Genomic DNA, 72,089 nt, shown 5'->3' on the forward strand with positions numbered 1-72,089 from the left:
ATTGTGGCTTTTACATCTCAAGTATGCCTGGTTTAGAGTTTGATTTACTGTTCATTCTTTGGCAAGTGTGCACATGACCTTGTCAGCTGACAGACCACAGTACACACAGCAACACTTGGGTCAAATACAATATATAGTAGTAGCAATTTTTGGAGGGTGTGGAAGGGAAGACATTACTTTATGTAGCACTTGTTTCCATTTACAGAAATAGAAACAGACCTACAGCAGAAACATGGGTTTCTAATTATAGATGTGGAAACAGACCCACAGCAGAAATGTGGCCAAGCTTTGGAAGGTCCACACACTGATCTTGACCATATGAGCAGCAAATGTAGGTTTGATGTGTTTTCTGCCTATAGATCTGATAATGTTACCATTGCTGCTGTTATGGAAGAATTGACTGAGTTTTTATTGCCCACAGCAGCCACTCATGAGATTGTGAGCAACAGTGGTGGAAGGAATGAATCAGCAGGTCATATGTAGTGTCAGAATGCAAATGTTACATATTTGGTTGGCATTCAAAATCAGAGCAACCTGGGGTCAGTGACTTGTCATCATGTACTGTAGGTCTGTTTTCTGCAGAGGTACAATCACATACGGGGAAGGTTTGGGAGCAGTACTCACAAGATGACTCAGCAGAAAATAATTCAGACTCAATAGAAGGATGCTGGTGTGTGTGTGTGTGTGTGTGTGTGTGTGTGTGTGTGTGTGTGTGTGTGTGTGTGTGTGTGTGTGTGTGTGTGTGCGACCAGGCATGTTCAAGTTACTCAACTTACGTTACTGCAGGGCAAACTGAAGCATCACCCCAATATGGTCAGTGAGGTAGGGTTGCAAGTGCTGCCATTATGAGCTTTGCCACTGGTTATCTATCACAGCAACAAACTGTAATGGCTCATTTTCCTTGTCTGGATTTAACTAATCTCTCCACACATCACTTGTATTATGATTTATAATTAATTTTAAGAGCAGTCTCTGGAGCTGTTATCTTCTCAACTAAACACTGATTTTAATGTAACATTCAGAAAGAACTATTAGTTTTATGACAAGTAAAAACCTGTTTTTTCTAAAGTTTATGGCTCACATACACACAGTGTCTGTCTTTGAAGTGTAGCTCCTATACTAAGCATCTGAGCTGCACACTGTTTCCACACTGGCATTTTTCAAGTGTCTCTTTTCACCAATAAGAAAGAAATTATATACTTCCCTTTGTTTCTAGGCAAAAATGTCTATTTAAGTACTGTATCTTACATCAGTAACTTAATAGGCTGCGGTGGTGCAGCAGTTAGTGTTGTCACCTCACAGCAAGAGGTTCTCTGGTTCGATTCTCAACTGGAGTGCCTTCTGTGTAGAGTCTGCATGTCCTCCCTGTGGTCAAGTGACATTTAAAGACATGCAGGTAGGGGTATGGGTGTGCCTTCTTTGAAGGTTGGGAGTCAGGCTGGCACCGCAGCACTGTAAAAATCCACTGCCAATCATTAGTGGACCGGAGTTCGGCTTGGCGACCCCTAACTGGGAAAAGCCAAAAGACATTATCTTACATCAGTAACTTAACTCTTGCTAGCACAAAAGCCAAGAAATTGCAAAACCTATGTTAGTCCAATAAAAGATATTACATGATGGTATTCCATTGTCTTGGTATTTTTTGTTAGTGGACCAACGCAGCATTTTTTTAATTTCTGACATCTATTGCTTGATCACTGGTAATGGTCATTGATATGATGTAATATAGCCCCCGCCCCATTCTAGTTAGCCCCATCCATTCATTTGCTTCCTTCAGACCCGCTTAGGGTTGCCATATTTTCAAATGCCCATAATGGGGCATTTTCTATGGAAATGCAGGATTTGGCTGGACAAACTATACTTGTGTGAAAGACAACACTCCACTTTTTTGCTAAAATAAAAGTTCACTCTTGCTGAATTTGAGTTGTTTATATTATTTCATATAATATTAAGATGTCCCAAATACAAATGAAGTACTTTATGCAACTATTAGTGGAAACTTAGAAAATATTGTTTGTCCTGAAGTCTCAGGATAGTTAACATTTTTCATATTTTTTGTAGGACACAACTGCAAAAAATAGAGACTGTCCTGTGTAAAGAGGGACAGGTGGTAACTCTACACACCTCCTTGCTTTGAAGTCACCAGCCACCACCATACAGAGGGTTTTTTTGTTATGTTCTATCCACTGCCACACTCAATGTCCAGCATGCAATGATGAAAATGTGGAACTAGTCCACCAATGCAATGTTGGTGCATTTACAGTTTGGGTTACAGAACAGAGCTCCTGTTTCCTACTGAAAACTGTTGCCTTGAACAGAAAATAAAAACACCCCCAAACCCCTGGAAAAAGCAAACCAACAAAAGTGTCATTCAGTGCCTTTTCCCCATTTGACTACTTAGGGTTTGTGTCCACTGATTCAATCTAGGTTGCCTGGATCACAAACAATACTCTTTTCCTCTGCACTATGAAGCCAGCTGTTTCATACAGTGGTTGTGATGCCACAACAGAAGTGTTTTATGATTCTGCTGTGAGGTCAGAAGGCTTAAAAATACTGTTATTCAACTTGTGTCATTACAGGCACCATAGCTACAGCAATAGATACTGCTCTACACCCTACAGTTGGCTGTTTGATTCTCACATGAGGTAATTAGATAGGCTTAAAATGGCCCCTGGGGCAATTAGCCTAGTACTAATCTATGAAACTATGAACCAAACATTGCATTACTCCTATGATCCTATATCATGCTGACCTTCTTCAAGCGTAACCTTGATGAGTGGATGGGAAACACAAATTTGTCCAAGGAGTTGCACCTGTGTCCCTCATTAACATGGGTGACAAGTGCTAGCTAAGGTTTCTTTTTTGGGGATAAACTCTTGGCTAAGCTTGTAAGTACTCCAGGGCCATTAGCCTAGTAACCTCCTATGATCCTATGACAGCATCACACGTAGGCAGGCATAGTGGCAGCATCACCAGCCAGCAGGGCGAGCACAGCTCCATAATGATCACAAAGAGCAGCAGCTTCTGTGTTGTTCTTGTCATTATTTATGGTGAATGTTCTTGCAAAATGGACCTCAATGTGTGCCATCTACACCAACATGGATTCCTGCTTGGCAGAAAATCATGTAATATTCATGCACCACTGGTGATTTTTCAGTCTGTGCCTGCAGCATCTTAATATGTGTCCCAGCATGTAGCATCAGGCACTGGAGAAACAGTGTAAGTATTTAACTGGATGATACCTGTGAAACTGCATCTATACCTTTAGCTGGCCTCTGGAAACGTCCAGTGGCCAAGATCATAATAGACATGATGATACAGGTCTACATGTTTATGGTCTGCCACTTGTCACCATGTATTTTCATTCTTCAGTGTGGTTGCACTGTACATCCAGGGTGAGAACCTTCATAAAAACAGTATAACTGCTCCTGTAAGGTGAAATTATGTTACAATAATCAATCATGGAAATTCCTTTGTGTGTAACAATGGTACATAACATGCCATGGTCACTGGGTCAGCTCTTGTAGCTATCATGTTGATGGATGTAAAAGAATTAGAATTTATTATTAAAGTGTGTAAAAGGATGCAGTCATTTTCAGACCTAGGTTTGGGTCTCAATCTTATACATCTTTGTCCATAGCAATGGTCATTTATAAATAATGCAGTATTTGTATACAGCATATATGTCATGTGACACGTTGTATGCAGCAGACAGTGCAAGTGTGTGTATATGCATTGAGTGCAACTGTAGTGTTGCAAACTATGTACGATAAACAACTGTGATGTTGTTAAGAATGGTATTAATATTTAGCATGTGACTTATATAAATACTAGGCCTACACAGTTGTGGATGGTGTTGATGAATCTTGTCAAATATCAGCATTAAAGACAATGGGTGAGAGTCATGTACATTGTCCACAAATGTGAAGAGTTGGTGTATGGAAAATGTACCCCAGAGCCCTATGTATTTCACAAAAATTAGTAAGCTACAGGCCATGTCTGAAAATGTCATGGTGCACCTGGAAGAAGCATGTACAGTCTAGCTATGCAAATTAAGCCACAAAACTCTGACTGCTATGCAATGAAACACACATGGCCCCCAAAGCTATCAGCCAGAGACATTAGACTATGTTGCTCACCTATGGACCGACACATTTAAAAGTGCACCAAAATGCCAATATAGACCAAAGCTGTTGGATCGTTTAGCTTTAAAATTGTTAATCAATATCAGCAATACAGAAATGCAGAAATCTTTCATGGACACCAGCCACTAACAGCAATTTATACCAGTCATCAACCTGCAATTGTACAATGGCCATAATCACTGTGTTACAAACATACATCTCCCTTTCCACACACTGATACAGGACAAACATTGTCAAGTGCTGATCATACATCAGCAGACCCTTTATGCATAACAACATCTGTATGCATGGGTAACAAACCTCTGATTTCTGTGAACTTCTCCTGCCTGTGCATGGTACATAGTGGCACTACTGCCTATTTTTACAGAATCCTGGCAAATAGGCATGGATGTGTACCTACTCAATCCCGTCTATACAGAGCCTATTTAGTAAGCCCTGCTGGCTGTATGAAGTGATTCTGGTAAAGACAGCATGAGGTTTAAAGGCTCAAATATAAACTGTGCTTCTACGACATCTATGATCAGGCAGAAAGTTTACATTTTAAAGGCAGAGACTTCATTTTTCTATTGTAGAGAGTACTTATGCTTCTCCATCACATACTGTGCATGTAGGAATGGACTGCAGGTACTGTAGGCCATACTACGTGTAATTAAACATATAGATATGCATATGGCCCATCTGATTGATATATACACATGCGCGCACACACACACACACACACACACACACACACACACACACACACACACACACACACACATATACTCTCACTCTCACTCACTCACATTTGTACATTGAAGTCAGCTCCACAACGGTCTCCTTGATGTCCATTGCACAGTTCAGCACTGAGCATGAATCACTGATTGTAGATTATGCTTGTGCAGAGCATACCATAGGCATACTGTTTTTTTGTGTGTCACATTCCTGTACACAGCACATAATGCATCCAGTGTGCAGAGTACAGGTAAGGTGGTCTGCATGTTTATGCATTCCTTGCTACATTTTCAAGAAAACTGCTTGCCTGAGAAAATAGCTATAATTATTTACAATTCAGATTAGAAGATTTTTAAATATTTAGTAGAAAAAACTGTCAATAATTTTACATTTGCAGTTTATCAAAGAATCTAGCTGAAAGGTCTGCACAATTGTTTAAGGAAACTTAAAGCGATGAGCCTGGGGTGGGGGGGTCATACAATACAAAGTCTATAATTGTTCTCTATGTTCTGTAATGCCCTTGTATAAATCAGTCTTTGCCAGCAATATTGTTCTTAAACAGAATTGTGCTTTCTGGGCCAGACTTAATAAAACCAGGTGAGTAAAGTTGAGTGTAGAGCATATAATTTCAATATGTGAATGAAAGACTATTGTAAAGTTTGTTCACAGGACAACAAATGTTGATGGAGATCAGACATGGAAAATTGAAACTGAGCTGAGTCAAACTGGTTCCAGGATTGAGCCTGTAAGATACATTAATTATGTGAGTGACGAGGCATGGATAAACTATCTAAACCAGTTAAGTGTTCAAATAACTGATAGTTTAGCACCAGTTGCTGAGAAGCTGGTCTTTGAAGAAGTTTGATGGACCCCTCATTGTGAAAGACAAGCAGGAAATCACCGCACCAAAGTCACTGGTGGGAAAAAAGGCAAAACTGAAGCTTTAACCCAGTGCAGATGCATTACTAGACCATTCACCATGAGGATTATGGATGATCATGAACATTTCCAGAAGAAAATTGATCAATCAGTATTTCTCCCCAAGAAGGTTGATGGACCAGAACTTCAATTACAGATAAATGGATTTTTGAATTTGCCATGGTTTTGAGCTCATTGGGGTCACAAAGATGTCTTCCAAGTACATGAGACCCCTTACAGAGATTAAATGTATGGGTGTTTTGTAATGTTCCAAATAACACAAAGCCAAATTTAATTCCAAGTTTAACAGGTGTATTTACAGGAACAGGTTTGGGGAATATGCATAAAACAGGGATTCCATCAACTCAGTGACTTTCAAGTGCAAGCAATCTTCAGCAAAGCACTGTACTATAACAATGCATTCAGTAAGACCAAGTTGACCAACAGTCCCACTTTTTCCAGAACAGTCCCGGTTTGGAAGTCTCTGTCCTTGAATCCCGAACATTGTCTTTGGAACACAGAAATGTCCCAATTTAGACCGCTCAGTCTGAATGGTGACCTGGCTTTCCGGGGCAGCCAGTACCACTGTTTTCCCATCGTGAGCAGCTCTAGGGACTTTGTGATTTTCTTTTTGGGATGTCATTGGGTATGGGGTAAGGTCGTATGCCTTCACCCTGGTAGGAGCCTTCCATACTCTGCCACCACCCATCAGTCACTCCCTCCAGAACTTCTGTCGTGGAGTGCTCTGCCTGACCCCACTCAGGCAGGGGCTCTCCGGGCCCCACACCCATTTGTCAGGTGCACCCTTACTGACTTCTGTCAGGGCCAACCTCTACAGGCCTCCCCTTCGACCTGGACAAGAGACCTTCCCCAGCCACAGCTCCCCCATGTCAGGGGACTCCGCAACCTTCACGTCTCCTGCAGGCTGCCAAATCATGCCAGATTGCTCATGCCCTTGGACCTTCTTGGGGGAGCTTCCATCTGATCCCATCTGCCCCTCCAGAACTCTCCTTGGCTGCTAAGGGGCAGATCCACTCTCATGAAGGCTTCAGAGTCCCCCTGCTTTCCCATCCAGAGCAGCTCTGGGTACTTTGAGATCTTTCAAGGATGCCATCAGTTATGGGGTGAAGTTGGATGCCTTAGCCCTGGCATAAGCTCTCCAGGCCCCATTCGCCACCTACCCTGGTGCTTCTTCAAGGACTTTCATCATGGGGAGCTCTGCCTGATCCCTTTGACCCAGGCAGGAGCTCTGCAGGCCCTGCTGCTGTCCACCAATCACTCCCTTAAGGAATTCTGCTGTGGGGATCTCTGCCTGACCCCCCCCCTCACCCAGCCCTGCCACTATCTGTCTCTCTACCCTTTCCAGACTTCCTTCCCAGAGGGGGCATGGTCCACACCCCCTCACCCAGGTGGGAGCCATCCTGTCCCAGTCACTTTCCACCTCTCTCTCTCCCTTCCAGACGTCCATCGAGAAGGACCCCCCTCCAGGCTTAAACTTCTACCCAGGAGAGAGAGCTTTATTCCAGGGTTACATATCTCTTGACTGCTGCCAAATCATGCAGTGTTGCATGTGCTCTTGGAGTCTCTCAGGGGATCTTCCCAGTCTCATGGAACTCTGCTGGGCTGCAAAGCCTCAGACAGTCCCTCATCCAGATTTCTGTGACACTGGTTCTCCCCTTTGCCTTGCATCTAGGGCTTTCAAACTAACTGGGGTGATAGTCCTGGGTCCCCCCATCTCTGCGCATTTTGCAGCACACCTCAGTCTCTCTCCCCTATGGTGCCAGGTGCCGACAAATGTGCATCACTTTGAGCCTCCTGTCATATGGCCTCTTGCCTCCTGGGTGGTGCCGTTCACAGAGTGGCATCCAAACAGTGCTGGGTGAAGGACTGGAGGCCAACCTGCTGGTCCCGGTGCAAGATGAAATGGAGGCCCTATCTCCACTCCCATGGGGGCTGGGAGAATGGGACTGCAGACCTGGCTTCTCAGGGCAGCCCTCAAGTATTCCAGTGTAGGTGCTGTAACAAAATGGTCACCTTGAGTAAGACATTTAATAAGAGGAGTACCTCTCAACTTCTTAGAGCAAAACATCTGGACAAAACCTAAAATGATGGGGGGGGGACAAATTGGGACAGATTTTAAATACTGCTCTTACAAACTTAGAAGGTTGATAGAATAATAGGTTTTGCATTAGCATAAATTTTCTGAAGGCTGAGAAGTCTTAAATTCAAATGTCTGTCATTATTTAATGACTTCAGTCCTCAACTATTTGCCAGAAAGGAACAGATTTTAGAAGGAACACACCAGAAATATGAGGCAGAAATCTGGGCATTCTGCGAAAACCTGTACAGTTGAGAGGTATAAGAGGAGTTCATGAGCTCACTACAGGTGAATCTTTAGCAAAGCATTTCAGCATAATAGGCCATTCAGCAAGGTATTTGAAGACAGTAGTTCATACAATCTTTGGCATCTTCTTATGAAAACACAATAGTCTTTAGACTTACCCTTTGAAGAGAACATTCAGGTCTCCCTCTTTGGTGTGACCTTTCTCCAAGGCTCTGCAACTATGCCCTCTCTCTCTTGCTGGAGAAACCTCACTCCCATGGTATGCTTCTATGCACTCTGCTCCTCTCTCCTTTTTTCTCTGTCTCCACCCCCCCTTCCCCTTTTCTCTCTCTCTCACATAGCTGGCCTTAGGCATAGGCCAACTAGGCAGCTGCCTAGGGCGCTGCTTTATTAGAGGCACTTTTCCAGTATTTATTTGGTGTAGGTAGACCAGGATGGGGGCACTGGGTTGTGTGGTGGGGGGTGCCATGGTGTCCTTTTGACTAGGGCACCAGTTGACCTAAGGCCATTCCTGCTCTCTCTCTCTCTCACTTGAGCTTTTTCAGGCCTCTTACTCCTCCTTATCTTCAAACTCCAATCTCATTTACAGGAAGAAGGGTGTAGTTTCCTCCAGTCAGGGCAGGTGTGAAGAAGCCCCCACCTGGAAGTGATAACATAACAGCTTCACAAGTCCAACATTTGCCACTACGAGTCAGGCTATCACAATATATATTTATAAAAAAAGGTTGCAAATGTTACTGAAATGAGAATCAAACATTTTTAAAGACGGTGATATGAAACAGTAGTAAGCAATATAAGCATGCTTTCCTTTGCTATTAAATAATTTTAATGCTGTGAAATCACCTTACCTGGGGTTCAAGAATGCTGGTTCAGAGGAAATAATGTCAGCCGCATCTATTTAGCTATTTAGCATGAGTTATGTTAGAAACATGCAATACCAAGCAATGGCACTACAGCAGATGTCAATGGCTGCTTTACTCTACTAGATAAAAATAAAATGAAGGCGATGTTGCATCTATCTGCATGCTACAAGCTACACTTTTTACACAGTTGGCACACAAGTTAAGGTTGTGAGCCATAGTTCCTGTGGTACAAGGTTTGATTCCCTCAGCCCTCATTTGCCTACTGTATGATCTTCAGCCATTCAGATAACCAGGCATTGCTCACAGGTCACCCCTGAAAAAAAACTGCTTGGTTAACAGACGGGATTATTGTTATTGTTATTATGCTGTAGTGTATGCACATCTGTGCACACACACTGGCTAGGGGTAGCATTGCAACTACTGAAGTAGTAAGTCAAAGACTCATGTACAACAGTTCTGATTCGACATAGCGTAACTATTCAGTGTAAGATGTGCAATGTTATGTTGTGCAAATATCTAACAAGCAAAAGAGAACTTTACATTTTTTGCCTACATTGAATTCCTGGAATTCCAGCATTACTGCACCTTGAAGTTGGTGAAATATTTTTGAAATGGTGAATGCTAGTTTTCTCTTTATAAATACTAATTTTCACATCACCATCATAAAACAACATTTGTCAAAAAGCATGAAACATTAATTGTTACATTTTTCTACATGTATTACTGCTTATTTCCTGATTTATTTCAGTTGATTAACTTCCCTGGAATAAGTGCTGCTTCTGTTACTCACTACATCTCCTTACTGACTTTAACATCATTAGCACATGTTGGTGGCAGGAACTACCACCATTGTCTGTCACAGTACTACCTCCTACCTTGTCTGTTTATGTTTCTAATTTGTGACCCTCTACAAGCTACCTCTACAATGCAGACAGAAATAATCAATTCTCTTTTAAGTACTGATGTTTTCCTAAGTTCTTTTTATCAGTAGTGATGACACTTCCTAGAGCTGTTATCTAGAAATATTATTTCTTTGAAACTCACCTTTTTCATTTCCTTTTGTCTTGTTTACTTCTTGTCTCTTAATGAGCAATGCCATACTGTTTTGTTATATCTAGTATATATATATATATATTTTTGCCATGCTAGGTCCATGCTACTTCTCAGACCTTGGTATAGCATTTCCTCCTAGGGCAAGTTTTAAACATAGCTTCATTATATTACAGTCAGCCCTTTTGAAATCCAATATTAGCTATTAGCAATGATCGGTAGTAGTGTTACCTGACTTGCACAGAATGCACACTGTAAGTAGAATTAGCAGCAACTTTCAGACTTTGGATTCATAGCTGTTCACACAACATTATGGTAAACTGACCCTTAAGTAATCATTGCTTTAGAATAGCCTTGTTATACTTTCTTAGGAAACTAATGTGTGTAATTATGCAGAGACAAATTATAGGGTAACAGCCAGATTGTATGTTTGGCTGTCTGGTGCACAGAGTATTACACAATTATTTACAGGAAATGTGCCTCCAGCACAGTTTATTGTAGTTTTCATCACATCACAATGCTCAAATGTAACTGAAATATGAAATGCTTAAAAGTAACATATATACTGCCAAATCTAAGTAGAGTATTGTTCTTTGAGTCCAGTGTGTTTTCCCCAACTTACATACTCACACTGGCCTTACACTATTTTTTGGAATATATCCTATTAATACAATAATGGCTCATTGCCGTTCCAAAATGAGCATGCTGATTGGACATCCAAACCAGTGTGCCCATTGTAAATCAAGCATATACCAACAGAAAAAAGTCCAACCACTTAAGTGCCAGTGAGCTGCTGGACTTTTCTCTTAGTGCATGCCACAACACACTAAAATGAGAAAAATAAGGTAAGTTCTACAAAATTAAAACAGAAACATACCTGAGTTTCCTTATATTTTTGTGCTGTCCCTGTGTCTATTTTTTAACACTTTAAAAACTAAATAAATAAGCAAACAGCAATGAAGATTCTGTTTTCTCCTGCATTAATGTACTGTGCAAGGATGGGAACGTAAGTCCCATATGCATGCTCTGTACATCAGTATAGTGAAGATAATACAGAAGAAGACAGACGTGCCCTTACATGATCATATTTTTTAAGAAACCTAAGTAATGTCTTTCTTTCTTAAATAATGTCAATGTATAAAAATAATAATCCACTCTTGTTTGTGGATATCACAGGATTTACCCATGGCTGGCTTTGTTTAATCACTTGGGTTTTGCCTTTGTGATAAAACCACACCAGACATGGGTAAATCCTTATATACCCACGCACAGCTGTGGATTATTGCTTAATTAGTCCATTACTACCTACTTTTTCAGATCTTACATTTGTGACCAGTTTGGGGATTTTTCCTTTCTGACTGAGAGCAGTGGTAAAAGGTATTACTATCCAGCACTTGAAATGTAGGTTACACTAAAGTTGCTTTTCTGGCCATACAAATGTTTCATATAGTCTCAGATGTTCTTATTGTAGACAGCAGTTAGTTACTTTGGCCTTGGATTGCATGGTGTGTTTGTCCTAGACCTACAACTTACTATGAATTTGTCAGCTGGTAAATATTTCCTAGTGGTTACCATAATGGACATCTTTAATAGGATACAACTTTTCCTGTATTTTTTTTTATTTACTTTTTTATTTTCATAGAATGGGTATGTTTTGTTTAAAACACTGATAGATTATACATGCCGCTGCTAAAATAATTGTACAAAGGAGTACTTTATTCCTTGGCACATAATATGTGTTTTTGTTATACAATACATTTTGAGCTGTTTGGAATTCTGAATTACTTGCAGTGAGCACCATACTAAGATTTGACAGGAACATTTACATATGTCATGTGATTTCATTTTTGATAGAAAATGTTGCCAGCTCGGACTCCTGATCTCAGCACTTCTGAATTATAAAATAGTGGATTCAGGCAACATACGTAAAGGAAATCAACAAACACAACTAGAATAGCTAATACCTTGACCTGAATGGCAAAGAGTGAAAACATCCAGAAAGTGAAAATAGTCTTAGACCTTTGAAATGACAGTAGTCCTTGGTTAATCTGATGGATACCACATCTATTTCATATGAACTTTGTAATGACAAGCCAGAGATCTGCAGTGAATCAGAATTAAATCCAAGGCATCCATTTAAATCTGCTGAAAAATATGTATTTTTAAAGCCTACATTGCACTTTGAGAACAGTATTCTACTGAAATGCTGCTTTATTTAAACTATTTTTTACTGTTGTGACTGTGATTTTCTGCACTTTGAATTTCTAGTACTTCTGCATTTTATAGCATAGGCTAGATTCAGACTCACTGAATCTAGACTGTTTCGTATCACCTGAGCACTAAAACCAGACGTCTTATATTAAGAAGGCCCCCAGCACCCTTGTGGCAGAAGTGTGCAGCCTAGCACCCATCTGAGTTGGGTATTGCTGGAACAAGGCTCAGTTTTGGGCTTTCCCATTGGTTACATTGTTTTAAAATTGTTTAACTTCACTTGTATTTAAGCCTTGTGTTTGGATATAGCTGTGCATCATGCAATGGGGTTTAGCACAGCTGTGTATAGCCATATATAGAAGCATCCGCTTGGAAAGAATTTTCCCCTAGATATCTTCTAGGGAACCCAACACAGCTGCGCACTGCTGCTCTGCAATCAACTCAGTTATGCATTGTGAAGCACCGATGCAGTTTTCTATGCCTAGCCATCTGCAGAATAGCTGATTTTTATTAGTGCTAAAGCAAAACCTGGTCCATCTAACCCACACCCCACTAGTTACTACAGTATATACCTGCCATAACGGACAGACAGCTTCCCACCATTTCTCCAGCCAGTCTGATTGACATGGGCATTCTGACACAATGTAGCAACTGCCTCATGTATACTGACAACCAATTACTCCTAAAGCAAACAAATGCAACATGTGAGAGCTGTAGCTATACTATGTATTTGCAATCCATTTTCTCACATAACAACAAACCAGACATCAAAACAGGTTGTCAGAACACACACTTCACCTCTTGCACATAAGCTCACAACACATAAACCCACATACATGGAGGTACTCGCTGGAAGCCTACCTAAAGATCAGAGACCTCCCAAGTTCAAACCTACTACACACACTGCAGACCCAACAGAATCTACTACCCATAATAATACAAACAACAGTGTCTCAGCCAATGGACCCCTAAGGCAGAACACCTCAAAACCAAAAGAAACAGAAAAAAACACTGAAAACTGAATAAAATAAAAACGGCAGTTCACGGACTCTACTGGCAGCAAAATAAGATGAAAGAGAAGCCCACGATGAAAATCACACAAATCCTTTATTCTTTAAAATGAGATATCCTGTTAGCGCTTTCGTTTAAACAAAGTGTTAAAGTTAATCAGACAACTGTTAGTTTCACATTCACTTCCTTTATAAACTTCCTTTAGTGTTGATTGGTTAAACAACTCATTAATATTAATAGAACTTAAAACTCCATCACATATACATAAAAACACAAGCACCTATTCATTTCTAACTGCATCTGCCTAGTACTACTTGTAATTATTGAATTTATAAATAAACTATGAGTAACTATAAAGTAAATGCACAAATCCAAAACTCAGAGCTGCTGTTAGTTGAGGTAGGATACTCACGCTAAAACACTAGTAAAACTCAGTCCAAAAAGATGCGTGACTTTCCAATGAGCAATAAAATGAAAGTAAAAATTCAAACAAATAAATCCATGTAAGTTAGCAAATTGTTTATTCCAAACGAGTAAGCGCTTTCGCCAAAGGCTTCTTCAGACTCTTTACACAAACTAAAACTTTGAACATCACTTTTAAAACCAACAAAAGCTTGTGATAGGATCTCTATAATCACATGTTTCCTTCATTTAAAAATACAGTAACCAATTAAACTCAGTTCCATGAATGTTACCTTGTTCAGCTAAGAAAAATACTGGTATATTAAAAGTAAGAACTGAATAGTTCAAAATAAACATACATAAAAAACATACATAAAAAAACATACATAAAAATGCATCGGTGCCCAAACATACATTATATTATATTAAACAATTAAGTATATCTCAGAGCCTTGTCATATTTACTTATCATCTCATGGTGCTTTAGGAAAATCTCGTACTGAACTTTCAGGCAGTATATATCAAAAAGCCATTTCAGACTTGGTTAGTATAACCCAAACTGCTTGTAATGCACATATTTACAAAGTGTGACTTTAGATATTTCCGTGTTTTACTGGAAGTTCATACTATCCAGAGTAGACTCGTAAAACAGTCAACAATTACAGGTGGTTAAAACTTGTATCACATTAGTTAGGCTATTCTCGTATAAATCAAAAGTTAAAAACAGTTTTTCAAAATTACTTATTTTCTGCAGACTCTGAAACGCTTTTAAAAATCACAGCACAACAAAGTATTCCTTGCGTATGTGCCTGGTTAATTCTTGAATGCAAAACAAAGAACGCTACTGTGCATTACGTACCATAGCGTTCATAAAAATAAACATTGTGTCTATTTAAAAAGCCGATTAGGCTTACAACAGGCATAAGTACATGACGAGCTTTTCAATAGCTGTCCATTAGTTCATGCCTTAGTCTCTTCAATCTCCGTTAATAAACAGGGACATTTGACATTTCAGGATGTGAACGTAACTTACAAAAATGTGGGTGGAAGAATGCTTCAACAATAAACGAAGCAACAAAACATCTATATGGAAACAGAGCAATATCTTAATAATTAACTTGACTCTCGTACAGATCCACAATGGTGGAAATAAGCACACTGACTTAAGCAACCATTAATTGCACTTTATAATTGTTACATCCTTGATACCCAAATTTAAAATATAGACATTGTGAAATGTTAAAACTCTTATGTGGTAAAGCGGAAAATATAGGGAAGGAATACATGAGGGGGAAAGGGGAAAATGGGAAGTATTTTGGCACATATATTCTGTTAATCCCGAAGACAGGAACATTTACATATGTCATGTGATTTCATTTTTGATAGAAAATGTTGCCAGCTCGGACTCCTGATCTCAGCACTTCTGAATTATAAAATAGTGGATTCAGGCAACATACGTAAAGGAAATCAACAAACACAACTAGAATAGCTAATACCTTGACCTGAATGGCAAAGAGTGAAAACATCCAGAAAGTGAAAATAGTCTTAGACCTTTGAAATGACAGTAGTCCTTGGTTAATCTGATGGATACCACATCTATTTCATATGAACTTTGTAATGACAAGCCAGAGATCTGCAGTGAATCAGAATTAAATCCAAGGCATCCATTTAAATCTGCTGAAAAATATGTATTTTTAAAGCCTACATTGCACTTTGAGAACAGTATTCTACTGAAATGCTGCTTTATTTAAACTATTTTTTACTGTTGTGACTGTGATTTTCTGCACTTTGAATTTCTAGTACTTCTGCATTTTATAGCATAGGCTAGATTCAGACTCACTGAATCTAGACTGTTTCGTATCACCTGAGCACTAAAACCAGACGTCTTATATTAAGAAGGCCCCCAGCACCCTTGTGGCAGAAGTGTGCAGCCTAGCACCCATCTGAGTTGGGTATTGCTGGAACAAGGCTCAGTTTTGGGCTTTCCCATTGGTTACATTGTTTTAAAATTGTTTAACTTCACTTGTATTTAAGCCTTGTGTTTGGATATAGCTGTGCATCATGCAATGGGGTTTAGCACAGCTGTGTATAGCCATATATAGAAGCATCCGCTTGGAAAGAATTTTCCCCTAGATATCTTCTAGGGAACCCAACACAGCTGCGCACTGCTGCTCTGCAATCAACTCAGTTATGCATTGTGAAGCACCGATGCAGTTTTCTATGCCTAGCCATCTGCAGAATAGCTGATTTTTATTAGTGCTAAAGCAAAACCTGGTCCATCTAACCCACACCCCACTAGTTACTACAGTATATACCTGCCATAACGGACAGACAGCTTCCCACCATTTCTCCAGCCAGTCTGATTGACATGGGCATTCTGACACAATGTAGCAACTGCCTCATGTATACTGACAACCAATTACTCCTAAAGCAAACAAATGCAACATGTGAGAGCTGTAGCTATACTATGTATTTGCAATCCATTTTCTCACATAACAACAAACCAGACATCAAAACAGGTTGTCAGAACACACACTTCACCTCTTGCACATAAGCTCACAACACATAAACCCACATACATGGAGGTACTCGCTGGAAGCCTACCTAAAGATCAGAGACCTCCCAAGTTCAAACCTACTACACACACTGCAGACCCAACAGAATCTACTACCCATAATAATACAAACAACAGTGTCTCAGCCAATGGACCCCTAAGGCAGAACACCTCAAAACCAAAAGAAACAGAAAAACACTGAAAACTGAATAAAATAAAAACGGCAGTTCACGGACTCTACTGGCAGCAAAATAAGATGAAAGAGAAGCCCACAATGAAAATCACACAAATCCTTTATTCTTTAAAATGAGATATCCTGTTAGCGCTTTCGTTTAAACAAAGTGTTAAAGTTAATCAGACAACTGTTAGTTTCACATTCACTTCCTTTATAAACTTCCTTTAGTGTTGATTGGTTAAACAACTCATTAATATTAATAGAACTTAAAACTCCATCACATATACATAAAAACACAAGCACCTATTCATTTCTAACTGCATCTGCCTAGTACTACTTGTAATTATTGAATTTATAAATAAACTATGAGTAACTATAAAGTAAAATTCATTTAACATCTTATGTAAACAGTCTAAAACCAATGCTAAAAACATTGTATTTGCATGTATTTAGAAAATAGGTGTAGTTAGTCATTTTTAAGCTATGTTCTTATGAGATGTTAAGCTATTGGAATTACATGCAGTTTTTTAACACCAAAACTCAATTTATAAAAATGCTTATTAGAAAAAAGTTTTTAGCATTGGTTTTAGACTGTTTAATAAGATATTAAATTAATTTTACTTTGTAGTTACTCATAGTTTATTCATAAATTCAGTAATTACAAGTAGTAGTAGGCAGATGCAATTTGAAATAAATATAAACAAAAATTGATTGACTTCAGCAATTAGCTTAACTTCTGGTGTCATTCCAGGGGGATCCAGTATCTGTAAGCCTGGGAAGATATGGCTGACAGACCACGTTGCTTTGCCAGAGATGGTCTTCACCTGTCACCTCTTGGCTTTCGGTTACTGGTAAAGTTACTTGCCTACTCAACAGTGCCTTTTTTAGCCAATGTCATAACAATAAAGTTCCTGACGTAAAAAGATCTGATAGAGACAAACTCAAGGTCATGCTGCTTAATGCTAAGAGTCTAAATTGGAAACTGCACTCACTGGAAGCACTCCTTACCTTAGAAGATGCGGATGTCTGTGCAGTCACAGAGACATGGTTCAAGGTTGTGCTTCCCGGCCATTCAAGGCTACAAGGCCTTTTATATGTTTAGACCTCAAAACAAGCATGAAAGAACCAAAAGCAGAGGTGCATCCATTAAAGACAAATGCACTTCAAGACTGGTCAAACAGTAGAACTTCTTAGAGCTACTTTAAGTCCAACTAACTGTAGGTAAAACCCCCTTCCATATCATTGTTAGCTGTAGGCCCCCCATCATGAACCATGAAAATCACTCTGCTTACCTGGACCTACTGGAGTCACTCACTATACAGCCAAACACCTTAGTCATGGGTGATTTCAACTTCATAGCCTTCCATCAATTGGGAGTCATATATAAGCAGAAACAAGCTCACCCTAAGGTTTCTGGACTTTGTTAATACAAATGCTCTGGAACAAATAGTCTCCACCCCCACAAGGGGCTCAAATGTCCTAAACTTAGTACTCACCAACATAGGTGGTCTCTGCATTATCCCCTGTGTGTTGCCCTCCCTGGTAAGGTCTGATCATAAATCAGTCTCTTTCAAAGTAACAATCGCATCTGACCTCCCTCAAGAGCAAAAAGGATGAAAAATTTCTCCAAAACAAACTATAGCTTCCTAAGCGTTGGCATAAATAGTTTCAAACCCCTGCTACCACTGTCAGTAATGACTCCTATACAGAGATGTACACAAGTGCCCTGTATCAACACCTATACAAATGTATAGACTTGGCTGTACCTGAATGGATCAAAACAAGATCCTCACAAAAAACAAGCCACCCTGGTGGACAACAAGCATAAATAGGTTATACAACAAGAGGACAAAACTAATGTCTAAGAACAAGAGAGAACTGACTCAGTAGATAAAGGACACCATCCACAGCTTGAACAAGCAAATTAGATATCTTGTGAAGTCCTCAAAAGCTAATTACGAAAGTAAGCTAGCATCCCTAACTAAGGATAATCACAAGGCATTCTTTAGCAATGTCAGATATCTAAAAGGGAAGGCCCAGCTTTGTGCTGAACTAGTAGTGGATGGTACCATTCATACTGACCCTGAGGACATTGGCAACCTGCTAGCAGACAGATTTGGTGCAAACTGAAGTCTACATCACTAGACATATCCCAAAGCATACCTGTCACCAGTCTTCTACCTAGTATCTCCAAAGAGCAGGTCATAACTGCACTCTCCACGGCCAAAAACACAGGCTCTATGGGACTGGATAACATCTCAGGCTGCCTAGTAAATGGTCTAAAACAGGCCATAGTGCAAGCACTTGGCACTCTCTTCAACCACAGTCTGAATACTGGCTTTGTCCCAGCAGAGTGGAAAACAGCAGTAGTAATTTCCTTGCACAAAGGGGGTGCATCTGCCAACCCTGGGAACTATAGACCCATAAGCTTAACCAGCCTTATCTGCAAGGTCATGGAGAAAATCATCATGGACCTTATCAACAAAGACATAGGTGACCTTCAAAATCTTGACCTGACCTAATTTAGCTTTGTTAAGTGTAGATCATGCTTATTAAACCTGGTGGAATTCTTCGAGAATGTCACCAAAGCCCTGGATGAAGGCAAAACAGTACATACAACCTATCTTGACTTGGCCAATAGGTTCATATGTTCATAGATTAGTACTAGGCTAACTGCCCTTGTGGACTATTTTAAGCCTAGCCAATTATCTCATGTGAGAATCAAACCCTGCACCTTGTGTCTGTAAGGTAAACACCTTAACCATTATACCAGTCTCCCACCCTCATTGAGAATCTCACCTAGCAGGAAATTACATTGGAATTGATGTCAACAGAGTTTATAGTCATTTAGAAGAAAACTCAATTATGGCGATAGAACAAAAGGGCAATAAAAGAAAGTCATATGGAACAAAGGATCATTTGTTGTTAAATAAATCATAATGGAGAACTGTAAAAAGGGGGAAAAATCTAAGTATGGCATGGATTAACTACAAAACAAACATTTGATAGTATCACACGTTCATGTATAAGATACACCCTACACTGACTGACTACATTACAGTGACCATGAAACAGTGGCAACAGTACCATTTTGCAATTAAGCCATGATAAAGGACAAATTATTATCCCAGGGATAAAAATTCAAAGGGGGATATTCCAAGGTGACTCTGTCACCGCTGCTATTCTGTCTTGCCTTTAACCCAGTAAGCTGTCTACTTAGCAGCTTAGGCCATGGCTATAATTGGGTCTATATTATAAAATCGAAAAGACTTTACCGTGAACGCTCACATGAGTGAAAATGCCGGTAATCGAAGTTGCTATTGTGGGGGAGGGGGCTGTGGCCCCCACCCCCCGCTAAATATATATCTAACTCTGAGGTCGCACTACAGTGAGGAAAGGGCAAATATCCCACTCCTCACTGTAACACTACCCCACAATCATGGTTTCGATTCCCGGCATTTTCACTCATGTGAGCATTCGTGCTAAAGTCTTTTAGTGCATCTAATATAGACCCCTATAATTTGCCTCCTAGAAAACACCAAAGTGTAAAGACTTCTCATCTTCTCTTTGCTGATGATTTAAAACTGTATAGCTCATCAGATGAGGAACTGAAAGCACAACTGCAAGCTGTCAAAACTTTTTCAGATGATGTAAGAATGTCATTTGGTCTTGCTAAATGCACAAAAGCAACCTTTAAAGCAGGAAAACTGCAGCACCAAGACAACATCAGTTTTGGACAAGAATGTGATATAAAAGAACTTGAGCAAGAGGGAGTGTATAAATATTTGGGAATTCATGAAGGATCAACAATAAAACATGAACAAATGCAAATAAAATTTAGTAAGGAATACTTTCGAATATGTAAATTAATCCTGATAACAGCTTTGACATCTAGGAACAAAATTCAAGCTATAAACCAATTTGCTTTTCCTGTCATAACTTATAGTTTTGGAGTGATTGACTGACCTCAAAAAGTGTTGGATAGATTAGACAGGAAAACAAGAAAGATGCTTCATGCTCACCAAATGATTTATAAAAATCAGTGCATACCAAGATTATATATCCCCCATTCCAAAGGAGGGACAGGCCTCCTTGAAATTGATTATATGTGTAGATCTGCAATTGTGGGACTACACACATATCTGCGGACCTCACAAGAACCAAATTAGTGAAAGTTTTGAAACACGAGGACAATAAACCTAAGATGACTTCTCTGCTTAATCTAGCAGAAGCATATCAGCATCAAGCAGGAATGGAAATCAAACCAGAAGTAAATAAAAATCAGGCAGCAACTGAATGTGCCAAAAAGAAAAGAAAGAATATAAGGTGAAGGACCAAACGAGAAAGCAAGAAATGTGGAAAATGCATGAATATAGCTGCAAGTATAGACAACTTTTATAAGAACTTCATGTTGATCAGAATCAAACACAGGAATGGTTAATGAGAGATGAATTCAAACCAAGAGAAGAAAGATTAATATAGGTGGCCCAAGATAGTGGAATATGTACACATTGGTTTACAAAGTCCATTGAACATGTGGGTGAAACACACAAATGTAGGTATTGCAGAACAGAACTGGAAAGAGTTGCACAACTCATTGCTGGTTGTGACATACTAATGGCTGAAGGACTGTATACTGAAAGGCATAATAATGTGGCAAGACTGTTGCACTGGAGATTGTGCAAACATTATGGTACTGAAGTGGCTGAAAAACACTGGAAACGAGAGCCATGAAGCATCATAGAAAATGAAGTCTACATCACATGGGATCACCCATTACCAACAGTTCAAAAGCTAGACGCTAGAAACTCAGATATAGTGGTCCATAAAAAGAAGACAAAAGTAGCGTTGATCATTGAAATCGCCACACCCATTGACTACAGTGTCTGGCATACAGAGAGAGAGACAAAGTCATAAAATATCAGGATTTGCAGGCAGAAATGAGAGCAATGTGGAAGAAAGATACCCATACAGTTCCAATAGTAGTAGGAGCAATGGATCTTATAAAAAGAATCTAAAGTAAACTATCAGTTAACCGGAACTCAAACAACCAGAAAAAAATCGAAGAAATACAGTACAGTATGAACAATTCAGTATTTCATATATTGCACTTTCCATCCCCCTCCCACCGCAAAAACATAACTTACGTTTTTAGAGTTTTAAAAAGGAAGATACAAATAAATTCCTTCTCTGCCCAACCTGAGAACAAGTCAAACCAAACAAGTCAAATCACTAAAATGACAACACTCACTCCATACTCACTCAGTCACTTTACATCAGATTGCACAGTCTCTCTTTGATCTCTCATACACACACAGTCTCTTCAGCTTTCATATATCTCTTTGTTCTCTCACATGCAGTCACTTCCACTTTCATACATGCATTCTCTCTCTCTCTCTCTCTCTCTCTCTCTCTCTCTCTGTCTCAGTTCAATTCATTCAATTCCAATCCACTCAGCATGCCATTGAAAACCATTCTGCGCACCACTCTTTCTCGTGGAAATCTAAGTTTAAAATATTATTATTCCAGCCAGGCTTTTAATTACTCTATTTCAATATTAAAATCAAATCAATAGTGTTTATGGTATGGTATAGTATAGGGTACAGTATTTGTTAGGTCTATTTTTAATAGTAACTCTCAAGGAACCAGAAATTACACTTATCCGGTATCTAACAATCCCCATGGGTGCCAGCTGACTGAGAGTTTACTGTACAATTGTATTCAGATATGTTACCAATACATGTAACACCATACAAACTGCAGAAGGAGTCATTACTGGGCACATTGCAGGTGCTGTGAAGAGCACTTCTGGCTGACATCAAAGACTGAAACAATACTAATTTCATAAACTTTAATTGTACTTTGACATAGGAATGGGGTCCATTCCTGTCATGGTATTAGAAACTCAAAAGACTTGGAGAAATTAAAAAACAGGAAATTAATCCATATGTCACTAGATGGGTAGCCAATTACTCACAGACAGAATGCATATAGTCAAAGCTGGGGATTCAACCTCTACCAACAGACAGGTTTCCAGTGGTGTACCACAAGAATCTGTGCTGGGTCCCCTACTGTATGGAATCTATTTCTCAGAAGTCCAGGCAAAAATAGAAGTCTGTGGCTTACCAAGTTCACCACTGGCTGCAAACTGGATGCAATCACGGAGTCCCCCAATGATGCTGACAAACTACAAAAAGGGCTTACACAGACAATTGATTGGTGGCAAAGCCATGGACTTAAACTAAATGCAAAAAAATGTGTTATCATCCCTTTTTACAAAGGGGAAATCCCTGCAAATTACAATATTAGCAGTATACCCTTAGCTCAATCCTTGTGGTGACAGATTTGTGAGCACAGGCTGATAACAACCTTAACTTTGATCACCATGTGTCCACAGTGGTAAGGAAGGCCCTCTGCATTGCACATCTCATAAGTAAGGGCATTGCATCCAGTGCTAAGGATGTTATAACTCCCCTGTACTCATTCATCAGACCACTAATAGAGCATAACGCTCCCTTTTGTATGTACCTTACCAGATGCCTGCAACAGGTGGACAGACTTCAGAGGTTTCTCACCAAGAAAATTCAGGGCCTTCAACACATGATCACTGTACGCTGTATCTTATAGGCTACTGAGAGGCGACTTTTACCTGGCCTACAGAGCAGTCTCATACCCTGCCCTAATGGAAACGCTGTACATCCAGAAGTCAAATGGGACAAGACTCAATCACTCTAGGGATCTTAACCTAGCCTGCGACATTAACAAGACATACTGGAGAGACAGATATGTCTCCCAGTGATTGCCACTCCTCTGGAACAAACTCCCAATTCACATAAAACAGAGCTCCTCAAGGACCCTATTTAAGAGTAACTTAGACAACTGGATGGGAGACCGTAAATTTACCCTGGTGGTGTCACCTATGTCCCTCTCAAGTAAGGGCAGTTGGTGCTGATCATAGACTCAAGCTGCAAATATAGACCATACAACTTGGTCAATAAGGGAACAAGGGTATAACATGGCTAGGCTTATAAAGGCCCTAGGGCCAATATCCTAGTAACCTCCTATGAACATATTTACATGCATGTGAAGACATAGCAGCTTTTCAGGATGACTGAGATATCATCTAACTAGGTAAAACGTGACCAGATTTCAGGGAGCAGAAAAGAAAACTACATGATTCAGTGGCTCATTTTGCATTATACAGTGTGAAAACAGGGAGTATGAGACTCAAAACTCATTCTTTTAGAGGTTTCATATCCATTTACTGCCCACCGATATGATAAGTAATTTAATATTGCTGAACATTGTCAGCAACTCTGAACTTACACAATTTAAGTGAGGTGTAGATAATGATCTAAAGTGTCCCACCCCATCTTTGGCAACTTTTTCTGATGTGAGTCGTAAAGGCATTTCTTCAGTGGTTTGTTCATTTCCTGTTTATAGATTTCATTTAAAACTCTCACAAAGAAACTGTTCTGGTAACATATATTGTAGCAAGTATATCATTTCATTGAAAGTATAACTCAAAACACATTATATCTGTTGGGCATTTTTGACATTGTAAAATAGTACATAAAAATCAGTACTGCTAGGTTGGGGGCAGAAATCCCAAACAGGAGTCTATATGAAGAACTAAGGTTTCTGTGAAAATTATTTTCACTTCTAACCCTCATGCAACCATTTTAACCTAAAATATTAAAACCACAATCTTAATCAAGTTATGTTTTAAAGGTCAATCACTGTCCTGTACCCTGTTTACATCTCTGAGCTAAGCCGTACTCCTTCAGAATAGCCAAAGGCAAAGTCAAGCCATAATACTGGCTTTGGAGTCACACTACATTTAATGCCTGCTGTTGTTGGCAGTATTGATAGTGCAGCCCACAGAAGCAGCAGGGCCTGCTGACAGTTACACCTCACAGACACTGAAGCATAGCGATTCCACTGCCTGACGAGATCCGTAAAGTCCACCATGGTATACTATAGGCAGCATTACACAGGTGAAAATTGCGAAGAGCACTTTTGGCTGATATCAAACAGTGAAATAATACTAATTTCATGAACTTTAATTGTACTTTGACTTAGGAATGGGGTCCATTCCTGTCATGGTATTAGAAACCCAAAAGACATGGTGAAATTAAAAACGTGAAAGTGTATATTTATTGTTTGTTTATTCATTGACATTTATTTAAAGGGAAAGTCCGTCTGGGTAATAAATACCCATTTTCAGCAGAGCCCCAGGGAGAAAGCTCTAGACAGTTAAATAACATCAAATAAAACAGTTGTATAAATGTAATTGTACTTTCAATTTAACAGAGGAATACATAGGGTACAATAAAGCATGAGGGGACACTAGTGATGAAATAATAAAATAAAAAAATTACAATTAAATATGGCAATTAGTACGTATATAAATATATTAGAAGTATAGTCTACTATACTAGCAAATAATCAAAAAAAGATGGTACAACCCCCCCCCCCCCCCAAGAATGATGAGAGGGCAAGTGTTGAAAAGGGATAGATAAGTAGGCTGAAAGGTTAGTAAGAATGCAAAGTATTTCCTCATGTAGATCACACAGGAGAGGTGCATGAGCATAGACATGAGTTAAAAAATACTTTGAGAGGACTTAAATACATCAAAGTTTGATATACTTCTGACTGAATATGGAATGGTTTTGCCTGCTTTTGAACAGCCTATGTCTTGTCTGTGTATTTTGAAGGTACAACATCCTTAGACGAGTGCAGTGACATGAATGATGCTTCATTACATCACTGGACAAAAACAATATCACCTCCATTCTTCTCCTTTTCCCATTTGAGACTTGATAGCCCAAAGTTGTAGTTCCTACCTGAGGGTGGATATACAGAAACACTGAAAAAAAATCTCCTTTCAGTCTGCAATTGAAAACTTTTTGCTTACTCCGGGAGTACATTTTTATAAGACGTGTTCAAAATTTAACACAAAAATATTATAGAACCATTGAGTTACAAGAAAAAGTACAAGAGACACAGGCATGGCTACAACTAGTATTTCTGTTTTAATGTTGCATATTTAAGAAGCAAGACTCTCTTACAATTAAAAAATCCATCATCTGTTTCATTTTTAAGTTTGTGTTATTTTCCTTTGTGTTCCCATCTGACCATTCAGCACTGTTTATAATTCAGCTATGTATTTATTGGCTATTTTAACATGAGTGTTCCAAGTCCCATTCGGCACACAGTCAATATGCATGGCATCACGGTCTGCTAATCAGGCGAGTACAATATTGTTGAGTTGTATGAATAATATGAGCAATATGACCATTTTAAATGTGTTCCATGCCAGATTATTTATGGGGGCTACAAAGATGTGATATAAACTTTGGGAAGGAACCTTTGACTATAAAAAATAAGCTTAATTATACTAACAACTGGAACACTATTTACATATAATCTGCATTAGAAGTACACACTTGGAATGAAATTATTAAAAAGTTACAAAGCCTGGAAAGATATGGTCGACAGACCATGCTGCTTTGCCAGAGATGTTCTTCACCTGTCTCCTTTAGGCTTTTGGATCTTGTCAAAGATGCTTGCCTCCCCATAGTGCCTTTTTTATGCAATATCAAAAAAAGAAAATTCCCGATGTAAAGAAATCCACTTGAGACAAACTCAAGGTTATGCTGCTTAATGCTAGCAAACTCAACAGAAAACTGCACTTCCTGGAAGCACTCCTCATCTTGAAAGATGCTGACGTCTGTGCAGTCACTGAGACTTGGTTCAGGGCCGCAAAGAGCACCCTGACCATACAAGGCTACAACACCTTCCGCATGTTCAGACCCCAAAATGAGCGTGAAAGAACCAGAGGTGGAGGTGTATTCATCTTCATTAACTCCAAATACACCTTGAGACATGTTAAACAGTACAACTCTCTACAGCTACTCCAGGTACAATTAAATATAGGTAAAACACCCTATGACATCATCACTAGCTACATGTCCCCCACCATGAGCCAAGAGAAACACACCAACTACCTGGACTTGCTAGAAACACTCCCTATACCAAACACTTTGGTCATGGCAATTTCAACTATTCCTCCATAGACTGGACAAGATGCATAAGCAGAAATGTGATAGGCCTGATGTTTCTGGACTTTGTTAATTCAAATAATCTGGAACAGTTAGTCTGCACCCCTACAAAAGGCTTAAATGTCCTGGACCAGGTACTCACCAACATGGGGTCACTGCACTACCCCTTGTGTGTTGCCCTCCCTGGTGAGGTCAGACCATAAAAATCTCTCTTCTTTGAAATAAAGATCAGACTAGACACCCCCACAGGAGCAAACAATCTGAAAAGCTTTTCCAAAACAAACTTTAGCCTACTAAGCGAGGTTATAAAAAGTTTCAAACCCCCCTGAAACACAGCCAACAATAACTCCTATGTAGAGAAGTACACAAATGCCCTGTATAGACTTGGCTGTACCTTCAGGATCAAAACCAGGTCCTCCTGAAGAAACAGGCCACCCTGCTGGACCACAAGTATAAATACGCTATATAGCAAAAGGAAGAAACTGTTATCCAAGAAAAGAGGGAACTTACCACAGGAAGAATACCCTCCACAGCTTGAACAAGCAAATGAGATATCTTGTCAAGTCCTCAAAAGCCAATTACAAGGCTAAATTAGCATCTCTATCTAAAGACAATCATAAGGCTTTCTTTAGCTATGTTCGAAATCTTAAAGGGAATGCTCAGCTATGTGCCGAACTGATTGTGGGCGTTACTAGTCATGATGAAACCAAAAAAATTGCCAACTTGCTGTCAGGCAGACTTGGTGTGAATTTCACCCCCCCCCCATCCCCATCAAACACACTCCACCAGTCCACTACCTATCATCTCCAAAGAGCAGGTCATATCTGCCCTCTCCAAGGCCAAAAACACAACCTCCACGGGACCAGATAATATCCCAGGCTGCTTACTAAACAATCTAAAACAAAACTGAGTGAAACTACTTTGCAGTCTCTTCAACCTTAGCATGAGCACTGGCTTTGTTTCAGCAGAGTGGAGAACAGCAACAGTAACCCCCTAACACAAAGGATCAACCGATCCTTTGAACTACAGACCCATAAGCCTAACCAGCCTTATCTGCAAGGCCATGGAAAGAATCATCATGGACCTTATCAACAAGCACATAGGCGACCTCCAAACTCTCGACCTGACCCAGTTTGGCTTCATAAAAGGCAGGTCTTGCTTATTAAACCTGTTGACTTCCTCGAGAATGTCCCCAAAGATCTGGATGTGAGCAAAGCAATACATACCACCTATCTTGTCTTAGCCAAGGCCTTCAACACAATCCCTCACTCATGTATCATTGAGAAACTCTCCCAGCTGGAGATGAACTCATATGTCTTTAGATGGTTAGCAAACTGGCTCTCCAACAGAACGCATACTGTCAAAGTTGGGGATTCCACCTCTACCAGTAGTCCAGTTATTAGTGGTGTTCCACTGGAATCTGTGCTAGGCCTTCTTCTATTTGCTATCTACTTCTCAGATGTCCAGGTGAAAGTAGATGACCTGTGACTTACAAAGTTCACAGATGGCTGCAAACTAGATGCAATCACTGAATCCCCAAATGATGTTAACATATTACAAAATGGGCTAACACAGATTAATGATTGGTGCCAGAGTCACATCTAAAACTAAATGGAAAAAAGTGCATCATTATCCCCTTTGGCAAGAAGTGGCCCCTGCAAATTACATTATAGATAGCATCCTCCTAAGTGCAAATACAGTGGTGAGAGATTTGGGAACACAGGTTGACAACAATTTAACTTCGATCACCATGTGTTCATAGTGGTAAGGAAAGCCTTCTATGCTGCATATCTCATAAATAAGGGCATCACATCCAATACTAAGGATGTTATAACTCCTCTATACTTGACCCTCATCAGACCACTAATTGAGTACAATGCTCCCTTTCACATGTACCTTACCAGACACCTGCAACAACTGTAGAGACCACAGAGGTTTATAACCAAGAAAACTGAGGGCCTCCAAAATGTGACCTACATGGAAAGACTGGAGGCCCTGTCTCTGTACTCTGTATCCCACACGCTGCTGAGAGGCGACCTATAATCTCTGACCCTGCCCTAATGGAAATGATGTATGTTGTATGTGAGATCACTCACTCCAGGGATCTCAACCTAGCCTGCAACATAAACAGAATATGTTGGAGAGACAGATATCTCTCCCAGAGATTGCTGCTCCTCTGGAATAAACTCCCACTTCACGTGAAGTGAAGCTCCTCAATGATCCTATTTAAGTGCAACCTTGATAACTGGATGGGAGACCATAAATTCATCCCTGGGATGGAACCTACCTCCCTCATGGACAGGGGCAGTGGGTGCTAATCAATGATTTGCTCTGCTAACAATGACTATCAAACCATAGTCAACTAGGGAACAAGGGTATTACATGGCTAGGCTTGTTAAGGCCCTAGTGCCATTAGCCTAGTAACCTCCTATGAACCTATGAGGCATGTGTCAGATATGCCCTATGGTAAAAAAGATGTGAGTATTATCAGTTTGCACTGGGCTATTTATAAACATAGTGCCCATTTGCATAAATGCACTAAATAAATAAACAAATAAATAAATAAACACAACAGTGAACTGGTACTTCACATAAGGGAAACAGAAGAATTACTTCATAGCATTATGATGCTAGACAGTGCAGTAGGGAACAGCTAATTAGTAAGGTATTACTAATTAACTATACTTAGTAAGGTATAACATACCTTACTAAGTAGCTGCTCTTTGCCATCACACCTAGCAGGGATGCATAAATATTTGACATTCATAAGGCATTTCCCTTTTGGGGCAGGCATACAACCAGTTGCAACTCCTGTGCAGAAGACTCAAGACATTTCCACAATACTGTAACAAGGACATCTGGTGCTGTGGATGCTCCCACTACTGTCACTGCATGGAGGCAGTGCAAGGGTCAGGAGAGTTTTTGCTAGTGTGCAAAGGGTTTTTTTGATTCAGCACTGATATGCTGCTCAGCTGTAGTACCTGATCATAGCATCACATCAGCAGAGAAGGGGAGAACAATGCTATTGCAACAATTACATCATCTGCAGGTTTGTGGATCAAACACCATAAGTTACATTTTGGAGACCTACCTGTATGCACAGCTTGTGTAGTATCTGTAAATTACATATGATCCTGGGTGAGTCATTTGCACATGTATTCCAGCCACTGAATACTATAGCTACACAATGGGGTAATACTACATATATAGGGTCTTTCGATGAATAATATAGGACCCTAATCCATGGCACATAATGCTTATGAATAGCACTTGAAAAGGTATACTGTTTTGGGATAACCTGGATGATCTATGCCAAGGAAGATGTGATCTAGGAAAACTCTAGAGTAATTCAGTGCAAATTCAGCAGACAGACCTGCAGAGCAAACACAGATGGCAGACCTCATTCACAGGTCCAAGATACACACACTCAAAGAAGAAACCTTAAATGGCAACCCTGTGCAGGCTGATAGGGTCATAGATTAGTACTATGCTAACTGCCCTTGTGGGCCATTTTAAGCCTAGCTAATTAATCCATGTTAAGGGAAATCAGCATATGGGATCAGGTGGTGAGAAACATAGATGGACACAGAGCCAGATTCCAAAAGATAATTAGTAGTATTGCAGAGGATCCCAACCATCTAGCAGTGCTACTCAAAATGTAAAACTCAGTGTAGCTCAGAGCCATGGTTAACTCATTTAGCACTCAGTGCTGCTCCAAATATCTGGCACCCCTCAGCTAAAGCTGAGAGACAAAAAGAGGTCCATTCCCTGAAGTAGCACCCCTCGGTATGGAAATAAATGTCAGTACTGCACTACTGCCTGTCATACCCCTTAATACCTTGCACCCAGGGTGACCGCCCCCTTTGCCCTAGTCCAGCTGCACTTGTGGTGTGGCCCTTTGATATACTACAGTACCAGCAGAAGCAGGGCACTTAGACTACCTGACATGATGTCAAAGCCATGAGTCTGTGGAGAACATGCTACACCGATAGTTCGGCACAATGTTGCAGAATCTCATTCCCTATTACTGGGATAATGTAATGATTAATGAGCCTGCCATGTAAGCATCTGAGAACACCCAAAGCATGAAACCTCCACAGTTACCAGTGTAGTCACAATTGGCACTGCAGATATTTTGCCTTCCTGCAAACCAGGTGTGGCATGCAAGGGGACCTGACAACTCCCAAAGCTGGCCATCACCTTAGTGCCACCTGTATTTTGGCCATAATATTTATGGATGACATGTGAAGCTTTGTCGGGCAAGCAGTATTAGGCTACAAACAGAGGCAACATGCTGTGGGGCTGTGCTATTAAAGTGCAGTCCAAGTTACCTACCTGCAGATATAACTCATCCCTGTATGTGAAGGGAAAGATTTGCAGTTCTTAATACTGGTCCTTGTCCAGAACTTCCAGACTTTTGGCCCATCTGAGTACAATTTCACTTGTATGTCAGAAATGATACTGCAAGCATATGAACGATTTACCATGGCTCCCTGTAGTACCAGTTCCAATATGCAGGTTTTCCACAGTCTATACCATGTAGCCTATAGGACATAATGCACTATACCATACTTAGATGTTTTACACTGGAATTCAGCTCCAATGTAAAATCTGTAAAATTTCTTAGTACAGTGGCATTGTGAATACAACAGATGTTTAAAACCAGGAAGTAGACCTTTATGAGTCCTAATTTGATTATGTGGCATTAGGAATCACAAAGGCCTGTTTTTAGATTCATACTGGAGTAATATGTTACCCCAAGCATAATTTGTTTTATAAACATTTTGTTAAAGTTACATGCAAGATGTAATGGAAAGCCTGCTTAACAGCATTAGGAAGACAAAGAAAACTGCTCGTCAGTGTTAGACAGCACTGTGCCTAACAGTATTCCTGATAACTGGGATGGAGAGAGATATCAATCAGCCATGTGGACAATACTGATAGTGAATCCCACAGAAACATCAGAACCTATTGACAGTTAACCTCCTCACAGACATGAGCAGAGTGATTGCACTGCCTGACAAGTTCTGTGAAGTTCGCCATGTGGTACCATAGCCAGTCAGTTAGGTAACACAGGTGAAAAGTGTTTTGTACAATCGTGCCTTTCCTCAAGGACTTTTTGTGAATGTTCCGGATGCTGTTGACAGTGTGCCACTTTTCACAAGTTCTGGCCAAGGGAGGGATGTGATGTAGTTCTATAGCCTCCTGCAACATGTTGTACACCTGCACCAAAAGAAATGTTCACGCTCACTGTATTCTTGTTATTAGCACTGAAATGTTTCTTTCCAAGATACCAGTGTAGTATTGTGATATGCATGCTGTTTAGTTTTAGTCATTCTCTCTTAAATGGATGAGGGCACAAATACAATAAATATAAGTAGTCTAAAATACAATTTACTGTAGAAATATAGCTTGCATGCATATTTGTACAGATCAACTTAAAAACACAGTTCTGAAGTCATTTATGCACCAAATTAAAAATGCAAAATGTCAAGGGAATTTGCAAGGAGAACTGGTCCACAAAGACGATTATTTCACCAAAAGCTGTTTATTAACAAAATTAACATAATTAAAATAACTAACATAATTAACATACAACATTAAAAATGCTAAAATTAAGTATACATGTAAATAATACATTGGAAGTAGATAAGGGTTAAAATCCACAGCCATAATCCTACACTACATAGCTTTAGCGCAAGTAAGAATAGCTTGTAAAGAGAAGTGAAGCTGAGTGTTTGATGTGGATCCAATACATCTGCTAGAGTTATCTGAGTTCTACAGTCCGTTATACAGTAGTTCATTCACAAGAACTTTTAAATGAGAGTTTAAGTACACATGCTGTCATAAAACATGTATTCAAGTTTGTCATTTTGTGGCCAAATAAAAAATATTTTTGTAGAAGGGCGAGTCTCCTGCACTTTCCATACGAGAGGAACATTACCCTACCCTCCCTTTACTTTATTACTTTCACTGTAAGGTCACTGCACCTTGGAAAAAAGAAAGATCACTGGTAAACAATTAACAGCACCTGGTGTCCTCACTGTCAAAGGTGCACCAAACTTGGATTACCCACATCTCGTTAACATGCAAATTTTAAGATTTATTCAACTGTGAAGCAATCAGCAAAATACAAGCAAATGCAAGCTTAAACCATTATATCCAAGCACAACTTGAGCTTGTATGATGGGAGCAAGCGACTGCAACCATTTTGGAATATAACGCACACACCTTAACCAGAGGTTGTAGTGTACAAAGTTTTTTTTTTAACTTTCAGACTGTATCAGATACTCTTCTCCAGAATGCATATGCATCCCCGGCATAAGTAATCCTTGCTTGCCACCTTGAAATTTGTAAGCAGAGAATTTACATTGACTATTTTACTACTCTTACTTTTACTGCATACAGCCTACAAGGGACAATTTTAACCCTGCCTGACAGGCCACCACAATATGTGTAGCAGAAGGTCAACTTAATTCAAATATTTTGCAGTGTAGCTGTACTCCACTGCACACCCATAGTCCCTGAAGATACTGCCTCCAGGGTCATACCAATTCAAATGAAAGGGTAATAGCTTTATATCCTTTTTGCTGAGTTGGTGAAACTTTAGAGTAGCATATATAAAAATCAGAAATATGAGGGCAGAGCTCCCACATCAGGAGTGCAAAATTGCTATAAATGAGTGAGTTTTGTATGCTATATCACCACAGTTAGCTAAAGTAGTAACGTATTCTGATCAGAAAGTTGGGCTTCAGTAAGCCTGACTTCTATACTATCAAGCAGACCTGAGGATTACAAAGTGAGCAAAGTAACTGATCCTGACTGTGAGGATGACGGTATACAAAAAAAAAAGGTGATGATAAAGGCAACTTTCACTGTAAACTACATATTTTTTTCAAAAGCAAAAGAGTGATGTGCCAATCTTGAGAACTGGTTAATGAAGTCAGAAATTTGGCTGCAAGCCTAGATATTCTACCATTTTAGAAACTTGTTTGAAAAGAAATGTTCCTATCACTCACTGACTAACCTATAATTATTGCATTTTTAGATGTTATAGAAATGATTCTAAGCTGAGGTGGATTACTAATTCTTGTTAAAACAAAACTCAAGCCACATCCGTAGATTCTAACAATCACACCTCTCATTCAGCTCAAACCTGACTCCTCCGAATTAACTCTGTGAGGGCATATAAAATAATATATCACAGCAGTGCATATTCCTGTAGTTTCACTGCACCTGTCATAGACTCTTACTACGTTTAGTAACTAGTGTTCCAAGACTCAGTTTGTTTTCCTTAGTGATGTTGACCAGACTTTGTATAGTGATCTACAGTTGAGGCTTCATTATGTTATAAAAGATGAGGCCCACAAATTTAGTTATAATACCAACAAGAGCAAAGCTTGTACCCAGTAAACATACCCCTCTTACTGAATGGATAATTCTCCTTCATTTACTGAAACATACCCTAACACAGATGAATGGCTGCTAAAGTAAATATCTATAGTTTAACTGTATCTCCTTTCTCTTTGAATGCCCCTTTTTGCAATTACATCAAACACTACCTTATTTTATTCTAACCATTCCTCTTTAACAACTGTTTTACTTGTGATAGCATTGTTATGTACAACATTGCTGCAAAACTCACTTATGCAAACAGTATTACAGACTTCACTCTGCCTGAGATTCATTTTCACTTTCCTGCTCAGTAACCCATTCCAGTTCAAAAACCACTGTATCACACTGATTTTCCACATCAGCATTGAGGGCAGCCAAGCTGGCAGTGGCAAATGGTAATGAGGCACTTCAGAGAGTGGCTAATACTCTTTAGCCATGCACTCTAATCCGCTGATGACTCGACCTTAATCTGCTCTACCTAATCTTTCTCTAAACTCCAAGACTTTACACAATTATCCTTTATCAATTAAAACTTGTATAAATAATTCACAACTGCTAACAGACCCTAAAAACTAAATTACTGCTTTTTACCACAGAATACATCCGAAAACAACAGTATTCACTATCACCTCTGCAAACAATACCATGGTAGAGTAAGTAGATCACACAAATACAAGATGACCAGTTTAAATTTGAACATCATGTATCACACACAGTTAAAAACTCATTAAAAACTAGACACATTATACAGAGTAAAGACCTATCTCACTGACATAGCCAGAAGGCATACAGCCTCTACTTGCTTACTGCCATCTCTCCTCTATGCTGCCCCAATCTTCATTAACCTTCAAGTCTCACAGTTATCTAAACTTGAGTCATGTTATAATAAAACAGCCAGATTTGCAGTAAACTAGAAATGCACCACTGCCTAGCCCTCAGAGATTTAAATTGGTTAGAACTACATCACATAGCTCTTTCTCATATAACTACAAGACAGAGATTTCTCTATAAGCCAGAAAATTGCCCAACCCTTAAAAAATTAATACAACACTACTCACCCAATATAATTTTGTGCTATAGATAAAAATCACTAATTACTATAACCAAAATATCTAAAACTGCAGGTGGCTATAGTGTAGGTAACTGGAACTGCATACCTTTACCACGGAAATCCATTCAGAATTCAAAGTTATTTAAAACACAACTAAAACTTCTCCTAACAAATCAGTGGCTGTGCTCATGTACATCTCCAGGATAAATGATACTTTTATTTTCAGCTTGTCATATCAACAAACCACCTCTCTTCATTTAAAATACTATGCCTCACAACCAGTCCTTCATAACACCTGAACAGTTTTATTAGCATCGTCCAATCATATAGCTTTGTGACACTGCTCACCCCTCACCGCTCAACTTTTAAAATAAACCTATTCACAGGTTAGTACTAAGCTAACTGCCCTTGCGAGCCATTTTAAGCTTAGCCAATTATCCCTTGTCAGACTCAAACCCTGCACCTTGTGTTTGTAAGGCAAACACCTTAACCATTAGGCCATCCTCCCAGTTGATAGCCTTTTATATGTCATTATCTATGAACTTGCTTTATTCCCCACCTCTTAACAATACTAACATTTTCTGTCCTACCCAGTTCCTTCCCTCCCCTCTATTTCTTTGACTTCCTAAGCACTGATCACATGATCCCTTATCTATTTGACAGACCCGCTGATACACCTCTTCAAATGCTCAATGTTCAGCATCTACTAATGGATACTTATCTTTTCTGCTGCAATAGTTGCCTTTATTTCATATGAATATAAATGTAAATGAATGCTTAATTGTTAATGTATATTACTTAATGTCTGTTTAAAAATGTTTGCAATATTCTAGAGCCTTTCTCCCCAGGCATCTGCTGAAAATATTTTTGACAAAACTGAGCTGGGCAAATCCAGTAAACAAAAGCAAAACAAAAATAAAACAAATGTTAAGTGATAAGACTAAGGGATTAAGCACATTAATGAATCTGAATAGCCTCTTTGTAAATATATGCCATTTGATCGTATGGTCAGAGGCAATGTGTATTTTCTCCTCAGTTATTTGCACTGATGATTATGCAACAGAGGTATAGCTGCAAGTTTTGCAGTGATTTAATGCAGAATTGGTCACTGGTCAGTTTGTTTAGAGGGAAGACTGATGAAAAGCAGACTGTAATATTCAGATCACGGTGATATGAAATAGTGCTACGACATAATTTTTTCTGTTTTCTGAATGCTTGCAAGTTATGCTTTAATGCTATGATAATCTGAGTAGTGAGTACTATGCATAATTATGGAGGCAAATCCTATAATGGCAGAGAATGCAGCAGTACTGGAACAGCCATTTTACTTGTTATATGTATGTGTGCTGGTAATGGATTCATGTGGCTTACAATTTAAATGTTCAGCAGTTTGACATCAGATTTTATGTACTTGTATTGTGTGTGTGTGTGTGTGTGTGTGTGTGTGTGTGTGTGTGTGTGTGTGTGTGTGTGTGTGTGTGTGTGTGTGAGTGTGTATACAAAACCAGACTTGTGCATGGGTCTCTGTAGTTTAATTAGTTTGCATTTATCAGGACTATGTACATACCAAGAACGCCACAGAAATATTTTGCAGGATAATATCTTATAATGTGAAGGTGTACGTGGCTACTCTGCATCAAATAATTATTGTGTGAGACTACGGGAATATTTTCTATTTATATCATATTATCTGATGTGCCTAAACTGTAGCTACAGTTTACACCTGTATTTATTTCTTATACAGGTGCTAACATATCACATAGAAATATATGCTTACCTGTACCATGGTTATTCCTCTGTTACAAAACATACTGCATTTAGAATGATTTACCTGCCCACAATCATTGCTATGGACAATCTACAGATGACAGTTCATTCATCTTTTTTGCTTTCCTATTGACCCCATAAAGATCATCATAACAACAGGGCATGTTCTGGATGAGAGAAAAGTATCTCACAGCCATTTATAAAGGATTAATCATTATAAATATTTTTACACTGGTTCAATATAGCATTTCATTGTTTAAGGTATACACAGGCAATGAGCTGTTCTTCTCAAATCTCTTTAATATTCCATTGCAGATTCATCATCCAACCTAATACCAGTTTCATGGGCGACTTTAATTACCCCACTATTAACCGGGAATCCTATACAACTCCAAATGTACAGGCACAGAGATTCCTGGATTTTGTAAACACAAACTCCCTGAACCAGAGAGTCAATACACAGACCAGGGGTGAAGCCATACTGGATCTGGTCTTCACTAATATGGGAGGACTGATGTGCACCCCCTAGTGTAATATCTTCCCTGGTAAGGTCTGACTACAAAATGGTCTCCTTTGAAGTAAAAATAAAACCTGGATCCCCAGCTAAACCTAGAATATTCAGGAACTAGTTTTAAACGACACCACAAAAACAGTTGAAAAGAACAAAAATGCAGTCACCTATTGGAGCGAGCTCTAAATGTAGACCAAATGGTATGTACTCCGATAAAGGATGTTCGTGCCAACACCAATAAAAAGCGAACGACAATGCAAGGACTTGTTTATGAAAAACCTTAACGCCAAGTTTATTTAGAAAAAAACATGCGTTTTCGCTGAAGCTGTGGCTGAAGCTATTGGTGTTGGCACGAACATCCTTTATCGGAGTACATACCATTTGGTCTACATTTAGAGCTCGCTCCAATAGGTGACTGCATTTTTGTTATATTCAGGAACTACTCTAAGGCTAACCTCCTGCTATTAAGTGATAACCTGGCAAAATTTCAAGCCCCCATATACCCTTGAGAACACTGCTGTCTATGCAGAACTGTTCACAGAAACCCTGTGCAAGCATGTTAATAGCTCCATAGAGGCAGCTGTACCCACCAGGAAGAAGTACAGAACTAACTCAAAAAAAAAACAAGCCACCCTGGTGGAATCACAAAATCAATAGGCTGTATAACAGAAGGAGGAAAATCATGGCAAAAATTAGGAGGTGCAGCACCCAGCAGGATAAAAGCACTCTCATCAAACTAAACAAACAACTCAGAAGACAAATAAAGTCTACCAAAGCCATATTTGAGGTAAATTTAGCCTCCCAGGCCAAGGACATCCACAAAGCATTCTTTAGCTATGTCCACAACTTCAAAGGCAATACACAATTGTGTGAAGAGCTCATTGTAAATAGAGCCACCTATACTGACCCAGAAGATATAGCAAACCTACTGCCTGATAAATTCAGCTTCAGCTTTACCCCCTCTCCCCCTCAATCTTCCCTTGTGAAATCCCATCTAATATAACTTCCCCTGCTATCACTAGGGAACAAGTCCTTAATACTTTCTCTAAGGCCAGGAACACTTGCATCAATGGGCCCAGACAATATCCCAGAAGGCTTTCTAAATAGCATGAAACATAACCTATCAAGGCCTCTGGAATTGCTATTTAACTATAGCCTCCAAACAGGCTTCATGCCTCATGAATGGAGAACAGCAACAGTCATCCCTTTGCACACAGGTGGGCCATCTACAGACCCTGGAAACTACAGACCCATAAGTCTTGGTAGTCTTTTATGTAAAGCCATGGAAAGAATTATCATGGAAATGATCAATAGTGATATAGTAAACTGCCAAACACTGGAGCCAATGCACTTTAGTTTTGTCAAGGGCAGATCATGCTTACTTAACCTGGTGAACTTCTTTGAGAAGGTCACCAAAGCAATGGATGAGGGCAAAATGGTTCACACTGCCTACCTTGATCAGGCCAGGGCATTCGGCACAATACCCCACTCAGGCATTGTTGACAAACTCAGGAGGTAAAGTACAAACACCCAACAGATAGCCAACTGGCTCACAGACAGGAGCCAGATCATTAGAATTGGGGAGTCCAGCTCTACAAAGAGGCCAGTCACAAGTGGAGTCCCTCAGGGATCAGTCATTGGACCACTCCTTTTTGGCAATTACTTCTCTGAAGTCAAGACCAATGTCAGTGGTCTCTGGCTGACTAAATTTGCAGATGATTGCAAATTAGGAGCTGTCATTGAATCCCACACTGACACAAATGTTCTCCAGGAGGGGTTGACACTGACAAACAACTGGTCTCAGAGCCATGGACTCAAACTAAATGACAAGAAATGCAGAACAGTATCCTTCAGGAAGTCATCTACTCCTGGCAACTATCACACTGACAACACACCCCTTAGAGTTGACCCAGTAGTCAGGGACTTAGGGACACACACATATATAGTAATCTAGCCTTTGACCATCATGTATCTACAGTAGTGAAGAAATCACTCTATGCTGTGCAACTTATAAACAAAGGTATTTCATCTAAGTCAAGGAAGTCATTGTTCTACTGCATTCGGTATTCATCAGAGCTATCATTGAGTACAATGCCCCTTTTGTTATGTACCTAACCAGTCATATCCAACAATTAGAATGTCCACAGAGGTTCCTCACTAAAATAATACAGGACTTGAATAAAATGTCCTATGCAGACCAACTCAAGGCTCTATCCCTGTATTCTGTCACCTACAGGCTTTTGAGAGGAGATGTATGCCTGACATACAGAGCATTGTCAGACCCCACTCTGATGGACCTCCTGCATATCTGCAAAAGAAACAACACCAGAATTACCCATTATAAAGACTTAAACCTTGCTTGTGATATAAATACAACCTGCTGGAGAGACAGGTATGTATCCCAGAGATTACCCTATCTATGGAACAGGCTCCCTATCCATGTGAAGCAGCATTCCTCCCTAACCCAATTCAAGTGCAACTTGGAGAATTGGATGGGGAACAGGAAGTTCATCCCTGGTTTGGCACCTATGTCTCTAATGGGCACATTCAATCTGTAAATGGTTCATCTCCCAGGCCCTAGCTTGTAAATGTTTCATCTCCCAAACCCCTGCTTACACTTATCAAGGGTATCAGAACTTGTCAGAGATTTGGGAAGCATGGCTAGGCTTAAAAAGGCCCCTGTGTTCGTTAGACTAGTTAACACCTATGAACCATCACCAGAAAGCATGTGAAGTGGAGATGGATGGCTAGAATGCTACAACCATTCATCTATCAGTCATCACCGCAGTCATTGATAATATCTGGTAGGGCCAGAAGAGGACCTTAATTGGAAGGGAAGCCATGTAACCCCTGCTTTGGTATTGCTTGTTCAAGTGGCTGAATAGATGGGCTAGGTCATCAAGGGAGGTATAGTTTGTGTCATGTCTCCATTTATGGTATGCATACTTGCCAACATGGAACAGACTCTGCAAGGACTCCTTGTCTTGAAGGATCTCTTCTTCACTGGTGATGGGCATTATTACCTATATAATATGGCATAGGTGGTACCGTACCCTAGTCACCTGTGTAATGTGATCTCCTGTATGGTATTGAATACTTCCTGACCTGAACTTAGGTGACATTAGGGTATTCTAAGAGGAATAAACCTGAGGTAAGGATGAAAATGTGAGCAATGGCTGGAATAAGGAAAGCATAATTACCATGGAGGCATGGAGACAAACCTCACTTAAAAAAACAATCTTGAGGGCAGCTCCTCTTACAAGTTACTTCAGATAGTCCTACACCTTTTGCGAAACTATAGCCACAGATTGTTGTTTTGGTATAGTCTGTTCTTAATAGTAGGTTTAAATTCCATTCTGTCCCTTCATTTTATACACTGCCTCAATAGCTGAACATGGTTTGAGAATGCATGTAGGAACACATTACATGACACGTGCACTGAATGCATGCAGGAACACATTACATGACATGTGCACTGAATGCATGTAGGAACACATTACATGAAATGTACACTAACAGCACCCAAAATATACACAGTTCTTTCGAATATTTGTGATAAAATATAGGGATTAATTAGACAAGGTATAACAAGCATGTGTGAGTACAATATTCTCACAACAATAGAATTCAGAGGTAAGTGCTGTTCGATGTAACGCATCTCTTTCAGTGCAAGATCTAAGTAATTCATCTCAGACAGTGTGTCTGCAGTGTATGAAGGTATTTTTAGGCATGCAATTGATGTGGTTTACCATTATATTAAGAGAAGCAAGCCTTGGGCAATTGAAGTGACATTTTTCATGATGAATAAAAATTAAAGGCTTTCTGGTTCCCTGACCTCATCCAATATTGCAGCTGCATTGGTTTGCAACATTTCAATGATGGAACAGTATGCTTGTGTTGTGTTATTTTTAATGATGACAGCTCATCTTTTACATCATACAGGCTTCTGTCTGGTCTTGGTACTAACTGTAAATAGTGAAAGTCTTCCTGTTTTGGCCATTACATAGCTTAAGTCAGTTGTACCTCCAGATTAACAAGAAAACATTGTGCTGATCTGGCTAAATCAGTCAGTGATATTAGCTAATGTCAACAGCTGCAAAAATCTATAAAAACCTTTAAGACTGTCTATAAATAAGGTTCATGGGTATGAATTAAAAAAAATAGAAACATGGATGAATGAATGAATAAATGAATGAATGAATGAATCAATAAATAAATAAATATATAAAGTATTTCTTTTACACCAGGTTGAAGTATGATTAGATTTAACACACACAAAAATACAATGTAGCAGCTTATCTCTGAACTGTCCACACTGTGCACTTGTGTGATTAACTATGAATGCCTTTGTGATTTCTGTATAGTACCTGAAATCAAAACGTGTAGGGGTATGATATGCAGAAAATATTATCACTATTTGTAAGCTTTTCAGGCATGTCTGTAATTTTGCTGCACTTTTTTCATTTTACCATTTTTTGAGATTATTAATTGCAAGCATAGCATTTTCCGTAGTTATTTGCTGTTATATTTCTTCCATATCTTGTTTGCACTAGAGCAGCAGAAAGTGTCATCTTTTAAATTTAGATGAGTGACAGAACAGCTGAACCTATATGATGAAACCAGTTTGCATGGACAGTTCAAAGCTGAGTGCTGTACGAGTGAATGAAATAGGCAGCTGGGAGCTAGTCAGCCCAACAAATTACTTTTGTTCTGGATTAGAAATCAGGTCACAAAGAGTCAGTCAGTGTAAAGGAGTGCAAACAATAGCTTCCATCTTGTCTGTGTATAATAAAAGGTGGACGGTGAATCATGTGATTAAAGCATATTGTCTGCTGATTATTCATATCTCCCAATTACATCATAAACAAAAATAAAAAATCTTCCTTGGTGCCCTACAGTTTTTGTATGCTGCTTTGTTTAACTTCTAGTAGGCTTCCTCTCTTCAAGGACTGGAGTTAATATTTGTTTCATCTCTGTTGTGACAAACTACTTAGCTGTAATAGCCACTGCTATTTGTTTTGTTGGTTTGTCACTTGGAGATCACAGTGAAATTATTGTAAGTGGATTATGAGAAAAACCTTTTTTTTTCTTCTGCCCAACACATGAAAAGTCAGCAGCATATCCACTTTGACATCAGTCTGAAATTTTAGAATGCTTTCTCATCTTGTAAAAAAAGTGGCAGGAAAAAAAAGGGTTTTCACTAAAGTATGATGTTTGCTTTAGTAGAACATAGCAGGAGCACTGTCAGAAGGGTTAACAAAGACCTTTGGAATTCATAATACATAAACAGCATTCAGTGAATATACAATGCCAGCTTCCTACTGTTATTTCTACTCCACTTACTGATTATATATAGGCTTCCTGTACATACAGTGCCAGTTTCCAGGTATAATTCTGAACAGAATACAAACAATATGATACATTCACTTCATTGGCTAGATAACAGGCATCATGTGTATGCATTTACAGTCACTCACATACACAAATGCACACACAAACACACAATGTACACACGTTTTTGATGAAATTATAAGGACCATAACTGAATTCCTTGGAGGAGAGCAGCTACACGTGAAGGTGTCAGAGAATGTGTACTAAATCTGCTAAATATGAGTACTCATAACTCCTTCCTTTACTCAGAGTTAGTGTATACTAATAGTAGAGGAATTGAAGTGTAGTCCCCATGTTAGGGGTGCAGTGGGTGAAGCCATGCTTGCAAAAAAACACTTTAATCTGCAATACTGAAGTTTGAAATATGTTGTTTATTTAAATGTTTATTTTTCAGATATGTGGTACCAGAAGTCTTGGCTCTTGCACTACACACGCATACAAACATACTCACTGATTTTATATGTATTTATACACACACACATATATATATATATATATATATATATATATATATATATATACACACACACACACACACACACACACACACACACACACACACACACACACACACACACACACACACACACACACACCTGTCTCTCTCTCTCTCTCTATAGATATATATATATATACATACATACATACATACATACACACACACACCTACAGACACACACACACACACACACACACACACACACACACACACACACACACACACACACACACACATGCACGCATATTTATTTATTTACATTTGTTGACCGGGAATGTCCGACTGGACGCAGGTCCATTTTCAGCAGAGGCCCGGGGAGAAAAGCTCCACAAATTAAAACATTACAGACATAGTTACAGATTAAGAATCCTAGCAATTCAAATATTACAAACATAGTTACAGATGAAGAACATAGTACATTCAGTAGATAACTAGCATCTGTTCTATCCACAAAGTCATAGCAGATATTAACAATTGTTACAATAAGAAGTTATTGCATATAATAAGTAGATAGGCATGGAAGTATCAGAACTTGCTGTAATCAAAGGTAGTTTGTGGGGTGGAAGAGAGGTAGAGGGTAGATGGAGTGGGAGACGTTAGAGGGGAGAGTTACAAGGGCATAGCCAGCATGTTTTTAGGTACGCTTTAAGTAAAGCTTTGAAGTGGGTGCATGATGGTAGAGAGGTTATTGTGGGGGGGAAGGTGTTCCATAATTTGACTATAGCGCTGGAGAATAGTGCTTCTCCAGCAGTGTTATTGGCTCTAGTAACTTGTAATTGATTTTTGTTGCTGGATCGTAGTGGTCTGGTGGTAAGATAGGGTTGGAGTAGATACTGGAAGGATGGGACCTTTAGAGGATGGTTAACCAGTTTGAGGGCAAGTGTGAGCTGATACCATTGAAGGAGGTGAGGGAGTACTAGCCAGCCTAGTTCAGTAAGTGAGAGACAGTGGTGACTGTGGTAGGATGCCCCGGTGGTGAATTTGGTGATTTTGTTGTAGCAGGTCTCAAGTTTATTTAGATCGCATTGCCTTAGGTTGGTATATATTGGAAAGGCATAAAGTAGGGTGGAGATAAGGTGCAAATTTGCAACTGAAATCCTAGCTGCTTTGGTGAGGAGTTGCTTATTTCTGTATAAGGCTCCTAGTTTTTGGTGGACTTTGTTTATAGTCATGGATAGGTGAATGTCAAATTTGAGATTGTTGTCTAGTTCAACTCCTAGCAATTTGGTGTGATCTGCTGGGTGGATAGTGATGTTGTCTTTTGCTGTGATGTTAAAGTGAGAGTTGTTTTGAGTATGTTTGGTGGGTTCAAAGATGAGGAGTTTAGTTTTGTTTGGGTTGAGTATTAACTGGGCATTGGTTAGCCAAGTTTCAACAGAGGAAAAGGCATGCTGTGTGACCTTTTGCAGTTCGGGTAGGGACTGGGCGGAGCAGATGATGGTTGAGTCATCTGCATATTGTATGAGTGTGTCATGTTTGGTGGCAGAGGCCAGACTATTGGTGAAAATAGAGAAGAGTAGGAGTCCAAGGATGGATCCTTGGGGAACACCAATAGAGACAGGTAGTTGGGGAGCTATGTCATTCTGCCATACAACAGATTGCTGGTGGTCAGACAGGTAACTTTGAAACCAGTTGGTGAATGATTGAGAAAAGGATAGGTTACTGAGTACAGAGAGGAGTTGTTTGTGCGGGACCATGTCAAATGCTTTAGATAGGTCTAGGAAAGTAGCAGAGGAGAGATGGCCATTGTTTTTATGGTGAAGGATAGTGTTAGTAAAAGAGAGTAAGGCAGTGGTTGTGCTATGGTTTGGTCGGAAACCATGTTGAGTATTAGAAAGGAGGTTGTTAGCAAGGAGGTAGTCTGAGATTTGAGAGTGAATGCATCCCTCTAGTATTTTGGAGAGTGGAGACAGAATCGCTATGGGGCGGTAGTTGGTTAGATCTGTGGAGGGGCTGCCTTTGTGAAGGGGAATGATGTGTGATATTTTCCATAGTGTAGGGATGTAGCATTCTGACAGAGATCAGTTAATCAAGATGGATACTGGGTAGGCTAGGGCGTCAGTTGCAATTTGTAGGAATTCACTTGGGAGGTTGTCTACTGCTAATTTTGTGGGTTGAAGTTTAGTTAAGAGTTTTCTTATGTTGGAGGTAGGAATGGGAGAAAATGAAAAGAGTGTGGGGAGATTACTGGGTGAAGGTGTGGGGTGTAGGGGAGGGGGTTTGTGTTGTCTACCTAGTGATACTATGGTTTGTGTGAAGTGTGTGTTGAATGAGGTAGCAAAATTTTCTGAGGAGTGAGGAATGTTAGGTGTAGGGGTATTGATTTTACCTGGGTGGAGGATGGAGTTTATGGAGGTCCAGAATTGTTTGGGGTAGTGTTGGGAGGAGTTGAGGGCAGACTGGTAGTATTGGATTTTGTTCTCTTTTATTAGCTTTTTGACTCTATTGCGTAGTTCTAGGAATTTCTGTCTAGCTAAGCGGGTTTTGGTTTTGCGCCAGTGTTCCCAGGCTTTATCTCGGTTTTTCATTTCTGACCTTGTGGTTTTCTGTAGCCATGGGGAGGGTTGGGCTTTGGTTCTGGTAAGTCTTATGGGGGCATGGTTATGTAGGATGCTTAGGAAGGTAGTATTGAAAAATTGAACTGCGTCATCTAGGCTGAGGTAATTTAGAGGGTGCCAGTTACATTCTTTGAGGGATGAGATGAATGTGATTGTGTTAAAGTGTAGTGGTTTTTTTTACGTATTTGACGGTAGATGACCGGTTTAACTTGGTATAGGTGTTTTTGAGTAGGAATGTTGGGGAATGATCACTGAGGCTATCTGATAGGCAGCCTTCTATATAGGACTGGGGAATCTTGCTGACTAGTATCCAATCCGGGGTAGTGTGCTTGTTGGAGTTTTTATTTATTCTGGTTGGTGACTGGACTAATTGGGTGAAGCCATGAAGGTTTAGATGCTGGGTTGGATGGTTGCCGCAACAGGATTGTCAATCAATATTGAAGTCACCTAAAATTAAGGTCTCTTGAGGGACGTGGTGGGTAGTCCAGCTTAGGAGGTTTTCTAGTGGAGGGATATTTTGGCCAGGTGAAAAGTAGCATCCTATTATGTTGATGGTTGATGGTTTTATTTTGGTTTATTTTCAGTTTGGTATATATTATTTCTTCACTGGCAATTTGGGGAGCTGATGAGTTTAGAATCTGGATGTTTAGATGCTGTTTAAATATTATAGCTATACCACCTCCTTTCTTGTTTAGTCGGTCTAGTCTTAGTATGTTGTAACCATTAGGGAGGATTTACTCACTGGTAATGTGAGGTTTTAGCCAGGTTTCTGTCAGGATGATTATATCTGGGGAGTATAAGTCTATGGTGGCATGGAGTTTGCAGACTTTGTTGGCTATACTTCTGATATTTGGCTTGCAGAAGGAGGTCATTTGGTATTCTACTGGCTGGGATTTGGGAGATGTGGTTGTTTGTCTGATTATTAGAAGTGGGGTTGGAGATGGAGGGGCCAGGGTTGGGGTGGATGTCTCCACTGAGGGTAAGTTTTGATATGCATGAGGTTATTCATTTTATTAATTTGTGAAAGAGTTTGCATTTTAGGGAAATTTTATGATTAGGTGCAGTCGGTAACAAATGTGGTAGGGTTACCTTGTTAACTTGTAGGGATGCATTTAGTTTTAGTATTTTAGTTGATAGAATATGTGGGGGATGCATAGGGATGGTTCTTGAGTTGGTGGGAGAGGAGCAGAGTGAGGGTGAGTCATGAGTGATGGAGTGAATAGTTGTACAGTGGAAGTGGTTGAGTGGGGTATAATGGAGTTTTGGTAAGGTGTAAGATATGCAAGGAGAGGGTATGCAAAGAGTATAAGTATGATATGCTTATTCATGTTATCAGAAGAGGAGGGGTAGTAGTGGGAAGATGGTGGATTTAGAGATGGGAGTAGTGTTGTGGTTGGTAGTAAAAATGATGGGAGGGGTTTGTCCTAATAAAGGTAGGACCACCGGGGTGGGTGTGAATTGGGGGCAGGGTGGGAAGCGAAGTGAGCAGAGACCTGTTAGCTGCTCTTAGGAGGAGTTGTGAGCTGGAAAACAATCAGATAACAGTGAATGCAGGCCTTTATATAACTTCTGTGCTATGCATTCCTAGTGGGGGAGGAGGGGAGGGACTAATTGCTGGAGGAGTCCTGTGGGAGTGATTGACAGGTCTCTCAACCAGATTCTGGAAGATGGGCAATTCAACTGACTCAAACTGTAGCTAAGTGATATGGAGAGAGTACCAAGAGAATAGATGAACTGCATTTAAGTAAATGGCAGTACAGTTCAAGGGGGGAACTAAATTAGCACAAGTTAATTATTTCTGGCGTTACTAATTCTGGGGTAGTGCAGTTTAGTTTGGAAGTGGATAGCTAATGCCATACAAAAATAGTCTAATATTGACTGGTCACAGATGAAACTGGGGAAAAAAGCACAGTTGGATGTAAAAGCCATAGATAAAAATTTAAAATGTTACCTTGCTACTCAGAGAGAGGTACAGAACAGTGTGTCATCAACTAGAGTCTGAAATGGGGTCTTACAGGATTGGAGTTAGGAAAACTGGGCTAGCTAGACAGGCCTCTACAACTGTGCATGCTTTAAACAAAAAAACTCAGTATATAAAGGCATTAACATTAAGTATTTATGTTGAAAGTTAAGACATACATTGCGTTTAATTTGAGGAAAAGCCGTGCTTGCAGAGAAGCCTTTGTAATATTTTCACTAGAATTGCACTTCAGCAATAGTACTTATTCAAGTTTGGAGGGTGGGGGGTGCACCTGCAGTACAAGACATTTAAACAGATTGCATTTAATTTGAAGAAAAGCCATGCTTGCAGAGAAACCTTTGTAATATTTTCATTGGAATTGCACTTCAGCAATAGTACTTATTCAAGTTTGGAGGGTGGGGGGGGGGTGCACCTGCATCCCAAGATGTTTAAACAGATTGCATTTAATTTGAAGAAAAGCCATGCTTCCAGAGAAGCCTTTGTAATATTTTCACTGAAATTGTACTTCAGCAATAGTACTTATTCAAGTTTGGAGGGTAGGGGGGTGCACCTGCAGCCCAAGATGTTTAAACAGAGCGAGCACAATTCACAAAGAGGGGAGATGACAGCAGAAGTATATACATATATGGATCAGTGTGTAATTTCACTGAAAATCCATTTAGCTGAAAATTCTGACATAGGGTCCAAATCGCCGAAAATACTACTGACAGTGTATATGTCCTTTACCCCAACTGTAGTGCGATCCCAGAGTGAGAATATTAAAGTGGGGGGTGGGGCACAGCCCCCCACAATGTGTGGTGTAGGGGGCGTAGCCCCCCACCCAGTACAGTTTAATATTGTCTAGTATTGTTTTATATTGTCCAGTCCATATTAAAAGGGTAAGTAAGTAGTTTATAACCTGAGTAGGTGGGGGGGCTATGCCCCCCCATACCCCACTACATTAATATTCTCCATCTGAGATCGCACTACAGTTGGGGAAAAGGGCATATACATTGTCAGTACTATTTCTGGCGATTTGGACCCTATGTCAGAAGTTTTGGCGAGATGGATTTTCGGCGAAATGTCATAGTCCCATATATGTATGTCTATATATATATATATATATCTACATACACATTCAAACCAACACACGTATATTTATAAATGAATATGTGTGTGTATTTTACATATATAGCTATATCTATATATCTATCTATCTATATCTACCTATATATATATATATATATATATATATATATATATATATATATATATATGGTTTACTATCAATATGTCGCCGTGCAATTGCACGGCTATGTAGTATTCGAACAACATATGTTCGAACACTTCATAGTACGGCAGGTTATGTGAGTGAACATTATCATTGCGAATGGACTGAGCATTCGCAATTATAACGTTCGCTCATGTAAGGGGATCGCGGTACAGTGCGGTTAGGGAAATACATCCCTTTCCTCACTGTAGTGCGATCTCGGAGTTGGAATATTAAGTTGGGGGGGTGTGGGGGGTGCAGCCCACACAGGGGGGTGCAGGGGGGCTTCCCCCCTGCATAGATGTGAGTTTAGGCTAGTTAGGCAGGGAGTTAAGGGAAGGGTGGGAGTGCTGTTAATTGTCGACAATTAGCTGTTTTCGACATTAGGGACATACGGAAATGTTCATTTCTGATTTTAAAATTCGTACATTCGTACACTTTTTTAATTTATTTTCGATTATATGATAGTAAGCCATATATATATATATATATATATATATATATATATATATATATATATATATATAGTATACTAGCTGTACCCGCCACGCGTTGCTGTGGCTCAGTCTGGTTAAATGGAAAAGAAAGAAAAGAGAAAGCGCACGTTTCTAAAATGTTTAATTTCACAATGCTTGTGGGTATACAATATTTTTTGTTGTTCCATTGTCTGTGCAGATATAGAGATTGTCTGGTTTGCCGACTCTAGAATACGCAACATATAATTGTCCATGTGAGAAGCAATCTGTGTGTAGATCTAAACCACACAATTCTAAAGATTGGCCCTGAGCTTTGTTGATTGTGATTGCAAATGCCAATCGAATTGGGAATTGCAATCTCTTAAATTGAAATGGCATATCCGTTGGAATCATAGGAATGCGAGGAATGAGGACATCTTCACCTTTGAAAGGTTCTGTTAAGATTGTTGTTTCTATGACGTTGCTCATTAATTTTTTACTGCAAGCCGCAAAGCTTTGGCTGATTGATATTTCACAACATGATAATTGGCACGCCGATTTTCATTTGCAGTACGTGCGGTGGCATCCCTGGCAGATCGAGTAAATTCAAAAATTCTGTTGGATAATTAACCGCTTCATCTGCTTCCACAACAGTGTCAACAGACTTGTATTTGACTGCCTCGCTTTGAATGTTAGACTGAATAATATTGTTATGTTCATAGACGTCTTTGTTCTTGGCCGCAAGAATAGCTCATTCAGTCAGCCAATCGTGATTCTTATAATTGGTTTGAATATTGGGAAATACTTTTTCAACCAATTCTTCTTTTGACGTCACTAAATTTCAGAAGTTATAAGGCAATGAAATTCGTCCTGAGGTCAGATTAACCGGCACCTTTCCGTTCCCAATTTCCAGCAATTGATGTGAGAATATCTCAGCTGATCGATCGTTTTGCAGCTGGACACGCATATTTGTAGTTAATTTTAACGTCTTTACGTGTCACCACAAAGTAGAGTATTTCAGGCAAGCATTTATTTTGTCCGCTGGTGTAGATCGAGGAGAACGAAGCAAATCTGAAACTGCAGAACACGATCGCCGTGCTCGCAACCGTGCATCCTCAAGTCTGGCTGCACGTCACTCTGCTGCTTCCTCGGCACATATTTGAGTCATTCTTTGTCTGTTTCGCTCGTTCACTGATGCCCGTTCTTCCTCAGTTTGATTTGCAATTACTTGTCGCACTGCTTCCGCTCTGTGAGTACGACGACCTAAGTTTGATCTTCTATGAGGCATTATTTGGATGAACTAAAGCAGATCGATTGCACTGAAAAAGAAGTAAGAAAGTTATGACAAAAACCTATAAAATTGCATATTTGTATACAAATATATAGAATCCATAGTAGGTATATAAAAACACGCGCATAATCGAATGCAACGTGTGACATCTATATAATAGTAGGTATATAAAAACACACACATATTCAAATGCAACATTGTGTGAAAATTTCAAAGCAATCGGTGAAGAACATTCGGAGATTTAAGATTTTGAACAAACGAACATTTACATTTTTATTTATATAGATATATATGTATATATATATATATATATATATATATATATATATATATATATATATATATACGCACACACAACACACACACACACACACACACACACACACACACACACACACACACACACACACACACACACAAATGTACGCAACCTAGACCTCCATTACAGTCAAATAAATAAGTAGATGTGATCGGGAAATTGAACAAGACTTAACAGAAGGGTACATATTTGTGCAAAGTACAGGGTAAACCAGATTAAGCACAGAACAATGTTGTACAAAAAGAGAATGCGGATGGAGGGAAGGAAGTAATGCTCTGCAACAGGGAAAATGTGAGACATTACTGCATGTAAGTAGAAGAGAGTGAGAGAGTGTAGGAGAAAGAATAGAACACACATGTAACATGAAACAAGCACAGAAGGAGATGAGGAGGATGAAAACCAGGGTTATAGACAGATAAATAGCGCAGTGGCTTGAAAAGGCAGAGCAGGCTGGAAGGACAAGTATGCAACTGGGTACAAGACTGACATAGATTTCAGTGTGAATTTGTACTTTATCTCCTTCGTACATTCACTGACTTGTAAATATTGATAGGATGGCATTACAGCCTTTTTTATTTTTTTCTACATCTCTAAGATATCCATTAAGTCAATTAGAATGAAGGTTTATACATTGTAAATGGGCGTTCTGAATGCTTTGAATACATTTGCATTTCTTATTACAGACTTAAGAAACTATTTGTATCTGCTCAGGTGATGGATTCTGTTTCAAGTGCATTCTTTGATATACTGTGCTTACTGCAACCAGCATATTTCATGTGTTTTATTGTATTTATGTTTATACCTCTATATCTACCTGGAATTTTATGAGCATTGTAAAGTCATCTGCGGATTCATCTGCTATCCTGGTTAGGAACAATTAAAAATAAAGAGATGGGTAAGAATTCATAGAAAGGTAGACTGTAATGGAATACAGAAAACTGAGTAGTGTGGTTGAAAACAAGCCTTGGCTGTGCAAGGTAAGGTTGCACAGCAGAGTAAAGTACCATAACTACAGGAAATAAATCAGAGTGAGATGGGGAAAAGGGAGTGTGGCAGGGTGAGAACGTGTGATAAAACTGGCAATTGAAGGAAAAAAAAAACAGAGGAGATGTGAGGTAGGTCAGCATAGCTATTTACAGAAATCCACAGGCTAGGAGGATGAAAACATGACACAATGGAAGTGGGAAAGAATGGGCCGCAGCTGCAGCAAAGTGCCTGGACAGGAAAGGGAAAAATGTGCAGGGATGGACATGAAAGAGGGTGGTCTACAGAAAGTGGGCAGGGAAATAAATAAGGAACAGAAGGCTGGAGGAAATACTACATTATGATGATATATGGATGCAGAGAGGACAAAGGAAAAGGAATAAATCACATCAAGCAGAAAAATCACGTGCCATAATGTGACACTCAGGCATGGGGAAAGGGAACAAAAGGACTGTAACAGTGTAATACACAAGGAAGGAGACACAGTACAACAGTATAAAATAAAAGGAGCAATGAAGTATGACAGAGAAGTATGACTTGGGAAGGGAACAAAGTACAGCAAGAAGAAAGGAGTGCACCAGGGCACTACATAGAAATATCACACGGGAAGGGAACAAGGTTTAGCCAGATGAAAGGAGTGCAGTAGTGTGACATACAGTGAATGAAACGAAATAAGAATAAATAAAAGGAGCAAAAAAGCATGACAGAGAAATATAATTTGCAGAAGCAGCAAGGTACAACAAAATGAAAGAAGTTTAGCAGGGCAGTACACAGAAATATGACATGGGAGGGAAGCAAGGATTGCAGAAGGGCAATACACAGAAATATGGCATGGGAGAGGAGCAAGGAGTGCATGATGGCAGTACACCGAAATATCACATAGGAGGGGAGTAAGGAGTGCAGCAGGGCAGTACAGAGAAATATGACATGGGAGAGCAAGGAGTGCATGAGGGCAGTACACAGAAATAGAACATGGAAGGGGTGCAAAGAGTGCAGCAGGACAATACATATAAATATGACATAGGGAGGGAACAAAGTTCAGCAGCTAAAGTGATACAAGTGCAACACATTGATATGCAGAAATATGCATGGGAAGAAAGCAACAGACATCAGAATGAAATGATTAGATTGCAGTAAGATGGCATTTACTAAAAAACAGGGTGGGGAAGGAAATACAGCATGTGGTAGGGAGGTAAAGGAGTCCATGTCATGCAGAAATAGTATTGAGAAAAAAGCAACCACAGTAAGAGAATTTAACTAAGACAAACCCGCGAAAAGGAATCTATCTATCTATCTATCTATCTATCTATCTATCTATCTATCTATCTATCTATCTATCTATATAATAATCCATTGGAGTACTATTTCAAACAAAAGATGGGGTATAGGAAAAAAATACATTTTAAAAAAAGAGAGTGGTGCTTAAGAATATATGCAGTCCAGAATAGTAAAGAGAATAAATTGGTTGGTTATTCTAATATTGTGCATGCAAAATGCAGAGCTATATTTAGAATAAATAGTTACCGAGGCCATCAAAGAAACTCTCTTCCCAGTGGATGTTAGGGAATAACTGAAGATATGGGCTCCTCTAGAAGGTGGTATTGGGGTAACAAACTGATTTATAAAAGGAATGGATTCATATATGGAATATCCATGTAGTGTTTAGGTTTTTGAAGAAATAATACTTTACACATTCCTTTAGGAAATTAAGGTGTCAAGTTCTAAGCTGCTTGCAGACATGAGCCAATACTTTCATTTCATATTTCATTACTCATAACGCATGCCTGAGCCAAGGCTTTCAGCAGCATATATGAATGCGTGTGTGTGTGTGTGTGTGTGTGTGTGTGTGTGTGTGTGTGAGTGTGTCTGTGTGTGTGGTTTAACTTTAAACTGATTATAGTCAAAGGATTGCTCAGAGTGGAAGACTATCCCTAGTTTCAGGATCTAGACTTAGAAATGAGTGATTGCTGCATTGACAGTTGATTTTTGGTCACCTTAAGGCAATGACATAATAAATAGAGTGTGATCTAAGAATTTATTGGGGAATGGTATAAGAAAAGCTCTATGCTAGGAAAGTTAAGAAGTGCAGCTTTAATAATTTAAATAGTAAGAAACTGAGAAGTATAAATGAGCATTCCCTGACTGGCATCTATGTGTTTTATGCACGACTCTGTAACGATGCTCATAGTGATTGGGACACGACATATGGACCTACAGATTTATTTTATTAACCTCTGTGGAACCGAAAGGTATGTTGGAGAGTATGTTGGAGTGATAAATGGGATTCCTCCATATTCTAGCTTTGACAAAAGTATGCCTTTATCTTTAGCAGTCCTACCCTGCAAGAGATGAAGCAGGAAATCTTCCACATCCAAAAAGTGACATGCTAACTTTGAATTTAAGCAAAAGATGCCTAAAGTACGATATGTTTTCCAGAAGGTTCCCAGAGGGTGGACATACTAACAGTCTAAAATGGGGAAAGCAGTTTCAGTGAATTATGTGACTACGAGATCATAGGTTTTGTTTTGTTTAGGTTTAGTAAGAGGTATTTGAGTGATACAGACTGTTAAACGTCATCTGTACTTATAGCTGTTTTTAATGATATTATCAGATGTAGACAATCTGTGGATAACAAAGACCACATTATTTGCATATAGCAGGAGGTTCATTTCTGGAAGGATGGTTAGTAAAAAGGAGTGGGGTGTGATGGAACCTTGCAGGACACCTTGAAGTAGTGGACCTCATCTTGAATATTATTAACCACACCGGACTATGAAAGACCAGAGGTGAAGATAGTATGAAAGGCAATTATAACAGCAGTATTAAATACAGAATTTTTACGCATGCAAAGAAGAGTTTATGATTCACTTGGCCAAATGTCTTAGTCAGATGTAGTGAAGATTGCTCTGTTGACTAAGAATTTATTTTTGCTGATATGATTATTGTCGATTTGCATCCACAGCTGTGTTTTGTTGTATGATCTACCCAAGGCCTATGTTGTCTGAAGAGACTGCTATGTTTTTAAGTAGTATGACAAGAACAATATTTTTTTGAAGCTAAGCAAGAGGAAGAAATGAAGGGATAGCTAGACAGAAAAAGGGAAAGAAGAGACAGAAAGTACTATAAGAAGGAGAAAGGTTAATGCAGTAGTGTGAAATATATATACTGAAAGGGAAGGAGGAGGGAGAGAAATAAAGTATTAAAAGAGTGCTAAAACTGACAGAGGCAGATAAAAGATACACTTAAGGTTTTGGTGTTTGGGTATTTATAGGAAACTGTTGAAGGGAAGGCAGACCAGCAGGGTGGCATACAGAGAGAGACAGGTAATACAGAAAATAGAGCTTGGAAGCAGGGAAAGATCTCAGTACAACTCAGGAAAGGACATAAGTTATTAAATTAAAAAAGGAGAGTAAAACTCACTGAACTAGATGCAAAGTAAGTTTAAGTAAATAAAACTGGCCTAGAAAGGTACTTGCTTTAAAAAACATAGCACGCACAATAAATAGTTCAGAATCTAAGCAGAATGTTTTTCTAAAATTGCACCGAGCATAGGATTTGAAACAACTCACATCACAAGCTGCAAGATAAACTGTAACATGATTCCAATTTATAATTGAACTAGATGGCAGAAATGTAACTTGTAATTAACTGCAAAAAAAAAAAAACTGCTGTGCTTTTTGGCATGGATCAGAACATGAAATCACATTCCTCACTAAGCTCTATTAGCCCCTTTGGTTCATCTTTACCTATAGTTAAAGATACTAAGGAATAGCATTTTACTAACATCTAACCTTCACCTCACATGTACAAAATACCACAACAGCAGTCCTCAGACAGTTAAAGTTAGTATATAAATATTCAAACCTACTTCCCCTGCAATCCAGGAAAATCCTGTCATTACAAATGATGTTGCCAAAATTAGAATAATGCCTACCTTTATTTGGATTACATTCCGTGACAAAAAACTAACTTCCAAGTCGTAGTAAACAGGATATTCATATTGATATCCTTAGGGAGCACCAGGAAAGCTTCACTGTTGCTCCCTGCAAAAACTGCCAACAACTGCAATGGCTGCACTGCTGCTCAACTGCCTCATATGCAAAATTATTAAATTACTCCTACTACACCAGGCTTGTAATAAAAATAACCAAAACCAAATGCAGATAGTAGGCTGAAAAAAAGATGCTATAGTATAAATCCAAATGTTTAATAAATAACACGCAATAAATGTAAGCACTTCTGTCTCTCCTATACACACACATCATCAGACTGGCATCATTTAGTCTATATAGGAGACTGGTTAAATCTGTGGAATCAATCATTGTCAAGCAGCAATCACACATGGCAAATCTCATCATATATCAAACCGGACTCCTCAAATACTTCTAAAATGTATACATTTTATTTCATTATTATCTTAGGTCATCTGGTGTCCTTTAACAGCCATTGAGAAGAAAAGAAAAAAACAAGCAAAGTTAAAGACCCCCACCACCAAAAAAGAAGCAAAAAGAAAGCTCTTCTGCTCTGAAACTGAAACTGTAGCAAGATGCTTTCTATAATAGCAACAAGCAAATTGTTACAGTTATATCATTGCAGACTGAGTAGTTCAGCAATGACTGAACTGCATCAGCCTTCATTTATGAACCCACAATATCATCACAGTTTTATATATTAAAGCTGATACTGCCTTCCTGCACCATTGGTATCTGTTAATATTGACTCTTAACTCCTAATGTTTGGGACAGACACCCCACTTTGTCATATCCTAGTTATAACTGAATATAGTTCTACACTGAAATTTGCAACTGCCTCACTGGCTCAGGTAGTGGATGAAAATGGTTAAAGGACCAGCCTACCAACCTGGTTAATAAACCAGATGAATAAATAAAATGTGAGGAGAGACATCCAAGGCAGAAACCCACTTGACCACCACAACACAACACTAATCACGAGATACATAACTCTCCTAAACAGTGTACCACTCAACAAAAGCTCCTAAGGCAAAACAGTATGCCCAACACACTAGTCATAGGTGACTCAATAGTGAGGCAGACTGATGTCCCACTCACTAGGATGAGTAAGGAGAAAGTAACAGTCAGCTGCCTGTCAGGTGCCAGGATCTACCACATAACGCATGCACTCAGGTCCCTCAACAACAGGTACAAATATGACTCTGTCATTGTACATGTTGGTGTGAATGACCTGAGATGTCCCTCCCTGGACTACATGAAAAGAGACATTGAGGAGCTCTTGGATTATGTAGCCCAGGCGGGTATGACCCTAGTCCTGAGCAGCATCCTACCATCACCCAGAATGATACCATAGTACAAGCAGAAAATGATTGATTTCAACAACTGGCTAAGTTTCTGGTGTCATTCAAAGGGGATCAAATATCTGTCTGCCTGGGATGACATGATTGACAGACCTTGATGCTTTGCCAGAAATGGCCTGCATCTATCACCCCTGGGTTTCCGGATACTGGCAAAGGCTCTTGCCACCCATATAGTGCCTTTTTAAGGCGATGATCCAAAGAACAAATTACCACCGTTACAGCTACAAACAAATGCAATCTGAGGGTCATGCTGCTCAACACTAGAAGTCTATCTCTCAAAATGCACTTGCTCGAAGTACTCCTTAAAATGGAGAACATCGACATTTCTGCTGTAACAGAGACCTCATTCAAGGCAGCAGAAAGCACCCCTGCACTACCAAGCTATAACTCATTCCACACCTCTCCGCCCAAGAACTTGAACCGAAGCTCCAAATGCAGAGGTGTTTCCATATTCATAAAGGATGCACACACCTCCAGACTGGTATCCCAACATAACACATCAGAGATACTTCAGGTGCAGCTAACATTGGGTAAGACAGCGATTCAGGTCATAGTCTGCTATATGTCCCTAATCATGTCCCAAGACTCACACTCCATGTTCCTAAGCACCCTGGAGAATATTAGGGTCCAACCTAACACTCTCATATTGGGTGACTTCAACTACCCCTCCATTATCTGGGAAAACTACTCATGTACTAATACACTTGTCCAACATTTCTGCAATTCATTAATTCCAATGCCATGGACCAGCTCATTCTTACCCCCATTAGAGGTAGTAACATCCTTGACTTGGTCATTACTAACATGGGCGACCATTGCTTTACACAAATACTCAACTCCTCCCTGGTTAGATCCAACCATAAACTAATCACCTTGGAAATCCACATCCCTCCCACCCCCACCCCGCAAAGGTAACCCCCATGAAAAACTTCTCCAAAGCTAACTTTGAGCTCCTAGAAACAGAAGTGGCTAACTTCACGGCACCCATGTAAATGGAGAATAGTTGCATGACCGCCAAAACATACACCAATGCACTGTATGACCACGTACACAAATGCATGGATCTCGCCATACCCAATAGAACCAAGATGCTCTCCTCCAAAAAAAGGAAGCCAATCTGGTGGTCCCCTGCAATAAACAAACTCTACAACAGAAGAAGGAAACTGATGCAGAATAAGGTGAAGTCCCAGGACTGGAAAAACTCCCTTATCAACCTCAACAAAACATTGAGATCCTCATCAAATCCTCTAAAGCTAGCTATGAAAACAGAATTGCAGCAGATGGTAAAAACAACCACAAGGCCTTCTATAGTTATGTAAAGAATCTCCATAGCAATACCCAGATTTGCTCAGAGCTACTGCACAATGGTACCTCCTATACTGAGCCAACAGATATTGCCAATATACTGGCTGACAGATTCAATGCCAACTTTACCCCTCTCACCCCCAAAGGACTAATCACAATACTAGTAGATTGCCAGGCACCCAGTACTACTGCTGCACAGGTTAAAACAGCACTGTCCAAGGCCAAGAATACAGCTTCTATGGGACCTGACAATATTCCTGGCTGTGTTCTACATGAACTACAGAGTGAACTGACTCCTCACCTGTGTGCCCTGTTCAATCACATCTTCATCTCAGGCTTTGTCCCTACTGAATGGCGCACTGCTATAGTCATCCCTCTCCACAAAAAGGAGGAGCGACTACAGACCTTGGGAACTATAGCCCCATTAGCCTGATGAGTCAGACATGCAAAGCTATGGAACACATCATCATGGACCTAATAAACAAGGATATAGGGAATCTCTAAACTCTGTATCCCATGCAGTTTGGTTTTGTGAAGGGTAGAGCATACCTGCTTAACTTGGTTGACTTTTTTGAGTCAGTCACCAGAGCTGTGGATGAAGGCAAGATGGTTCATACAGCCTACCTTGATCTGGCCAAGGCTTTTGACATCATTCCCAACTCAGGAATCATAAAAAAACTCACTGTGCTAGGCATCAACCCCTATATCACTAGATGGGTTGCAAACTGGCTCACAAATAGAACCCACAGTGTGAAAGTAGTTGACTCCAAGTCAGACTGCCGACTAGTCACAAGTCGAGTCCCACAGGGTTCGGTCCTGGGCCCTCTCCTGTTTGGTATCTAATTCTCTGAAATCCAGGCCAACACAAAGGGAATCCGGCTGACAAAGTTTGCAGATGATTGCAGGTTGGGAGCTATTAGCAACTCCCCAAGTGATGTTGACATCCTACAGAATGGCCTCACTGAGACTAACGACTGGTGTCAGAACCATGGGCTTAAGCTCAATGCCAAAAAATGTGTCGTCATCCCCTTTGGGAAAAACCCAGTTCCCATAAATTACCACATCGATGGTAGTCCACTGAATACAGAAGGTGTTATAAGAGATCTGGGAACACAGGTTGACAGAAATCTCTCTTTTGACCACCGCATTGCCACTGTGGTCAGAACGTCCTTCTATGTGGCACATCTCATTACTAAGGGTTTTGCATCCAGGAACAAAGAGGTCATTATCTCCCTTTACTCTTCCCTCATTAGACCAATCATAAAGTATAATGCCCCATTTGGCATGTACCTCACTAGACACCTGCAACAACTGGAGAGGCCACAAAAGTACCTCACAAAGAGGACCCTAGGTCTTAAACACTTGTCCTATATGGACAGACTAAAAAAACTCCAACTATTCTCTGTCTCATATCACCTACTTAGAGGCAATCTCTGCTTGAGTTACAAAGCCATGTCTAACCCAGCTCTGTTAGAAATGCTACATCTAAAGAAATCCCAATCCCTTTGCACTACACACTTCAGAGACCTCAACCTCATTACCACAATCAACAGAATGTACTGGAGGGACAGGTTCATAACCCAGAGACTGCCCATGCTATGGAACAGACTTTCCATACATGTCAAGCAGAGCACCTCGCTGGCCCTCTTCAAGAGAAATCTTGATGAGTGGATGGGAAATAGAAAATTCACCCCAGGGATAACTCCAGTGGCTTTATTCGACAGAAGCACTGGGAACTAAGGTTGGGTGGCATGATGCCAGGGTAATCCTGTAGCTAGGCTTGTAAAGGCTCCAGGGCCATTAGCCTAGTACACACCTATCAACCTATGAACATAAAACTTGGTAAATCACTCATCAAGAAAGCAGAAAAAACTTACCTGGCTCCATGGTGTAGAGGGATAAAGTGCTGAGCTGTACATGTACTAGAGGGATCAGGCAGGGGATAATGTTGTGAGATGCCAGTGCCAGCTGCTTCTTCCTCGGCAGCCTTACTCACTGCATTGGTGAGCAGGAATGAAGCGGTTCTGGCACAGTATAAGCAGCCTAACATGCCCACACTTCATGCAGTATGCCACATGCTCTGAAGACTGCACATGCTCAGAAGCATGCCTGCATGCAAGCACACACCACAAGCAGCTATATCAGAGCATGCAGGATTGCTACTGGGTTAGGAATAGGACAGTCTGTGGGATCTGCTGAATAGCCTAATCTGTAACACCTGACTCACCACCACCATGAAATGAATGGACTGGAGAACTGTCAGTCCAGTGGAAGAACAAATGGGTCAACTGGTAATAGCAAAGGAAGTCATTGGGCTGATCCTGTGGAGAACACAAACACAAAAATAAAAAAAGAAGAAGAAAATACAAAAACATGGAAGTAAGTAAGGAGTTATATGTTGGCTTGGGCACGGGTGGTCAAGCATTTACAGGCTGCCCTTCTGTCCATTAGGGACATAAATTGCCAATTACCCATCAACTGATCCAAGTTACTCTTGAATTGTGTTTGCTTCAAATGGATGGGAAGCCTGTTACAGCGCAGATGTGGTTTCTGAGACATGCAGATGTCCTATCATCATGTCCTATTTATATTACAGAGGATGTTTAGGTTCCTAGATTGAGTAATTCTGATGTTATTTGTTTTGCAGATGTGCAACAGTTCCATCAGACTTAGCTCAGAGGATGCTTTGTAGGTGAGGTAGAGATTATCTCTCAACAATCTGCAGTAAACTGAGAAGAGGAATATGTCTTTAAGATGGCCAACATAAGGCATGTTGTGTGCAACCTGTGTTCTTTCTGTGAGGGACCTCTGGGAATGCTTAAGGTCTTGCATATGCCTGGTCATGCACATACCAAAACAGGCATTGTAATCAATGATTAGTCTTATGAGGGCTAAGCGCAGAGGGACAATGACATGCTTGTATAATAAACACACACACACACACACACACACACACACACACACACACACACACACACACACACACACACACACACACACACACACACACACACACACACACACACACACACACACACACACACACACACACACACACACACACACACACAGACACACACACACACACATATATATAAATATGGGGATTTCGTAGTGCTGAACCACTGAGATATATATATATATATATATATATATATATATATATATATATATATATATATATATAAACACACGTGTGTTTGGCATTCTGGATTCAGCATTTAAGGCTGACATTCTAAACAGTCAATGTGTGTGTGTGTGTGTGTGTGTGTATATATATATATATATATATATATATATATATATAGATCTAACACCAGAAACACCACTTACAATGCCAAGGCAAACCAAGAGACAGAAAAATAAACGTCCAGGAAGAACTCCGGTTTAACACCACAGCTGAAGTAAATGGAACCAGTGACAGCTCATAGATGGTTTTGGTGATCTGATGAAGGCTGATATAGCTAAAAGCGGTTATCATACTTCTGTTTGCCGGTGAATAAAGTGTTTTATTTTATCGAATCGACAAGTCTCCGTGGATTTACTCAACGTCTACGAGCTGTCACTAGTTCCATTTACTTCAGCTGTGGTGGTAAACTGGAGTTCTTCCTGGATATATATATGGATCTAGGGCTTTTGATCAAAAGATCAAAACTCCAAATCCATTATCACTGAACATACTTTACCGAAAGCACTTTCACTGAAAAAGCGCTTACGGTAAAGTATGTTTAAAAAAAAAAAAACACAACATTAAACCTGCTTCTATGCAGGGGTCAAACCCCCCTGCACCCCCACCCCCCCAATTTAATATTCTCACTCCGAGGTTGCACTATAGTAGGGAAAAGGGAATTTTCCCTTATCCGCACTGTATATGACCAGCACAATGAGCATACTTATCCGAAAGTGCTGCTTCGGTGAACAGCACTTTCGGTTAAGTATGCTCGGTGATTTCTGCTTCAGTGGAAAGTGCATTTGAGGATCTGCTATCAGCATTCCGAATCCACTTTGGTTGACTGTTTAGAATGTCAGCCTTAAATGCTGAATCCAGAATGCCAAACAGTAAACCACAGTCAAAAGAAATACATCGACAACCATGGTTCATTGTATTCGACATAGCAGGAGGTGATGTCAATCACCCAAGTTATGCACATTAAGATACAGTCAACGATGCATTAATGCTACTATTTTGGAGGGCTATGCCCCCTGCACCCCCCATGTGGGGAGCTGTTCCCCTCCACCCCCCGCACATTAAATATGCCAACTTTGAGATTGGACTACAGTGAGGAAATGGGCTTATTCCCTATTCACCACTGAACCGTGATCTCCTAGCACATAGAATTAGGAATGATCGAGTGCAACATGTCACTCGATTATTCAAAATCGAGCATTTTTGGTTCGATTCACTGCCATTTTGAAAACAGTGATTTGATCATGTGTCACTCGATACCATGCACTTCAGAAATGTTATAGTAAACCCCCAAACATGCACACACACACACACACACACACACACACACACACACACACACACACACATATATATATATATATATATATATATATATATATATATATTAAATGGCTGTATTCCCCTAATGAATTATTACTGATACCAGAATTAGCAGACTGAAAATACAGTAATAAGAAATAACCCATAACTAGTCTTTATAAAAATATAACACCAGTGTTTATACTAACAGATGTGAATAACTACTTTGCTTTTGTTTAACTCAGACTGGGATGGAGATGGACCCCAGTACACCCCAGTGACATTTTACTAGATATCACAAAACTTTAGTAAGCATATGGAGAACTCCTTACCACAATCCATTCCTTGAGTTAGTGGAATACACATTTTGTTCCACTTTTCTCAGCTAAGATAATAGGGACACAGTGACATCATCCCAGTTTTAATTGACTCCATGTTTCCCTGAAGTACTACTTTTAGCCACACTGCTATTTTCCAACTGAGGTCAGTGTTTCATCTATATGACACATATCCTCTACCCCATGAGAAAGATAACTATCTACAGAAGACTTGTTTGATAAATCCCAGCTTGCTCTCCATTAATACACACCTGCTTATGAACCTGGATTACTGGATTACTGGCACTACAGATATATATATTATTCCTCTGTGCAATCAGTCAGAGCAGCATGAAAATGCACCAGTTTAAGTGAAGATATCTGGATAAGATACAGTCTGAGGGAAGGTCTCAGGATAACTTACAATCTGAGTTGGGGTCTCCAGGTAAATCACAGTCTGAGTGAAGGCCTGAGGATTAGCTGCAGTCTCAATAACGGTCTCAGGGTAAGTCACAGTCTGAGTGAAAGTCTCTTGATAGGCATAAGTTTTATCGAAGATCTCAGGACAAGCTTCATTCTCTCAAGCCATGGACCTTTTATTACAGAAGATGTCTTTATGGTAAAGCCTACCACTGAAGCAAAAAAAAAAAAAATAATACTTAAGATCTCAATTTAATTTCAGTTATATACAAAGGTACACACTCAGCTTTTGATAATGGACAAATCAGAAGGTTGCAGGTTCTAGCCTCATAATTCTTATAATCCCGTGTGGCAAATATGAAAACTGATGCAGTTGTCCTTTTGGCAGTTGCCATGGGATTGTAAGACTTAGGAGTCTTGTGGCTATCCCTAGAGTTGCCTTTCATTTATTAGGTTCCAGCCCCATACCAGGTAACAGGAATCACATTCCAAAAATGACTGTGTAGTGTAGTCTTGTTGGGGGGGGGGGGGGGGTTGCAGTATTCTTGATGGTCCATCCTTTAGATGAGACATAACTAAGGTCCCAGCTTCTCAAGCTGATAGCAGATATTACATATGCTATGTTGAGCATTAAGAGTTTAAAACACTTATCAAAATTTAGCACTCTGCATAAACATAACTCATGGGAATATTATGAATGTAGTTAAATAATTAATAACAATAAATTCTGGCTTATACATTATCCCCAGTTAGATGTCAACTACTAGTTGTCATGTAATATCTCTTTGACAGAAATAGATTTAATCTACATGGGTATTTATAGAACATCTCAAAAATCAAAGTTATGTAACTCAAAACTGAAATGTTGCTGACATAAAGATGATAATAAAGTACTTTAACTGATAATCTATATTAATTCATACTCAGCATATTTTATGTTAACCCATTCCGAACTCCCACATGCCTTTTCTAATGTCATCAAGATTGTTGAGCAAAACAACGTTGTGAAAAAATATATCTAAAACTCAATAATCCTACAACAATCATCTGTAACAAGAAGTCTCCCTATTATGTTTATTAATTCAACCATTCATGTTCTGATATTCCTTTATCCTACTAAGGTCAAGAGAAACCACAGCCTATCCCAGCACATATTGGAAGTATTACATTAAACCATTTCTGGATATAATTCTAGTATTTCACAGGATGACAGACATTCACATCTCATGCACACATATGGGCAGCATAGAGGCTTGCTAACTTACCTATTTTAACATTTTGGAATGTGGGAGTGCAAAAATAAAAGGCATAGAAAAGAGATACAGGCTCAAAACAGAAGGCATGCCAGCTGGGAACCAAACTGGAAAACCAAGCACTGGAAGACAGCGATAGTAAAGACTGCACCACTGTGCTGCCCAGATAATTTTGTTACTCATTATTCCTGTGTTCTTGTGTGGAAAAATCTTATTCTTATCTAACAGTTCTCATATTTTCTTCTTCTTCTTCTATGTCTTCCAGTTGCATTGCCCCAGTAAAGAATCTCATTAATAACAGCTTTTCCATGCTTACTGTTATCATATGTCAGTTACATTTCCTACTGCCTTCTTACCACATGCACTTTCTTAAGTGGTAAACTCTGGGGTTGTGGTACCTATATACACCCATGTTCATGCTTCCTACAGTTCCTTACAATTTTTCATCTTAATTATCCCATAGAAGAATGGGATCACAAGAAAAGCAACCAAGTCTACTATACCCAGAATCATAAGGAAAGTAAATAAGTCTGCTGTACTCAGACCACCAAGCATCTTGTCAACACATAACATATTTGCCTTAATAAGACTGTCTTCTCTTCCAAATTAACTGAAGATGAATGTTAGTATATTCCAAGAAGCATATTACCAATAAAAATATGCAAAATAAATTAAAAAAAGAGCAACTCTAAGTTCAATAATTTTTCATTTATTCCAAATGTCCCATTTTCTTCAACTTCTATCGTTCTCTCTTTTAACTGATCTACACCATAGCTCCTTTCCCCAAATAACCTCCAAATTATATACTTGGCTGTATCCCTTAGAATCATGACATTCTCACTGTGAAAAAAAATGAAAACACTGTCATCTCTGTTAGCATGTCTGACAGGAGATTTGTGTATATTCTCAGATTAACTTGTATTGTATGCCAGCATGTCTAATTGTGAAAATATAAATACGTTTTAAAATGTTGAGTATTTATTTCCCTGTTTATAAAAAATGTTTGAAGAATATGTCAGTGTTTTGATACATTTTTTTAATTGCACATGTCTGTGAGGGAGATTCTAAAGTACAAACTGTCATGGAAAATCAGCTCATCAGTAGGTGATATCATTAGAATGTTTCTGGTTGCTATGGGATTGTTGGAATAGATGATTTACAGGAAAAATAACTTTTTGCAAACATCTGATTGTTATTTTTAAAAATAAGACAGTTAAGACTGTTAACCTGGACTATAAAAAAGAGACTGCTGAAGTCAGTTGAAGGGCAGTTAGTGAAGAGTTGCAGCAAGTTACAGTGCTGTGCAGTGAACACCCAAGAAAAAAAGACTCACCAAAATAATACTGTAAGCCTGCCTTTATCTTGCTATGTTTTAGATTAGATCAGGGACAGTATTCCCTAGTTATATTAGGAAAGTTTAGTTATTCAGATAGAGTTTTTCTAAAATTATGGACTTCTATACTACAGTTTAATTTTATATGTCTGGTGATTTAATTCTGGTGTTTATTGAAAATTATAGATTTACATTCTTGTAATCATTTTACTTATTATTAAATGTTTTTCATTACTTTACATTTTGGCTGGACAATCAGTGTCTTCTTCAGCGATTAGAGGGTGGTTATGCCTGTTTGATACACTCAGGTCACCTTGAATGCCTGGCTGTTTCTGGTTATAGCAATCATTTATTTTGCTATTTAATTTTTAATAATTGATCACCCTTTGAGGGGCATGTAGTCCTGTCTGACTCTGGTGGTAGCATTTATCATTTGTATTGGGGAGGGGACACAGCTGGAAATCTGTGTCAGGCATCTCATAAGTGTTAGAGTGTGTAAGGTTTAAATTTATTTTGAGTGTGAGTGAGTCAGAGCTCTTAAACTGGAACACATTGCTCTGAAGTGTATAATAAGGGATTGCATTTGGGGGTGGACACAGGTATATAGTCCAGTCCCAGGAAAATAGAGTGTGTTTCTCTTGTGGTCTTAAGGGAAATTGTGGAATTTTACTCTTGTGTGTTCTGTGTTCTGGTATTTTCCATGATGCTCCCACAGTGGAGTCAGTGGTGAGGATTGAGGCTCCTTAATTACTGACCTCGGTTATAAGGGGGGACTTCACATATTGGTGGCAGTCTGGGGGGATATTTACAGGGCGTCACACTCAGCAAGATGCCATCCTACTTTAAGTGCTATCCTGTATAATTTTCCTATATTTTATTTTGGTACACCTGGACCTCACTGTTAATGTTCTAGCCACCAGTACCCAATGTCCATGCCAGGTCTTCCAGCTACTCCCCAAACACCCAGACTTACTCCATATTTTTGCTGGGACTAGTTGTGTCCCAGAGGATTGGTTCATTTGTGCTGCCATACTGGAGCGATTTTTGTTTATGACCAACACACTTCATTTCCTCACCACCCCACGCTCACTGATTATGTCTAAGGGAAACTCCTCTCTTTTGGATCATGTATCCCCTTAGGCAGCATATCAGCAAGTATCCACCCACTTGACATTGGCACATCTATCCCTTCCCTGCTGCTCCATCAGTTGCCCAATCCACTAATCAAACCCAGGTCAACTGGGCCATAGTTAGGGCTTTATCCCTCTATGTCACTGGAGTGGCTTTGTATGTTTTTCCAGTTAATAACTTTGTCCTAATCACAAAGTCATGACATACATTTATGAATCATGCAGTACCCACTCTAGCTGTTTAAAATAATATTGTATATATATATTTATTTATTTATTTATGTATATTTGTTGACCGGGAGTGTCCGACTGGAAGTAGGTCCATTTTCAGTGGAGGCCCGGGGAGAAAAGCTCCACAGTTAAAATAAACAGACAGTAGTTACATTGGATTACATAGCGATTAACAATTAACATAGCAATTACTTACAACATATTTACAGATGAAGAACATAATACATCAGTAGACAACTAGAATCTTTATCTGTGAAGTACATAACAGACATTAACAAATGTAACAAGAAGAAGTTCCTGCTGTATAATAAGTACTAGGCTTATGAGCATCTGAGCTTGCTATAATCAAGGTAGTTAGTGGACTGGAAAGAAAGGTAGTGGTTGGATGGGGAGGGTGATATTAGAGTGGGAGTTGCAAGGGCATAGCCAGCATGTTTTTTGGTGCACTTTTAGTAAAGTTTTGGGTGCATGATGGTATGGAGGTAATTGTGGGTGGGAGGGAGTTCCATAATTTCGCTATGGTGCAAGAGAATAGTGCTTCACCAGCAGAGTTATTGGCTTTAGCGATCTGCAAGTGATTTTTGTTGCTGGATCTTAGTGGTCTGGTGGTGCGATAGGGTTGGAGTAGATTCTGGAGGGATGGGACATTTAGTGGATGATTTACTAGTTTGTGGTCAAGTGAGAATTGATACCATTGAAGGAGGTGAGGGAGTTCAAGCCAGCCCAGTTCAGCAAGTGAGAGACAGTGGTGACTACGGTAGGATGCCCCTGTGGAGAATTTGGCGATTTTGTTGTAGCAGGTCTCTAGCTTGTTTAAATTGCATTGCCTTAGGTTGGTATATATTGGACAGGCATAAAGTAGGATGGAAATAAGGTGGGGATTTGCTATTGAAATCTTTGCTGCTTTGGTGAGAAGTTGCTTATTTCTGTATAGCACTCCTAGTTTATTGTGGACTTTTTTTATGGTCAAGGATATGTGAATGCCAAATTTTAGTTTATTGTCTATTTCCACTCCTAGCAATTTGGTGTGTTCAGTTGGGTATATAGTGGTGTTGTCTTTTGCTGTGATGTTAAAGTGAGAGTTGTTTTGAGTATGTTTGGTGGGTTGGAAGATGAGTAATTTAGTTTTGTTTGGGTTGAGTATTAACTGGGCATCGGATAACCAAGTTTCAACAGAGGAAAAGGCTTCCTGTGTGACATTTTGCAGTTTGGGTAGGGATTGGGCTGAGCAGATGATGGTTGAGTCATCTGCGTATTGTATGAGTGTGCCATGTTCAGTGGCAGAGGCTAGATTATTGGTGAAAACAAAGAAGAGTAGGGGTCCAAGGATAGATCCTTGGGGAACCCCTATGGAGACGGGTAGTTGGGGAGATATGTCATTCTGCCATACAACGGATTGTTGGCGGTCAGACAGGTAACTCTGAAACCAGTTGTTGACCGATTGTGAGAAGGATAGGTTATTGAGGACAGAGATAAGTTGTTTGTGAGGGACCATGTCAAATGCTTTAGATAGGTCTAGGAAAGTAGCAGAGGAGAGATAGCCATTGTTTTTATGCTGAAGGATAGTGTTAGTAAAGGAGAGTAAGGCAGTGGTGGTGCTATTGTTTGGTTGGAAACCATGCTGAGTATTGGAATGGAGGTTGTTAGTAAGGAGGTAGTCTGAGACCTGAGAGTGTATGCATCACTCTAGTATTTTGGAGAGTGGAGAGAGAATAGCTATGGGGTGGTAATTGGTTAGTTCTGTGGAGGGTCCGCCTTTGTGGAGGGGAATTATATGTGATACTTTCCACAGTGTGGGAACGTAACTTTCTGACAGAGATCAGTTAATCAAGATGGATACTGGGTAGGCCAGAGCATCAGCTGCGATTTGTAGGTATTCACTTGGGAGGTTGTCTGCTGCTAATCTGGTGGGCTTAAGTTTAGTTAAGAGTTTTTTTATGTTGGAGGTAGGTACAGGAGAAAAAGAGACAGCAATGGGGAGATTACTAGTTGAAGGTGTGGGTTGGAGGGGGGGTTGTGTTGTTTAGCTAGTGATAGTATGGTTTGTGTGAAGTGTGTGTTGAATGAGGTAGCAATATTTTCTGAGGAGTGAGGGATGTTAGGAGGAGGGGTACTGACTTTACCTGGGTGGAGGATGGAGTTTATGGAGGACCAGAATTGTTTGGGGCTGTGTTGAGAGGAGTCTAGGGCAGACTGGTAGTATTGGAATTTGTCCTGTTTTATTAGCTTTTTGACTCTATTGCGTAGTTCTAGGAATTTCTGTCTAGTTGAGGGGGTTTTGGTTCTGCGCCAGTGCTCCCAGGCTTTATCCCTGTTTTTCATTTCTGACTTAATGGTTTTCTGCAGCCATGGGGAGGGTTGTGCTTTGATTCTGGAAAGTCTTATGGGGGCATGGTAATTAAGGATGCTCAGGAAGGTAGTATTAAAAAATTCAAGGCTGAGGTACTTTAGAGGATGCCAGCTACATTCTTTGAGGGATGAGATGAATGTGAGTGGGTTAAAGTTTAGTTTTTTATGTATTTGACGGTAGATGACAGGTTTAGCTTGGTATAGGTATTTTTTGAGTAGGAATGTTGGGGAGTGATCACTGAGGCTATCTGATAAGCAGCCTGTTATATATGACTGGGGGCTCTTACTGACTAGTATCCAGTCCAGGGTAGTGTGCTTGCTGGAGTTTTTATTTATCCTGGTTGGCGACTGGACTAGTTGCCAGGGCAGGATTGCCAGTCAATATTGAAATCACCTAAAATGATAGTTTCTTGGGGGAGATGGTGGGGAGACCAGCTAAGGAGGTTTTCTAGTGGAGGGATGTTTTGGCCAGGTGGGAAGTAGCATCCAATTATGTTGATGGTTTTGTTTTGGTTTATTTTGAGGTTGATATATATTATTTCTTCATTGCCTATTTGTGGAGCTGATGATTTTAAGATCTGGATGTTTAGATGCTGTTTAAATATTATAGCTACACCGCCTCCTTTCTTGTTTAGCTAGTCTACTCTTAGTATGCCATAACCTGCGGGGAGTATTTGCTCACTGGTAATGTGAGGTTTTAGCCAGGTTTCTGTCAGGATGACTATATCTGGGGAGTACAAGTCTATGGTGGCATGGAGTTCATGGACTTTGTTGGATATACTTCTAATATTTAGGTTTAGTAGAAGGAAGTCACTTGGCTTTCTACTGGCTGTAATATGGGAGAAGTTGTGGTTTCTAGTCTGATTATGAGGATTGGGGTTGGAGATGGTAGGGCCAGGGTTGGGGTGGATATCTCCACTTAGGGCTAGTTTAGATATGCATGAGGTTATTAGTTTTCTCAGTTTTTGAATGTGTTTGTTTATAAGGGAAACTTTATGATTGTGCTCTTTGGGTAATAGGTATGGTGGGAGGGTTACTGTGTAAAGTTGTAGGGATGCTTTATGCTTGAGTAATATAGTTGGAAGAATATGTGGGGGGTGCATAGGGAAGTTTCTTGAGTTGGTGGGAGGGGAGCTGAGTGAGGGTGAGACATGAGTGGTGGTGTGAGTAGTAGTACAGTGGTAGTGGTTGAGTGGGGGAATGATGGAGCTTTGGTAGGATGTAAGATATGCAAGGAGAGTGCATGCTGTGAGCATAGGTAAGGTATGCTTGTACATGTTAGCTGAGGAGGTGTGATAGTAGTGGGAAGATGGAGGAGGTAGTGTTAGGTTAGTGCTGTGGTTGGCTACTGGAAAGATGGGAGGGGTTTGTGAGTGTAATAAAGGTCGGACCACTGGGTGCGGGAGGGAATAGGGGGCAGGGTGGGGAGCGAAGCGGGTAGAGACCTTGTTAGTTGCTCTTATGAGGGGGGTGGAAACAATCAGGTAACAGAGTTAAATGATAAATGAACATATGATAGTGACAAGGGTGGTTGTAGTTGTAAAAATGGTACCTGCCACAGGTAATATTTATTAACTTTGGGATTGTCTTAAGGTAATAAACAGGGAAGGGGGAGAGGAGAACAAGGGTGTGAGCAGGCAGTTCTTTGTACTGCTGCTAATGAGCCAAAGCAAAGACAAGTTTGTGTTTAAGAAACAATCACAATTGACCAAGGACTGCTCTGAAACTGTAAGTCATTTCTTAACCATTTGCCAGGTGGAAAAACAGGATAACCTTGTATCAGTAGACTACTGTGGTCTCAGTTTAAATTAACAAACACACAGTATTGATCAGTTATGGATACTATTTGCTAATAGAAGGGAATAAGAGAGAAAGTGGAAGATGAGTGCGTGTGTGTGTGGGGGGGGGGGGCTGCTTACAAGCCAAAGCAGAGTGCTCTCCAGGGGAAATGAATATTGGCTCAAACAGGTAGACACATACTCAGGGTTGTCAAAGTTAACTTTAGCTGTTTGCAGACAGTTCAGACCC

This window comes from Protopterus annectens, chromosome 1.part1, assembly GCF_019279795.1.
Source record: "Protopterus annectens isolate FY-2018-M chromosome 1.part1, PAN1.0, whole genome shotgun sequence".
Taxonomy (NCBI): domain Eukaryota; kingdom Metazoa; phylum Chordata; order Ceratodontiformes; family Protopteridae; genus Protopterus; species Protopterus annectens.